A 71,746-nucleotide genomic window follows, 5' to 3' on the forward strand; every position below is an offset into this window, starting at 1 on the left:
TTCCAGGGGCACCTACTTGAATGTGTTTCCTTGTGGATACCTTGTAGATGCCATTTTTTAAATAATAAATCAATAAATTCAGCATGAAAGAGCAGGCAAGAAGGCAGACAGTCAGACAGTAGGTGCTTTAGGTGGCATCAGTTTCTACAGTAGCAGTCCTTACAGCTTCCTAAGACTGCTTTTTCCTAACCAGCCACACGGCTTGTTTCTCCTTTGCCAATTACATTCCAACTTCTAACTCTTTTTCTTCTGTCCCCACCTATGTAGGTGAGTATTCCCATGACTATTAGCCACTCGTCATCAAAGTCCACGGAGCAAGCAGATTCAGGGGTTCATTGACATATGCCAGCAAAACCCTTGGATGGCTTTCTTTACTTTGTGCCACTCAATAGGTTTCTCATTATAAAAAAGTTTCATAGTAAGAAAAGCTGATGCAACAGCCCGATGCAACTGTGAGATGAGAGGAATACAGGAAGACTGGAAGCCATACTCAGAATCTGAATACAAACTCCCACATTCATTTCCTATCTTCAAGGAGCCCTCCCTAAGCATACATAATCTTTTCTTCCTGCTAAGAGCTAATTTAGAAGTAATTTCATTCACTCATGATGACAGCTTTCTATGGAATTGTAGGACATGCAACTGTAGACTATTTGTGCCTCTTGACACGCAAGTCTTTTTATTGGCCATTACAACAGAAACTGGCAAATATCATCTGGCTGGTAAATTTCAACTGAGATGTGATATTCAATTTCCTGCAGTTTCCTTTTACCTCTTTCAGCTCCGTGGGCCAGAGTAGCTCAGCTTCCCAAACGTCTTTTCTGGGGTTGCTTCACTTCAACAGCACAGACTTCTTCTGTCAGGATTGTTTGGTGCCAACAGCACAGAACCCCTCCGGTTCCTAGTTTATGGAAGAGAATTATACTATGCTGTAATGTTCACAGTTACAAACTGCTGCAAATATGGCATAAAGCAACTGCTGAAATCTTAAATTTCTGTCACACAACTGTTATGGCCACTGTCTGTAAAAGAAATGGCAGTAGGGCTGCCAGCTCCAGATTGGGAAATGCCTGGACATTTTGGGAGTGGAGCCCTGGGAGCACAGGGTTTGGAGAGGGGAGGGACCTCAGCGGGGTATAATACCACAGAATCCATCCTCTAAAGCAGCCATTTTCTCCATGGAAACTGATCTCTGTAGTGAGATCAATTGTAATTCTGGAAGATCTTCAGGAGCCCCCTGGAGGTTGGCAACCATATGACAGCCCTGTGCCTGTCTGACATCAGCAGAGCCCTTCCTTGCTGCTAGTAACAGCCCCTGCACTGCTACTTCTACCATTTCTCGTTCCTGTCTTCAGTTTGCAAAGGCATCAAAACAAAGCTCCTGTTCTACCTGACCTGAGACCATAATAGAGTTCACAGCCTGTGGGGGCGGCATGGTGGGGTGGATTCTGTGTGTGAGAGAGAGAAATAGATAGGAGGCACACTAATGCTGCATATAGAGGTTGGTATCTGGCTGAGTTTTGTCCTTAGGGCTATCAGAATTAAAGAAACATGATGTAGTATTCAGGCTGGGTTGAGGGAAGGAATAGAGATAAAGTAGAAATGACAGGAGGGACTGCAGAGTTGTTGGTGGAAGTCAAAGAAGTCTAGACTGCGTTAAATGTGGAATGGGGAATTGAGGGACATTGGAAGAGCTGTTACTGCTGGGAAAAGCAGTCAGACGCCCCACCGCGCACCCTCGGCTTGAGTGCTGAGGGTTTTTTTTTGTTTGTTTGGGTTTTTTAAAATCTTTATTACGTTACTTCCTCTGTGAGCAGGAGGGCACCATTGGGGGTTTCTGGGAACCCACTCTGGAGGCCTCACACAGTCAACCGCAATCTCATTATTAAAGCACTCAGCGGCTATGAAGCCATTATCACTAATGAGGCCACAGAGGAGTGTGGGCTCTGATGGTGGAGGGAAGGATGCAGCTCTCAAGAGCCGGAGTTACTCTTTGGCTTGAAGGAGATGCTGCTACATACACAAACTGAAGCCAAAACCTGGCTGTCCAAGAGTTTCTTCCACAAAGAGTACTCAGCCTTCACTTAATACAGTGGCTCCTGCGGGATCTGCCCTAGCTGCTGGGAGCTCCTCATGCCCTGCACTGTGGAAAGAATTGAGAGGTGAACACTTCTTTATTCTTGTTTCCTCAGTTCTTATGCAAGATTCTGCATGGTCTGTAGCTTCTAGTTCAAATATAGGCTTGCCTGTTTATCACTCAATGCTTATCTCTTTAAATCTTTTTTTTTAAGAACTCAGAGAGAGACAGACAAGATGAAGTCACTGCCCTGCTGCTCTGCCTTCCTCACTGATATTGCTGCCATTTTGCCTCATTGCAGGCAAAGCAAGAGGATGGGTGAAGGGGCCAGTAGGGGGGACAGGTTTTAAGACAGAAGAGCTGCATCTTTTGCTGACCAGCAGTTGTCAAAGAGTGATGGCACAATTTCCAGATAATAACAATAAGCATTTATATAGTTATTTATATTGGTTCACATACATTATCATTCTTAGAGCAGTGGTTCTTCAACCTTTCAGGATATTAGACCCATTTTTAACCCAGGGCTGGCAGTATGGGACCTACTGAACTAAAAGCATGTGACAGGAAGAGGAGGAGCTAGAATTAAGACCTCAGCAGCATCAGACTTAGGACCATGGAGATGGTAGTACAAGACAACTGGAGACAGGCAACAAGCCAAGTATTAGGACGTGTACTATAGCAAGGAATAAATCAGAACAGGCAAATTCAGAGACAACACACACCCCCTCAAAAACTCTGCCTTACTTTCTCACTCTGCTTCCCCAGTATAACACAGCCAAGCCAACCCATTCCTGCCAGATGTCTATTGCTCCTGGCCTGTGCTTGTGGCATGGAGAGCCCCACCCACAAAAGATTAGCTTTCACAAGGAAAGGAGTTCTACACCCACCCAAACATGTGCATGGAATATTGGAGGTCTGACTGTTGAGGGTGGCAGACAGTCCACTCAGGATGTGAGAGGGTGAAGGAAGAGAGAGAAGACAAGGGACTATTTTTGCGAGGAGGGGAGGGTCTCTGAACCTGCCCTGCTATTTTGGTGCTCTTCTCATACAAAGAGAGACAGGAGGTATAGTGGCACACATGCTCTCCATACGTGCACACTGGCAACTCTGTAGGTTCACAACCTAGCAGGTGAGGCTCATTTGAAGACTGGTATTTAACTCTTTTTTTTGTCATTTAGACCCTTGTCTTTCCCCCCAACAGGTACCCAAAGCGACTCACATGATTCTCCTCACCTCTGTTTTATCCTCACAACAACCCTATGAGGTAGGTTAGGCTGAGAGTATGTGACTAGTCCAAGATCACCCAGTGAGCTTCCATGGCCGAATGGAGATTCAGACTTGGGTCTCCCAGATCCTAGTCCTACACTCTACCCACTATACCACACCAAAAATGGCGTGGAGAGAAAAAAATTACCCCTTCCATTGTATCACAATCCCAATCCAGAATAGGGATACCCACAGCTACTCTTTACAGAGGAAAATGCCCTGGAAATCCGATCAAGGATCTTCCAGCATATTTTCCTTTCTGATCCTTGAAAGGATCCTTGAAAGGATCTTTCCAGTATTTTAGAAAGAACAATGACAGCCTTGTAGGTCACGATTCAGTACTGCAAGTGGTTTAGCCCTTCTCCCCCGTACATGGTTTTACTCATCAGTCACTCTCCACCTCTCCCTGGGGTGGGGTGGGGGCTGCTTATGCCAGTACTATATCGGAAGATGCCTGATCAGTGATCCCTTCATTTCTCTTGGGAGTGCTGGGCATTGGCAGAACAAAAAACTTTTGCTAGGTCCTGCCTCCTCCGCTCATTCTCAAGTTGTTATTTACCCTCCCCTGCCGCCTTATCAGATTGTTCCCCTGCAATCAATAGGAACAAGACAGAACAGAAACTGCTGGGGTTTCCTGGCTACTAGATAGCTCCTTTCGTATTCTTGAAAGTGTCATAGTTGAGCAGCCAGCCACGCTCCGTCATATTGTGAAAGAAAAGGAACATCTACCTCGCTGACCTGCTAATGTATACAACAAGACATCTGTCTAAACATCCATCCATTGTTGGGTAAGGGGTTCTGTAGGACCTATTCCTGGGTATAATTTTCTGCTAATCTCTAGATCAGTTTCCAAAGAGACTTTGGATACTAGATATTTTTTGCGCTAAGTGGTGTGGATTATTCGATTGCTTCCTACAACATGGCTTGCCGTACTTGCAGGTATTTTGTACCTGTGTTGGAGACAAGAGGAAGTGGATGGAAGGAATAAGTCTCTCTGCTCATTCTACCGCAGTGCATTCAGAATGGGACACCTATAACACACAATCTTCATTCAGATTTTTCTTTAGTACTGCCTGAGTTGAAACTGACTGTCACTCTTGATGATCATTTCTGTTTTCATCAAGTTACTTCGTCTCATGGTTAGTAGCAGAACCATCTCCTCCACAAACACACAATCTGTCATTTAGAAGAGGAGCTCTGCGGTTTGTGATCTGTAAATCACCTCATTTCCCCAACAGATGATGTTATAAGCAGCCCAAGCTGTTGGGCAACCCTCTCAGAGAGCTGCTGCAGAGAACACAGAGTCCCTTTTTCACCACTCAGAGTTTCATAATCACCTGTTGGAGGAACTTCTATGAGCCTCTGTCAGGCTTCTTCACACAATTGCAAGTACCAAGTGGCATGCATTCTGCATGTATGAGAAAAGGCTAAAGAGTTGGGTGTTTCAGTTTAGAAAAAAGACAACTAAGAGGGGAAATGACAGCTTTATAAAATTATGCATGAAGTGGAGAAAGTAAATGCAGAGAAATTTCTCTCTCTGCCCACCCCCCCATAATACTAGAACTCAGAGGCACATAGACAATAGATTCAGGGCAGAAAAATGAAGTACTTTCCCCCTCAATTAGTAATGAATCTGTAGAATTCATGGCGAGCGAATGTGGTGATGACACAGATGACTCTAAGAGGGAATTAGATTCACGGAGGAGAGGTCCATCAATAGCTACTAGCCATGATGTCTGAAGGGAGCCTCACCATCCAGAGGTAGTAAACCTTTGAATGCCAGTTTTAGGAGGCAACATCATCAAAAGAAGGGCTAGGCTTCTATGCCCTGTTTGTTGGCCCTCCAAGGCAACTATGACCACTGTGTGAAATACAGTGCTGGGCGAGATGGACCACTGGTCGGATCCATCAGATCACTTCTTGTGGAGTTCATTGGATGATGAACAGATATGTATCTATTTTATTATGTGTAGATGAAACACACATTTAGCAATGGCTTCCATGAATTCTGCAAAGGAAATTACATCATGTGTAAAGTGATCCTGGTAGACAAATCAACATGACTCTTTGCAAGATGCTCCATCAATCACCAGCCAGATCCCACACAAACACCCTGTTCTTCCCTACAATCAAAGCCTTTCATAGCTTCGTTCCTCTTACTTTCCAGTCTCATATCCTGATACATTCCTGCCCATGGCCTTTGTTCTTCCATCTCCAACCACCCTGAGAGGTCCTAAATTCTTGGGCTCCCTCAGACGACTCTGCCCTTTCTCCCTTGCTGCTCTTTATGCAGGGAACAACCTCCCAGAACACTTGTGCGATGCCATCTCTCTCACTTCTTTCAGTTGTTTACTACCACAGAAATCACCTTTTTCCACAAAATCTTTGGCACAACCCCTCAGTCCCCCTTCCCTGTTGAAACTAAGCCTAATACATGTTGCTAAAGTATTTCCCTTCACCTCCATCTCCCTCCCTTGCCTTTGTCAAACTTTGTCCCCTGTATGTCAAACTTTGTCTCCCCTGTGTCAAATTTTAGATAGTAAGCTCCTTGCTTCAGGGATTTGTCTTCTTATACTCAGGGCCATGCATATTGTTGGAGCAGTCGTAATCACCATCATTGCTGTCTTCAGCATAGTTTCCAGAGAGATGCACATTTCTCTGCCCGAGTGCTTGCCTCAGATCTGAACCTAAGGAAGGATTCAAAATGGCTTCTTTGAGACTAGCCATGGTTGATATATGTGGAGGCCTGATGGCTGCTACTGTGATTTGGGACCACAATCAACAGAAAGGGGTGAGTGCTGATTGGGACAGCAGATGAACGGAACAGGTTAAGAATAGGAGGGGAATGGACGGGGGAATGGAACTTTGTGACTATTCCCACCACAGCTTCACTTCCCACCCCAACTACCAGTGGGCAATGCCAAGATAATCATGATTATCTCTGCTTTAAGCCCAATTAAAAACAGGACAAAAAGAGGACAATACTTGTGTTTTCCTGTCTTTTTCTTCCCCACCAGCGGGGAAGGGATGTTTTCAATTAGGGAAATAGTGCAGGGAAGGAAGAGTGGGTTTACCTGTTTACACACTGTGACTATAAACTGGCTGAGGCCCAAACTACACATCTGGATTTTCAATCAGGGAACTCCAAAGTCTCTTCTTGTTTGATGGTGCAGTGCCATCAAACTTGAGCCCTGAAAAACCCCGTTTCTGGCCTCTCCGCGTGTCAGACTATGAATATGTGGTCACTTAATTGGAACGAACGACACCTCACGTTTCCTCACAATGACGGGGGCTAGGGTGGAGGCTCCCCCACCCCCGGCATGGTCAGCAGTAGTTGCGCGCCCATTCCGCCTTAGCAGCAGCAGCAGCAGCAGCAGCGGGGACAGAAGACTCATCAGCTCTCTGTAAGCTTACGGTCTTACTGAATCAAGCCGCTCTTGCGGGAGAGGAGTTTCAAGTTCTTGTCGATTCCTCCTTAGAACCGATCCGACTCTTCTTCTGAGGGCGCCGGAGGAGGCCCGAGCGTCCCCTAGCGCCGGAAGAGGGCGATGTCCGTCCCATAACTTGCTGCGGAGCGGGGAAGGGTGAGGCACAACAGCGCTGAGCGCGGGACAGGCGGGCTTCATTGCGAAGGACTCACTCGCACGCCTTGGGAAGGCGGGACGGGACTTGAGAAAGGTGAGTGGCTGCCAGGCTGCGTGCCATAAATACCGATGGCATGGGGGAGCCCGGTGGGGGGGCGAAAGAGACAGGGCGGCCCCGCTTGAACCGATCGAAGACTGCGGGACGCCTCCCGGGAGCTCTTCTTGCGCCTGGGGAAGCGGTGAAGGGCGACCCGCTCAAGACAGACGAGCCCCCACCGTGCCGCCCTTCGAGGGTCCGTGCGTGTCCCTCCGGAGAGTCATCTTCGTTAGCGAGGGCGCTGGGAAGCGACACTGTGTTAGGGAAAAGATTTATTCCAGGTCTGGTAATACTGTTTAAGTACCGTATAAAAACGGTGGTGCGCTCCACGCCCGGGATGACCAACAAGCAAAGGGGGAGCGGAGGAGTCGATGTTCGCATGCCTAAAGAGCAGCTACTAATCCGTGCTAATAAATACTGGATCGCAAGACGATAGTTATTAATCCTAAATTCCTGTAATCTAAAAAGGGCGAGATTCTTCTTTGTGCCGTCAAAATTCTTCCAAAGAGAGCTGGCGCCTACTCATAATCACTTTAGCCTCCTGCTAGTTATGCTTTAACGCAATTTAACCATTCTGTTGTACTCACAGTGAGGTTTATGTATGTTTGTGTGGTTAGATTGGCGAGTCTAATCCATGAAAGCAATGGTGAATCTTGGCTGTTGTCCTGGATTACTTAATCCCAGAGAAAAGGGGTGTAATGATGTATGTATGTAACAATTGCACCTTTGGAGGCAGCTGGTTCTGGGGAAGGCCCATCTCAATACAGAAGATGTTACAGATACATCTCCGACAGAGAAGAATTCAAGCAGAATGTGTCATTGATTTCTGGTCCATGTTTGGAAGGGACCGTTCGCATTAAATAATGTGAACTGGAAGCTCTGATTCATATATATAGTTCCCATGCCTCATACATGAGAGCGCCTCATCAATTTATCCACACTTCCTACAATAGTGCAGATTAAATGAGCATGTATTACAAAGATGGGGGAAAGTCTAGTCCATCCCCATAGCGTGAGTACAAAAGAGTGGTTAAAAGTGAATGGGGGGGATTAAACTTTGTGGGTTATCTAAAGTATCTTCTATTTCACATTCACAAGGACAAGTATTTGAGCTGCAGTGGGTTAGAAGCCACGACTCAATCCGCTGGTTCTGAATTTAGCCCTAGGTTAAATTGAGCCAGACAACAGAAACAAAAAATTTAAAGAGCAGAGAAATTCAGTTATACTGCATGTACTTATTACAGGTAGCTGTTTTTTTTAAAAAAAACAAACCTGCTGTATATATCACAATTATGGCAACAGTTTAGTAAGTTTGCTTCTTGAATTATTAGACAAGAGGAGTTAGTAACAATGTGTCCAGTATAAGACTAGTTCAAAGTAGTAGTTCAAATCTTGCATTTACTTGAAAAGCATAGATAATGACCAGTAACTTTGATTAGGATTGAATTGTGAATTGTCTGGTGGTTTAGTCTCTCAGATTCACAATGTGTTTCCATCGTTTTTGACATGACGACCAGCTGTAAGAGTAGAACAAGGCCAGTTCCCAGGAACAAGCTCCCCTTGTCCTCATCAGTTTATTATTGTGACGATTTATGCAGTCGAAAGAATGTGGTAAAGAATTTGTCGCATACTCTCTTGCATTTATAATATTAAACATGCTGAGCATGTTGACATTTTTTAAAAGCTGCGCCTGGTCAAGATTTATATTATTCTTGCCTTGAAAACCCTACAGGGTCACCATAAGTCGGCTGCAATTTGACAGCACTTTTCACCATCCACCTATATGATCCCCCAAAAGGTGGAGGGGAATTGCAGAATAACTATATATTCATCTTGGGGATCCTTTGATATGTTAATGCAGAAGTATAACAGTGCCATCTTAAGCAGAATTGTACCCTTTTAAGTTCATTGAAGTATATAGGCTTAGATGGGTGTAACTTTACTTAGGATAGCACTGTAACTGTCTTAATGAATAAACAAGTAGGGCTGTATGCACTGCCTAGAAGTTATCTCTACTTCCTGAAAACCCCAGGTACAGCAGACTCTCAAGGAGCCTCCCTCCCTCCCAGGCTCCTGCCAGCTCTCATCACCACCACCAATACCATTGTTGCATTAAAGCACCCAAATGCTCAGTGCAGCATTTACTAACCTACAATCCTGCTTCCAGATTTACAGTTTAAGGCGTGAAACACAAATAAAGAGGGGTGAAAAGAGGAGGGGAAGCTCACAGAAGGAAGAAGAGGAAGTTAGGTGAAAGGGAATTAGTAGAGCTGAAATAAGGAAAAAGAAAGCAAAGTGGCTTCTCTGGGCTGGGGGTTCTGCAGGAGCTCTGCCTGCTGGACTGTAGCTGCCAAATCCAGCAGGCAGGATGTTTCCGTCCTCTCCTCTCCTCCTGGAGCAGAGAGTGTGAAGAAGAGAAGAGGGTCGAGGCTCCGGGGAAAGGCAGTTCTTTGGGATCTTCTTTTTAAAGACTCTCAAGAGAGTATCTGATGCCTGTTTTCCCTTGACAGATGCCTACACACGGAGACTGTTAGTGACAGGATGTTTGCCATCCACCCACCCAATGCTTCCCAGGCACCAGCTGCCATTCCTCTGGCAAACTCCTCAACGCACACGGAGTTGGTGAAGACCACCACAAGCGCTTCATCGGCTGCTGCCCCCATTTTCTCTCTGACTCTGGGTGCTGTCTCCAATGTGGTGGCACTGGCTATCCTGGTACAATCGTATGCCCGCTTCCGGCGTCGCTCCAAGGCCACATTCCTGCTTTTTGCCAGCAGTCTGGTTATCACTGACCTAGCAGGCCATGTCATCCCAGGCTCCTTTGTCTTGCGACTCTACGCCACGCGGCGTGGCTGGGCAGCCATGGACCCTTCTGGAGCCCTCTGCCAATTCTTTGGTGCCTGCATGGTGTTCTTTGGACTCTGCCCACTCTTTCTGGGCTGCATCATGGCAGTGGAGCGTTGCGTGGGCATTACTCGTCCTCTGTTGCACGCTGCCGTGGTCACACCGGGCCGGACAAAGCTCACCTTGCTGGGACTGTGGGCAGCTGCTCTGGCCATTGCTCTGATGCCTCTCTGTACCTTTGGCAGCTATGTTGTTCAGTCCCCTGGCACTTGGTGCTTCATCAAGGTGCGAGGAGCAGAAGCTTGGCCTGAGGGAGCCTTTGCCCTCCTCTTCTCCTTGCTAGGCTTGGTCTCCCTGCTGGCCTCCCTCTTCTGCAACACATTCAGCGGACTCATCCTGGTGCGGGCGCGGCTCCGTGGTCAGCTCAAGTGTGGGCACCGGCGAGCCAAGGCTCATGACATTGAGATGGTTGTGCAGCTGGTGGGCATCATGGTGGTTTCCTGCATCTGCTGGAGCCCCTTACTGGTGAGTGGGGATGCATGCAAGTGAAATGGATGGGCCTTTAATCAAGAACAGAGGTGTAAAAATTTAAGAAACTTTGAAGCCATGGGGGAGAAAACGTTTTGTTCTTTCCTTTTCTAGGAAAAAAATGGGATTTTGGGGGGAACTAAAATATATGTAATACTTAACTTTCATATCAAACCTTTACATATTCTACTGCTTCAACAACATCAATGCATCATTTATAATTTGGATAGCTTATACAGTTATACTATTTGGCATGTTTATGGAATTTGGGAGGATAACCATGCCATTTGGACAATTCAGCACGTGCCTTGGTTACATTTGGATTAGATTACTGCAATGAACTCTACGTGGGGCAGCCCTTGAAAAAGGTTTGGAAACTTCCAACTGGTGCAGAATGCTGCAGCCAGGATTTTGACTGAAGTGAGATGTAGGGACCATATCATTCCAGTCTTGGCCCATCTATATTGGCTCCCAAATTCCCAATCTGTTTCTGGGCACAATGCATGGTGCTGGTATTGATCTTTAAAGCTCCATATGACTTGGGACCAACATACCCTTTCAAACCTACCTGACTGGCACAGTCATCTTCTGAGGTCCTGCTCCTGCCTTCTAGGCAGGTGGCAACTCAGGAGAGACCCTTCTTGGTTGTGGCACCAAAACTACAGAACTCTCTCCTTTCAGAGACTCATCTGTCCCCTTCTGTTGCCATATTCCACCAGAGAAGTGAAGATTTTTTTGTTTTATGTGACATTCCCTCAGTGGTCCCTCAGTGGGAAGTTTAAATTATTATGTTTAAATTATGTTTAAATTATTTTTATGGCCGTTTCCACACAGCTTATCTTTTTCTGGAACACAGCTTGTTCTCGTGCAATAACGCTGTATTCCGGCAAAAGGTAAGCCATGTGGAAACGCCCTGTGGTTTTGTATGTGTTATTTTCACTTGGGTTTTAATTGTTTCAATGATGTGTTTTTGTTTGTTTTAATTGTTTTTGTGTGTGGTTTTAAAAAATATTTAGCCACCTTGGTTAGCCCTTATACGTTTTATAGATAAATAAAATCTTTATTGAGCTCAATGGGCATAAAATGATGTAATTCTGCTTTGGATGGAACTAATAAAGGCCTTCGTTTTCTACAAGCAAAATTGTGACTATACCCAATACTTCAGTGAGTAAGAGAGAGAGAGACCAAACGCTGGATATTTTGCTGCCTGATATGTAAGAAAAACAAAAAGTTGAAAATAGAAAAAAAATTGTATTAAACAAAAGAAAGTGGACAGAAATGTTCTCATACAGTTACAACAGGACTAGCAGCATATTTGACTATATAGTTGAATTTTTATAACATTGAAATCACAGAACTCTGATAATGTATTATAATCTAGCATATGACAGCATATTAAGTATTAACAAAACTGATCATATTTAAACAGTAAATGTGTCCTTGGAAATATGTTGTATATCTATAGTATTCTCAAGAATTATATCATTATCTAATGCTGTAGATGGGCTTGCATAAAAATATTTATGTAACATCTTTCGAGTGAGTAGAACTTGTCTATAAAAGCATCTCACTCATTCTGAAAGAAAACATAAACATAGGTCTTATTCAAAAAACAGGAGGGAAATCCATGAGGGAAATTTTTCAATCCCCATCTTCACCTCTCTAATCAGGAGAAGCAGGGGACAGGTTTGTCATGGTGATTTGTATGGAAGGACAAGCATTAGTGAGTTCTCCAGTGCAGAATCAATTGATGCATGTGGATACAGCAGCCTCAGACCTAATGGAACTGTTTGATCAGGGAAAGCATCTTCCTGGGGAAAATTGGAACAGAAAAATTTTGTCTTCTATGTTATCGAGTGGCCAAAGCTTCATTGAAACTGGCATTGTGCATGGGAGATTTGTGATGCAGCTCTGGACCCTGAGGTCCAGACAACGAACTCACCTCCCAAGCCTTGGAAGGAACAACTACAGACTAGTTGGGTGTGGATGTATTTGCTAGTAACTGTACTTGCAGATTCAATCTAACATTGGTGTGGAGGGGGCTGGGGGGGCAGGTTCCTGCTTCTCTGTCTGGAGAAAGACATGCATCTTTGAGGTCCCCACAGACGTATTGTCTTCTCACCGCTGTATTTCCCTTTCCTGTCCCAGGTCTTTGTCATCCTGTCAGTGAGCAACTCCAGTGGTGCCCTGGATTACGAGCAGCTGCTATTCCTTGGTGTGCGCCTGGCTTCCTGGAACCAGATCCTGGACCCCTGGGTATACATCCTGCTGCGGCGTGCTGTGCTGCGCAAGCTCCTTGCTCTATTTCTACGACGCACTGATCTCAAGGGGATGCGTTTTGATCGCTGGGAGGCCAGCTCCTTCCAAAGCTCTGAGCGCAGCATTGCTATTGGCCGCCTCTAGTGTTGTCTGGAACAAGCGGAGGTACTTATCCTCCGAAGATGCCTATGAAGCACTTTGCACATTCCACCCCCCCCCTTGCCCCATGTTTGCAAAAACTGTCTCCCTAGGAAACTGTATTTGGCAAGAAGGGGTATGAGATTTGTGTGCAACGTAAGGCTCTCTAGAGTCAGTATTCAGGGCCCTTTGCTGATACAGTATGCTGGTGATAGAAGCCAATATGACAGGCTTAATTTACTCCACAAGAGGGAAATGTGAAGCAGAGAATACATATGGGTCATCTCCCTGCTTAGTTTTCCATTGTAGGTCTTTCCTACGAATGAAAAACATGGGATCTTTCTGGGAAGGGATGATCATTACTTTGGAAGGGCATAGATCAGTGACAGAGCACACCCTTTACATACAGAAGAATTGTGGTTCAATTCTGGGCATCTCCAGTTAACCAAGACTGGGGAAATCATTGCATCAGATCCTGAAAAATCACTGCTGGTTACAGGAGTTGATTCTGAACTAAATAGACAATGGTCCTACTCAATAAGAGACGGTTTGATAAGCTGGACATGGAAGACTTTCTTGTTATGCCATATATTCTAAAGTGGTGAGATAGAGATGGGGTTCAGAGGATGATTCTATTAAGGACACAATAGCATGACTCAACAGCTTCTTTAAAAAATATCTCTGGATATCTAAGCAGGGAGGAAACGTGTCAGTGATTACCAAGCTGGTAATCAGAAATCTTTAGATAGTGCCTTCTTTTGAGCAATTCTATTCAGGCTGTTCCATCATTCAGGTGCAGCTGTCTAAATATACAGTATTCTATTTGTTATCCTATGGTGCTGTAGCCATTCTGAGCTCATGCTATACTTTCCATATCCCAACCCAGAGAGAGGCTGCTCGTAAAGTATCAGTATATACAGCCCTTTCCACCCCTAACGTATTTAGAGGTTATATATAAATAGCATTGAAGAGGGCAGGGCTAGGGCTGGTAGCTCAGGGTAGCTTAATGGTTGCATCCATTACTTGAGAAGAAACAATCCTGACTTTGTTGAGGCACTCGCTTTCAGATATCCAGACAAACAGAGTTAGCTGACGATTTCCTTCTTCAGTTTTGGTGAGGTGCATGAGGGGAGAAGGGAGCCTTTCTTTATGATGTCTCAATACACTATGTGTCTAAGTGTAAACTTGAGTTATCCAGGGAAGCCCTGCTGGATAGTCTAGGGGGTGATGCTGGAAATGTGATCTTCAAAGCACTGGCACACAGTTTCTCAAACTCAATGGAACAGGAGAAACTCTTTTCCAGAACCGAGCAATTTCAGGACTTTTAACAGCATCATTTTTTCATAGATAGAAAGAACATTTATGGGTACCAGAAAGGTCCACAGCGGAAAGGGTATCTGGACTGGAATGAATTTCCATTAGGTTTGAAGCTGTTGAGGGTACTGTAATTGGTGGTATAATAGGAAGGGGCTCTGGCCAATAGACTGTAAATGGGGTGCAGTCATATCCCATACTGTGGGATGATGTAGTTTGGCTTCTGAGGCTTGCACAGTTTTTCTTGGAAAGGGGTCAAGGGAAAAAGCCCAGAGAAGATATTTTGTAGGGTCTGCGAGATGGTGTGGCTGTTGCATGCCCAGTACCAGGACTGTATGAGCCGTTAACCGGCGCAGGACGCTCTGTAACAATAAAGGATCTTTGCAGAGCATTCTTGCCTTGCACAATTTATTGCCTTTATGTCACTGACTAAATTCCAGCGTGCCCGCTGGGAGCGTTGTCTGGCAGCCCTACTAAGAGCCAAGAACTAGGTTGTGAGTTGGCAAACTGGGTCAGACAACAGCAGGGAAATTTTAGGATTATCCCAGAATGGAGGAAAACTGATGCCCACTAGTGGGGAAGATAGACCTAGACCTGCCCAGTTACGTTAGGACTAGATCTGAAGTAGAATCCCTCTCCTGTGCTCGTTCCTGGGAGCCTCCTCAGAATTAACCCACGCAGACACCACAACACAAGCCTTTATTGTCTGACACCCTTTACAGAGCTTCTCCCAGGATCAGGGGCATGCGCCTCCAGTTTACTGGATACCCAGACACCTCTGGCACCTGATGATACAAACTGGAGTTCAATGGCCTCATGAATAACAAGGCTCCAAAGGCTGCCTTTGCTGTAAGGCAGGCAGGGCCTGTGCAAGCAGGCAGCACTGGCAAGCAAGCAATGGCGGGAGACTGCGGAGCCTCCAGCGGCCTGGGTTCTAAAGAAGGAGCCATCAATGTGTGTCCGAAAAGGAACCAGCACCAGTGTGGGACTGTTTCATACAAAGGGATGAACGACAGCTTCACATCCTGCTTTGAGAGGCATCGGGCTAGTTGCCGCGGTTGTTGAATATGCAGGATGCTGGACTAGATGGGCCTTTGGTCTGATCCAGCAGGGCTCTTCAGCTTCTCGGGTATTAGATCCCCCAAATGAAAGTCAGAGGTACCCCGACTGAACATCCGGCAGGCACAAGGGCAGGACAAGCCACGAGATTCATGGGCATAGCCGAGCCCCTCAAAATACTTGGAGGAGGCACCTGGCCTCATGTATTAAAATTAGCTGTGAGTTGCTTGTTGCCGGATTTTTGCAGACAAGGGTGAAAGAGAGCAGAATGCTGGGCCTTGCACACCAGACCTCACATGAAAGAGACAGTAACAATAAGCAGATGGAGCCAACAGTTCCAGCAGAAGAAGGCATGCCCCAGGCAATCAGTTGTAGAGATCGTCATCCCCCTCCTCCTGGAAAAGGCTCCCTTGGCCGCTGTTGCTTCCACTGCTGCCTGTCCCACCACTGTTCTGGTTTCCTGCTGGGAACCTATGGAGAAAGAGAGTGAGGTGGGTTTACCTTAGAGGAAAGGAATTTATTCTGCCTTATGAATATAAGCCCCAGCCCTGGGGCAGTCATCCCTACACAAAGTGTTGGCAGTTGAGCTGTTTTATGAGAATGGACATTCGAAAGCACTGCCCAGTCCAAGTAATGCATCGCAGACTTCATTCTTACTCGGGTGCATGTTCTGAATGAACAGCTGATTTATGCCCACAGTTCCCAATCCACAAATGATGCAAGTTTGCCCCTAGGTCCCCGTAACTGGATTGCAGTAATGCTGTTTTGTTAATTTCATCTGTGTGGTTGTTTCATTTTACTGTTTTTATGTTTTATTTTAATATATTCTGTACATGTAATTGTATCATGTAAGCTGCCTTGAAGACATTACTGGAGCACAAATGTAATAAATGAGAGTACGCCATGTTTGCTTAGGTAGGCAAGTCTTGGTATGCTATCCTCAGGAATCCTTAAGGGAGTCAAAGTGAGGGCAAAGTTCCAACATTATTTGAGGGCAAAGTCCAGGTTTTAGTTACTTTAGTTATCCAGCCATAAGCCCTTTGATAAGGATGTTGTTCCCAGCCTTCCATTTCCTGGTGTACGCAGTGAGGCAAGAATAATGGGTGGCAGTGGTTCCTTACAGCCTCTCTCCATAAATGACAGTCATGCCAAGTATCCCATATATTGTCCCCCAAGCTGAGAGCATGGATAAGCCATGGGAAAAAATCTAACTTTGTTGGGAAAGGAAGAACAAAGTTCTTTAAGCTAGTACCTGAAGTTACCGAAGCCTCGGCTTTGCTGTAATGTCTGGGCAAACATCTCATACTTGCGTATGTCATTATCACTGACTGAGCGGCGTGCAAAGCGCATCGCTTCCTCAAAATGATCACGGCGGATCTCTGGCACAGGATCATAATCATCATCCTGTAAATATGGGCAGAAAAAAACACTCTCGGCATGTGTCTTTATTAAAATCATTACCTCACTAGGTTAATGTAGTGGAAGATAATGTGACCCCTCAAGATGGGTAGGAGCCGCAAAGTTTCTGGATGAGAATGCAGGGTATGTTAATAAGGGCAAGAATAAGGTTTAAGACTACGAGGAGGAATTTTTCCAGGCTGGGTTGGGAAGTGGGAGAGTCCTGTCCACATACCATGGCAGCGCCACATACCATGGCAGCGCATTTGTGACGCTGGCGTTCCCGTTCTGTCTTGATCTCCATCTCAATAGCCTCACGGATGGCAAGCTTGCAGGCACGTTGGCAGATTTCAGTGAGGTCTGCACCCGAGAAGCCGTGTGTGATTTTAGCCAGATAATTCAAGTCCACATCCTGTCAGAGGAAAACACATACTATGGGAAGGGCCTTGACAGCACAGAGAAATGTTCCCTCCAAAACACTCACGTTTTCTGTCAGAGATGTTCCTCCATTAAAAGACAGCATGGAACTTGGAATCCAGTACCTGCTTGTAGCATCTACTTCCCCCAATACTGAAACTCCCCTCCTCTATTTTCAACCCCACCTTTGCTAACCTTGGCAACAGGTGATTTACGCAGATTGGCTTGGAGGATAGCCACACGAGACTTCTCATCAGGCAATGGGATGTAAATGAGCTGGTCCAAACGCCCTGGACGTAGAATGGCTGGGTCAATGATGTCTGGTCTGGATGTCAAAGAAATAGGAAAATGATCTCAAGGCTCGTGGGCTGCTACACCCTGTGACTAGCACTTGGTGTCTCAGCTCAGGAGCAGCACAGAATGGGAAATCCAGCTCAGGTATCCAATTCTAAACACTCATCACTAGAGAACTGGTCCTGATCCAGGTCTTTCTCAAGGAGACCTAGTTACAGACCCATCTCATGAAAGAGTCTAGTGGTCATGTGGCTGAGTGGGACAAATAAGTCATAAATCACCAGAACAGCACAGTTTGAGAGGAGCCTCAAACATACTCCTTACACATAACTTGCCCACAGTCCCCACCATCCTTCTGCTTTGGAGGCCTCACCTATTGGTGGCACCAATAATGAAAACTGTCTTCTTGTTGGTCATGCCATCCATCTCAGTGAGGATCTGATTGATAACACGGTCAGCCGCACCTCCACCATCCCCAGCTCCACCACCCCGTGCCTTTGCAATAGAGTCCAGTTCATCAAAAAACAGGATACAGGGAGCTGCCTGCCGGGCCTGGAGAACAGAAAATACCAGTGTGAGCCAAGGAACCAAGCCAGATGGCTCTACCCAGGGAAGTATCAAGGGCATTCCAATGCAGTGCATTCTTTCAGTGAATGCAACAACTACCTACCCTTATTTGCAAGACCTCATCCTTCCCATAATGGCTCTGTTGCCCCCACCCTTGCTCAATGGCAAGGAAGCGCTAGATGCTCCTAACTCAGTGGTTTCCAAAGGGTGTGTTTCTGAACCAATGAGTTAGAGGAGCCAATTTGACATACCATCAGGCTGCCAACATGACCAGAGTACGGAAACAATAAGCAGCAATGCCTATGCCAAATTGTGACTTACAAAACACAATATTCTACCAGTGACTTCTCTCTCTCTCTCTCTCTTTTTTAAAAAAAATTATTTTATTTTTTTTAAATAAAATTTTATGTGACTTCTCTTAATGCAATGCTCTGGAATAAGTGCCCTAACTTCTTGAGTCTCAGGAGAGTCCGATGGCTCATTATAGCCACCTTCATCTTTTGGGTTTTCACATGGGCTAAAGCCAAGAAGCTTCGACATTCCATCTCCTGCCCACTTCAACAGCCACCATGGCAATTCTTACTTTATACCTTGTCAAAAACATCACGGACATTAGCCTCACTTTCTCCAAACCACATAGTGAGCAGCTCAGGGCCCTTGATGGAGACAAAGTTGGCTTGGCACTCATTGGCAATGGCCTTGGCCAGCAGGGTCTTGCCACAGCCAGGCGGTCCGTAGAAGAGAACACCTCTTGATGGCGTCATCCCAAACTTCAGGAACTTGTCAGGATACTCCACTGGGAACTGTAAGAAGGATCAAAAGGTAAAGGAGCTGGTACCATTCCTCTATCCATGCAGTGGCAACACCTGAAATACCACATTGCCTCTTTTCTTTCTTCTCTGGGGTATAGTTTTCCAAAGCTAAGGACAAGGGAGGAACTACTTCCCTACATCTTTGCCTGTGGAATGTACACCCCAACCATTCTGAAAATAGAGTGAGAAAATACCACATTCCCCTGAGATACAGGGATAGCATGTTTTTATCCTGTGTCACTTTCCCCCCATCCTTATTCTTCCACCCTCTACAACAGCAGTGCGCTGAACTTTGTTAGTACAGTGAGTATCAGTGTTAAATATATGACATTGTTTCACGTACATTGTTTCCTGTATTTTAGAGATACGCTGTTTGTGGAGACAGGGATGGACTTCAGGAATCTTATACTGGGGATGGGATGAGGGCCCCTGGAACAGTATCTCTAGTTCCAGAGGCCGTCATTCCACTCTGGGGGCTGTCATCCTAGCACCAGAGAACAGCTCTCGTGGTCCACCCCGCATTCCCCGTGCATCTTTTTGATGCAGTGATGTATTTCAATGGAGTCGCTGTGAGTTGATGGGCATTCATAGCTCCCATCAGGGCTCATTTTGAGGGGGAACGCACAGGAACACAGTTCTGGCAGTTCCCCAAAGAAGTCACATGTCAGGTGGCCCCACCCACCTGACTCTCGACCATTTTGGGCCCGTTTCGGCCTGAATTGGGGCAGAAACGGCCCGGATCAGGCCTGTGATGGGTGGTGGATCACTCTCCCACTCAGCAGCAGCCTGATCCTGACCATTTTGGGCCCCTTTTCAGCCATTTTCAGCTCCTTTTTGCCATTTTGGGCACAATTTCGGCCCTGAATGGTCAGGATTGGGTCCAAAACAACCAGGACAGGTGATGTCAGGGGGTGTGGCATATGCAAATCAGTTATGCTAATGACACACTTCTGGCGATGTCAAGGGGTGTGGTATATGCAAATGGGTCATGCTAATAAGTTATGCTAATAAGTTCCTCCAGCTCTTTTTCTATGAAATGACCCCTGGCTCCCATCATATCCAATGGGCCTTCAAGCCCCTCCCATTTTCCAATGGGCATTCTCATCATTCGTTGCAGAACCTGCCCCTGCTTGCCTCTGAGGAGCTGCCTCTATGAGACTCGGAGGGCTGAGTGCCAGGGGCTGCAGGTTTGACTCTTGCTAGGACTGCCTTTCTGGTCTAACTTTCCAAGGAGGGGCTGCATGTTTCTTGGAGCGGCAGAAGTGGGGATGGGGGGAGGATTCAAGAAGTGGATTCCAATTAACTTCAAAGTTTGCTTCTTGTTGTCTACCATCACCTAACAGTTTCAGTTGAAAGTTTGGCGGTTTGCTGAATCTTATTAACTCATATTTTAATAGGTTGACTTTCTACATTCTGCCCATTTTGGCAATAATCATTGCCAAATCATTCTGCCCATTTTGAAGCTGACTGTAGATCTGAACACTTTTTGCCAAGCTACCAATGGATCCTAAAGTCATTCTGTCAGGGCTTGTTAATGATTTTGTAATTTCTAGACATAATGATTAACAAGCCCTGACTTTAGGATCCATTGGTAGCTTGGTACCTACCATTCTGTTTACCTTTGTCACTACGTGATCTCGAATTAAGTATCTTTTCTTATTCAGAACCGTTACGTTGCATTTTCTCACTTATATTTAAAACTAAGTTTGGCAGCACTCTGTGTTTCCAACAAAAACTGGTAACATTATGACAGAAGAGCTCTTAGCAATTTGAAAAAACAACCAAAAAACCTTTTCAATGCAATTCTCACTGACATTGAACAATGTCTAGCAATCTAGATGAAATGTAGATTTCAACTGCTACTTCTATTAGAATTTCAGCAAGTTTGAACCACACCATGATCCTACTGACCTGCACCAGTTCCTGCAGCTCACGTTTGACTTCCTGAAGACCCCCAATATCATCCCAGGAGACTTGTGGCACTTCCACTACAGTCTCACGTAGTGCCGAGGGGTTACTCTGGCCAAGAGCCCACTGCAAAGAAGGAAAACAGAGAGGTGTCATGTGCCTGACATGGAAGCAGAAAGTGCTGAAATTAATGCCTACCTGACAGACATCATCGCTTGCCTGGATTCAATGTCCCAGTTAATTGTCCACAAGAAAAGCAGAACACACCACTGGCATAAGACAAAAAAGGTGCCAATACAAAGGAAGCTACAGGTCTCTAAACAGGCCTGAGAAATATATTTACAAGAAGGACAGGACTGGTCAACATTTTTAATTCATATGAAAAACATACAAGACAGGAAGTGACACTTAACTTGGGAGAGATTTTCTGACCCAGTTGTAAGGAGACTGTCAAATATGACTATTAGAAATCATGAATTAGAACTAAAAAAACTGGAGAAGTCTTTTAAGGAGTGAACTGCAGTTTTTGGGATTGCCATTCTAATTATATTTTGAGAACTCTGTCCATAAGTAAAAGACACAAGTTACTAGGGACAAACCGTTCCATCTTAGCATTCCGTTCACTGGCCTACCTGGAAGTCATCCATGGTGACAGCCATGGAGTTAAGGATGTCAGCATCAATAGTGTCGTCTTCCAGGTCGATGACGTTCATCTTCTTCCGGATTGCCTGGAGTGCTGCCTCAGAGCACAACGCTGCCAAATCAGCACCCACATGCCCATGTGTCTCATTGGCAACCTGCAGCCACAGATACTTTGTGTTGATGGGAGCCAGTCTGTGTCAGTGATCTTTAGAAGATTTCTTAAGGGGAAGGGACCAGATCCCTGAAACATGTTCTAGGAACAATGGATCAGTGCCAGGGCTCAGAGAGCCAAGTGTCACAAGATGGAATCACAATCAGTCACTCTAAGCAAGACACACTTTAGTTAACCACAGGCAATGAAGAACACTCTGCAAAGTAGACAGGTGGACATCATCCTACACATACTGGATTTGTCCATCTTTTCTTCATCCCCAGTGTCTGAATGAGGCTACGGATGCCCCAACAAGCACACACAATCCTGAATGCACACTGAAGACTCTCTAGTTCTCCTGAGCACCCGTTTTTGTAGAACCAAAGATTCTCTATAGTTTCTTTCACATATTTTCATTAATGCCTTTGCAAGAAGGGGTGTGGCTATTAACCCCATTTAATACTTGAGGCTGGTTTCTACCTGTATATACATAATATGATTTCTCAATATGATGAATGTGGGAACTAACATCCTTGAAAAGCATTGTACTTGAAAGGATATGGAAGTTCCATCTATTGGCACGTTAGTTCCTGCTGGTTATGCTTGCAGTACTGATAAACAAGCCATGTGTGAATTTGCTATTACTAAACTCCAAATAATACATACATATTTGATTATCCCTTGAATCCACTCCTCCTCCCCACACAGCTCCAGTCCTGATCCTTTACCCTTTCCAGATCCACATCATCGGCCAGTTTCATGTTCTTGGTGTGAATCTGCAAAATTTCCAACCTTCCCACCGAATCTGGGATCCCAATGTCAATTTCTCGGTCAAAACGCCCTGTGGATTAAAGAACAGCAATTATCCCACAAGAACCAAATTGCCAGCTGTGTCTTTGTGATTCTGTTCACACAAAGACCATGCCTTATAGGTGAGGAACCAAAGAATTAGAGGAGAAAGGAGCCAGCAAGTCACAATGCATGTATGGGTGGTAATTGGATGGGGAGGTTAGGAAGGAAGACAGTAATTCAGAACGATCACCTCCTTAAGGCTGAAAAGCAGGATACAGGAAGAAATTAAGAAAATTGGATGATTTCCTTCAGTTTGTGTCTTACAAGCAACCTGTGGCAATGGGACCCTGATTTTTTCCTAGGCACATGACCAAGGAAGAACAGTGTATGGGTTAGGTAGATGAGAACATGGAACATTTTCCTACCGAACCGACGCAGGGCAGGATCGATACTGTTGGGTCGATTGGTGGCAGCCATGACTATCACGTGTGAGCGCTGCTTCAGGCCATCCATGAGAGTGAGGAGCTGAGAAACAATGCGGCGCTCCACTTCCCCATGTGTCTGAAATGGGAGTAGAAAGGGGGGATGAAGACTCATATCACCCGTGACACCCCCCCCTCCGCATGCCCCTTTGAGAAAAGCTAACAGTCCATACTGATGCTAAAATTGTGAGCACAGCAGCATCCTCTAAGATTGGGAGATGCATGAGAAGAGTATTGGGGATCTGTTCCTTGTAGCACGAAATCTCCTATCTCTGGACTGATGTAGGAAAATGGGATGAGATGTTGCAGGGGCTCAGCATCATTATCACCCCCTAAAACCAAGGACTGGACAAGACTGAAAGACGTGTGGCTGATACCCTCTTCTCCACCCAGAGCACGAAGCCAGTAAGAGCTAAAGGTATCTGGTCAGTTTCCTTTTTAAATGCCAGGTTCAGGAAGTTTATGATGGGAATGGACCTGAGCTTCTACAGCACAGAACTTGCTAGTGTCAGGCTGGGAGAATCTTTGCCTGATGCAAAACCATAAAGATTTTCATTCCACCACAGCACTAAACATCTCCCAGATAAGGATTCACTCCAGTCTGCTATTTCCACTTCCTTTTTATGCTGTCCAGCTTAATGTTAAATTGGTATTAATAGCCCCAGAGGAGAGCACATGTCTACATTTTCCAAATACAATAGCCAGGACAAAAACCAAAAAGCTGGCTTATTTGTGGCCAGAATGTTCCTCTATGGACAAAACAGAAGGAGCTTTATTGATATGTCTTTCACTTAATGCTGAGAACTTCCCTGGGAAGTTCTTTTTATATAAGGAGGTTTTGATTTATCCATATGGGGATTCATTATCCAGTGCAGGAAAGCTGCTGCAAAAGCTTCTCTACGTTTCCCTTCTGCTTCCAGGGATGCCAGCCCTTACCTTCTCCCTCTTAGGAGCAATGGCATCCAGCTCATCAATAAAAATGATGGCTGGAGCGTTCTTCTCAGCTTCCTCGAATGCTTTGCGCAAGTTGCTCTCCGACTCCCCAGCTAATTTGCTCATAATTTCTGGGCCTGGGAAAGAGCAAACGACAGTAAACAAGAGCAGCTAGGATCATTTTCATAGTAGATGAAGAAGATCCCTAAAGAGTCACCAGGAAAGTATACAAGTTGCAGATTACTAAGATATGAAGCCAGCCCTGCTATGCCTACTACGGTCGCAGCTTAGAAACTGTAAGCTCCAAGAGAGCCAGTTTAGTGTGGTTACGAGTGGCAGGACTCTAATCTGGAGAGCTGGGTTTGATTTCCCCCTCCCCTGCTTGAAGCCAGCTGGGTGACCTTGGCTCAGTCACAGCTCTCTAGAGCTCTCTCAGCCCCACTCACCTCACAGGGTAATTGTTGTAAGGATAATAACAACACACTTTGTAAACAGCTCTGAGCAGCACTAAGTTGTCCTGAAGGGCGGTATATAAATAGAATATCATTATTATTAAGGGGCAATGTGCCATCACGAGCCACCGGTGGCACTTTGGCACTCACTGACTTCAGACCATTGTCTATCAAAGTCTACTCTGTATGGTTTAGCTGGTAGCAGCTCTCCAGAGTCTCGAGAAGACGTCATTCACAGCACCTACCATTTGTTCCTTTTAATGGAGACACTGGTCATTGAACCCGAGCCTTTCTGCATGCCAAGAAGATGCTCTCCCACTGAGCCACGGCCCCTTCCCCTCCCCATGCCTTTCTCCCTCTATATCACTTCTCTCACCATTGATAAGAAAGAAAAAGGCGCCAGTTTCATTTGCAACAGCCCGGGCCACAAGTGTTTTCCCAGTACCAGGAGGACCATAAAGGAGAATCCCTCGTGGAGGCTAAGAGAGAAAGAGATGCAGCAGTCATTGTATAAGAGAAGTCATGGTATGTGGCTCAACCCACAATAAGCAATGTCCTTCAGAAGGCAATGGTTTAAGAAAGAAACCGGGGCCAAAGAATTAAGCAAGAAGGCAAGCCAAGGAAACCTCCAGTCTGGGAGAGCAGAAGCCATCTTGTTATTTCAGGAATGGAAGCCCAGATTACAGTCCGGCTTCAAGATATACATGAAGGGTAGAGGGAAGGACAATGCTACCTACAGTGAAATATTTAAAACATTCTATAAATAAGGGGTTGCAATGAATCTGGAGACTTTGTGCCTGACCCTTCCTCTTCCCCTCATTGTACCTTCACACCGATAGCTTTGAAGAGTGCCGGGTGTCTCAATGGGAGCTCCACCATCTCCTTAATCTGAGCCAGTTGTTTACGACAGCCTCCAATATCATCATAGCCAACATCATTGAGGCTCTCCTCTTCATCCTGCAAGAACAAAGGGGTGAATGGGAAGCCTATTGCATTATCTCAATAATAAGCCCTCCCCTTTCCAGACACAGTCTACACTATACCTCTCAGCTTTCTGAACATGTTCAGCTTTCCCTTTTAATCCCCTTTCCTCCAGAGATATTTATGTGTGGGGTAATCTTGTACAACAAATCCCATTCTCAAAAATCTGCACAACCTAGACCAGGGAATAAGTGTTCCAGTGGAAAACAACTACACAAAATCCAGCGACAAGCTCAACCATCCCTGAAATTGGTCTGTCCTATGCACACCTCTCGTTTGATGGGCTCTCCCTCACAGTGGATAATGGTGTCAGGAGCCACGATGCAGTGGGGAGTGGGATCCACCTCAACAACCTTAAACTCCACAGCCCTCATTCCACCTCGCACCAGAAAAATGTCACCTAAGAAGATCAATGGGGAGCACATTGTTAGTTTTAGAAGTAGAAATCCATTATTATCTGAATATAATAATGAAATAAAGAAGATTGTTAACATAGAACAGTTGCCTCAGCCAATATAGAGGCAACTGGAAGCACAGACCACATGGGCCCGTCAAGCACCCTCCTCCCTACCAACACAAGGAAGAGAAAACAATTTTCTTTTCTAATTGCTCTTCCAGATACAGGAGTGCTCCGTTTATGTCTCCACTGTAACTCCTTTTTAGTCCCAAAGACCCCTCTCACAATTCTATCTCCTCCCGACTAAGGTGTTTCCTCACGGCATCTCATAGACTGGCAAAGTAGTCTTGTCCCTCCACACCTTTGTGCACAGGTCGATAAGCCTCCAGAAAGTAGGGCTTGAGGTAAACTTCAAAGAGGTTCCCTGTCATGCCTTCAATGGTGTCATCAATTGGTAGTACGTGGATCCGTTTTCCATACTTAACATCTGGACAGGCCTGGACACTGGACAGAGAAAGGCTCAGTTAGCTTTTGTTATAAAGTACAGCACCTCTCAGGGACAACCTGCTGAGTCATCTACTGGGTCAGCCACCCCTCTTGCACTGACGCAGTGGCCTTTTCTTTGTTCTACTACTGTCATCTTCCTTATTACTTTAGCAGCTATCAGGCAACAGATGTGTTGGGCCCTTGTGAGGAAATGGCAGGGTACAAACATTTGAAAGAAATGACTGGATTTTACATATGGAAAATACCAATAACTAGGGCAGTTTTCTGGTGCTACCAAAGCTCTAAACCCCCCTATTTATCCTCACGTTCTGTAATACAGCTTCTCTTTGTGGGATCTTGCCACATAGTATATTCTTCAGCCTCTTCCCCCTTCAGACAATATTCCTTGCTATAGCACATGCTTTGTTCCCTCCATCAAACCAGTGAGCCCCTCGCATTTGCTCTCTAGGGGAGAAGGCAGCATGGTATAGCCTGATCTCATTAGATCTTGGAAGCTAAGCAGGGTCAGTTCTTGGGTGACCACCAAGGAAGATAATGGCAAACCACCTCTGCTTCTCACTTGCCTTGAAAGCCTCTTGCTGGGGTCGCCATAAGTCGGTTGTGACTTGATGGCACATACACATGCACGTGCATTAGCTCTCTAATCTGGGCCAGTCTCACCTGACCACATCTCCAAGGCGCACGCGCAGGTTGTTGCGGGTTACACGGTTCATGCGAATCTTCTCACTCTGGCAAGAGTCATCTGTCAGTACGATACACACTGTCTCTCGACGTTTCTTTCCTTTCAGCAGCACTGTGTCCCCACGGAACAAGTGCAGTTCCTCCATTTTGGCCTGCAGAGAACCAGGAATCAAACTAAAGTAAGAGAACGTCACTTAGCAATGATGCTGTTGTGCATGATTTATTTATGGCGCCCTGCTTTCGTGTGTCCATCCATGCAGGATACAAATGGCTATTAGGCATATATGTGCCATTTGTATCTTTTGTAATGGAAAGTGAGCATTATAACTTTTTGCATGTGGATTTGTATTCCTGGAGTAAATCAAGTATATGGAGTGTCTCCGATACCTGTTGGTGAAGATATATTTATATGTTCATAGCATGTGCTTATATGCATATCAGGCCAAAAGTCCTACCTATGGAGCAAAGGGCAATTGTGTAGAAAAGTCCATGCTTAGCTTGTTTGTACAAAGAGGAGCACAGTGTGCACTTAGGGCCACTGGCTGAAGGGACGATATAGCAGTGGGTTTGTAGTTACCTGAGACAGGCACACAATACTGTTGTCTTCATTGGCAGCTTCATCGACAATGAGACGGTTCGGACGATGCTTCTGGCGCAGGATAGCAGTGGAATAGTCCTCTCCTTTGGGGCTGTAGGGAAGAAAGGAGGAGCCATTTCATAAATCTATAAACACAGGGATGCTATGTTGAAGGCCAAGTTTAGGGAAGGCCTTGGTGCTCCTGTCCAAGGAGAGGAAAGAAAAAATAGGCCAAGAGAGAGTTTAGGTTGTAAAGAAGGGCACGGGCATCTGAGTACTAAAAAGAGGAACAAAGATGGAAAAGGTTCTTGTAGAGGACAAAAGGTCTGCTTCCATTCCAAGCAAGACCAAGTATAGGATTTCCTCTTTTAGCTAGGAGTTGCCAGCAGGGCTGGAGAAAAATGTCCTGTCCTTTTAATAGAGGGTTAATGTGTGGAAATGGGCAGGTGAAGCCTTTCACGGCAGGGTGGTAAATAACATCAGCTGATAAATAACTTAAGATTAAGCCACTATTAAAAGGACAGGATATTTTTTTTCTCCCAGCAGTGGGCAACACTTACACCTCATAGGAAGGGGATTTTGCGGATGATTCATATAGGTGATATTTAACCTAGTTGACTGTCATTTCATGTGGAAACAGAAGTCAGTTACTTGTCTTTTATAAGTTTCCTATTAACTCATGGTACTGGTTGCTGTGTTCTAATTCAGTGCAAACAAAACAGTTGTCTAAGGCAACAAAAACTGTCTAAGGCATTACATACTATACTGAAGAAGGGAGGTTACAAAGGTAGTGGTCAATGCAGTAAAAAACGGTGGTAATATGTAGAATAAACATCACAATAGTCTACAACACTATCCCTTATAGAAGTGACCACCTGTGCCATTATACCACTGTTCTAATACCTTTGCCAAAATACCCTCCTGAACATTTGTTTTGTACATTCTGTGAAGTGAGGGAAGCGAGGAGGCCTTCCTGACCTCCTCAGGCAGGCTGGTCCATAGGTGAGAATCACCACAGAGTGTGTGTTAATGAGTAGTTGCCAATTTTACCCATTTTCAGGGTGGCCCCTTCAGAAGGCTTTGCTCAGGTGAATGAATTTGTCATGGTGGGGTCTAGCAGGACAGGAGGTCTGGCAAGGGATGAGTTCAAAGTCATTAATGGCTTTGTAGATGATAACCAGAACCCTGAACTGAACTAAGTAAGTCAGGGTTCCCCAACATGGCTCCCAGGCCAGAGTGCCATAGTGCCAGCTGGTGCTTCTCCCAGCACTTGCTGAGCTTTTCAGAAAGTGGGCAGGGACATTGTAAGGCAGGGCTTGTCAATGGCTGCCTTCAAAAGGGTTTTCCATTCCTACAATAGCAGCCACAACCACTGCAGGATCAGGAGGACTGGTAAGTATCAATACATGTGGTTCCATTCCACACTCAGGCTTTCCTTCATTTCTTTTGATTCCCTTTCTGTGATTCTTGTGCGAGGTACTGGGTTTAGTACTGCCTCCCCAGAAGCCATATTGGAGTGGCACTGACCCCCCCAATAAAATTCTAGCCTTGAGGTAACCATAGCATAGATCTTGATGGCCAGATGAACCAAATCTAGACTGTCCCTATATGGAAAACAACACAGTCAATGACCGCTTTCATTTTTTTACTCATAGCTCAAGCTGAGCGTCTAATGTTTTTCTATGTCTATGATAAGGCCTTCTATAAAACCACAACATTATCTGAGAATTGAAAAGGAGTGTATGTAAGGGCAGGCACTGACACACGTGTGTGTGTGTGAGAGAGAGAGAGAGTGAGAGAGAGAGAGAGAGAGAGCTCGGAGGGCTCTGGAGATCAGGGGACGGGGGCACCAGCCATGTGACCATTTTCAAGAGGTTCCAGAACTCTGTTCCACCACATTCCAACTGAAAAAAAGCCCTGGTGTGATGTATTACTGAGTAGGGGTACTCTTTAAGGTTTTAGTGGGACAAGAAGCTAGATTAACAGTGATTTAAAAAGCATAGTTGGATATATTCAGGAATAAATTCCAAAAAGCAGAGTATTTTAACAAGATTTATTATGGCGGATTGTTTTTATGTTTCATAATAAATGTCCCTCAGGAATAATTACATACAATTATTTACATAAATACATATCTTCTAAAACACAACAGGGGAAGCAACTGAGCCCTCCATCTCCCTAATTATTTTTTATTGTACAGTATTTATAGTTCACTTTTCTCACTGAGACTCAAGGTGGACTGCACAGCGGAAGACAGTATGTTCAATGGCTGGGGCATTTCGCTAACAATACAATAAGGTGTGGGTTGCAGAAATTTGAAAACAAGCAGAAATCTAGTACAGAGTTGAAACAATGGTGAAACAAATATAAGCAATTTAACATGACAAACAATGAGGAAACTACCCAGTAGGAGCAGACTTGCAACAGTACATGCTACAAAGTGGTTTACTGAGCAATCCTAAGCAGAGTTACTCCAGTCTAAGCCCACTGAAATCAATGGAGTAACGCCGTTTAGGATTGCACTGAGTGCATCTCTCTGAACCATTTCCTTACAGCCTCCTATCTGTGTAAAAAAGCCCTGCTGAATAATTCAGTTTTGCGTAGTTTGTGCAAAGCTAGAAGAGTGAGAGCTTTCCTGACCTCATCAGGCAGGCCATTCCATAAGACAGAGGTGACAAGAGCATGTTCAGGCAGTTCTTGATTTTGTCCATTGGCAGGGTGGTACCTGCAGAAGCTCTGTTCAGCTGAATGAAGTTGCCATGGTACAGCATAGGGAGAGAGGCAATCCCACAGATATGAAGGGCTAAGGCTATGAAGGGCTTTGTATGTGACAGCCAAAACAAGTAACTGATAGGTACCCAATAGAGTGACTGCAGAATGGGAGTAATATACACGCTCCCCTAGCTCCTGATAATAATCAAGCTGCAACAATCTGTCTGAGCTACAGTCTCCGAGTTGACTTTGAGGGGAGACCTATGTAAAGTGCATTATAGTAGTCTGGTCTCAATGCTACCCTGGTGTGAATTCCGGTGGCCAGATTGGCTGTGTCAGGGTAGAGGGTCTTCTTCTGGGCTAGACTGAATTCGGAGAAGGCATTTTTTTTGTATTAATTTGGTTCTCTAGCAACAATACTCAGATAGGAGGAGGGCTGTATTGTAAGGAGGGGGGGTCTCAGATGCTTCACTAATGAGTTAGGGACCATAGACTCATCTGTTGCTTTAAGTATGTGCTCTTATGTGCTACCTGGGCTTTAAGTATGATCTTACTGGATATGTTGTCTAATGTAAGTCCTAGAATTGCTTATGCTCTGTTTCAGCATTTCTTCAACTCTGTATTGGATTCCTGCTAAAGTTATGTCTTTATAAACTAGGATTTATTTACCCTATGGCATTGTTTATGGAAATGATATTGATTGTACTAATCTCACACTAAGTACGCCTGGAGTTTCAGCGAGAAAGGCAGACTATAAATGACATTAATAAAAATAATTAAGTAAATACTTGATCCAGTATAATCACTAGGCTCTTAACTGAGTCTGCAAGGGTCAGCTGAACCCCATCAAAAGTGGGGAGTACAATGTCCTTCAGAATCTCTGTCTTCTTAACCAACATCGTGTTTGTCTTGTTTGGGTTCAGTTTCAATTTGTTTACTTTCAACCATATGACCACAGCTATCAGACAATGACTCAAGACTTCTACTACAGCAGCAGGCGAGCAGCAGGCGGATTTGGATAGACAGATACAGAGCTGAGTGGCATCTGCATATTGATGATATCCAGTTCCATAGCTACAAATTTTTTCTCCAATGGCTTTACATAGAGGTTAAAATGGGGGATAAGATTACACCCTGTGGAACTCCACAAGATAACCCTCACACTGAAGACAATAGGTTTCCCACAACAACCCTTTGAGTCCCTTCCATGAGGAATGAACAAGTCGAAGACACATCCCCTGATACCCACTTCTGCCTCCAAATGCCTCAACAAGACGGTATGTTCTACTGTATCTAAGGCTGCAGATAGATCCAGGAGAAGCAATAAAGAAGCACGGCCCTTGTCTACGTTCAGACCAAGGTAATCTACTAAAGCCACCAGAGCAGTCTCCGTTCCATAGCCAGGCCTGAAACCAGACTGAAAAAAGTCCAGAGCACAAGAATTTTCCAAGATGACCTGGAATTGGTTTGCTCTCTCAATCACTTTGCCTAGAAAGGGCAATTTAGAGACTGGACAATAACTGGCCACATCATTTTTGTCTAGGGATGGTTTTTAAAGTAATGGGCGGATAACCACTTATTTGAGTGACATGGGGAGGTGCCTTGAGTTAGTGACTGATTTATTATAGACCTCAAGGGCTCATTTATGTGGTCTTTATATGATTTTAGCAGCCATGATGGGCAAGGATGTAATGCACAAGCAGCGGTCTTCATAAATGCCTGGATCTTATCATTATCCAACACTGTAACTGGGTCAAAGTGGTCCATAAGTGGACCATGGAATGTATTAAGCATGTCCTCCACCTCACCTGTATTAAAGCTGTTCTTCAGATGAGAGCTTATTCATGTCATTTTATCAGTAAAAAACTTTGCAAAGGTGTCTCAACTAATTGTCTGTTCTTGAGACAGTAAAGATTCAGATTTAGGACTCAGAAAATGTTGATACCTTTTTTTTTTTTTATTAAATTTTTATTGTAACATCAGATGTAACTAATAACCTTCAAGTAACAAACAACATTTCAAATTTGAATGAAACAAAAACCAATATACAATACGCAGTTAGACTTACATCCTTAATAATTAACGTAAAGAAAAAGTAATTCCATGTAATTACACAGTTATACTATCAGCTTAATAGAAGGAGAGGTATCCATTGTTTGTTACAACTTGTAGTATTTTCGAGTTGGGCTGCATATTATTCTTTTCTATGTATTCCAGAAATGGGAGCCACTTTTCAATAAAATTAGTATTTTCTGTGAGTTGTACTGCATTTTGCATATCATTGCTTACTTTTTCTAAAATAAAATGATTCCAAACTTTAGAGAACCAGTTTTCGATTGTTGGTAGTCTTTTTGATTTCCATACTGTCGCTATGGCACTCTTAGCTGCTACAAATAAAGAGGCAATGAGCTCCTTTCTGATTTTGGGGACATGTGAGTTTTCCCACAAGTCTAAAAAAATCATTTTTGGGTCAAAGGGGAGGTCGTGGTTTGTGATATCTTTAATTTTCATTAATATCTCTTCCCAAAATTGTCTAATTCCTTTACATTCCCACCAACAGTGGGCGAAGGTTCCCTCCCCGCCACAATTTTTCCAACATTTTGGGGATGATCTAGCTGATATGTGTGCTAATTTTTTGGGTGTTAGGTACCATCTGTGAATCACTTTAAACGTTTGTAATTTAGTTATGTTGACTTTCGAGGTGAATATTCCAGATGTCCATATTTTTTTCCAAATCTCTGGGGACTGTTCAATTGCACAGTCCTTACCCCAACTAGATTGACAACTTAGCTGCTTGTTCTCAGTGATGTTTAGCAGAAGGTTATATAGTTTAGCTATCATGCCTTTTTTTTGTTGTACTGGTGAGTCTAGAAATTGTTCGAATTCTGTCAGAGGTTCTTTCATGATGTTCCTTAGCCTTATTTTTTCTGCCATGTGTGAGAGTTGTAAGTAACTAAACCAATGTAGTTTTTGTTCTAATTTATTCTCTATATCTACTTTCTCTAGGAGACCTGATTTTGTGGATATGTCAACTAGTCTAGTTATTTTTGCTTGATGTAATGATAGGATAAGTGATCGATCCCACTCTGGTAGAAACCATTCTTGATTTAGAAAGGTAGAGAATCTAGATATTTTGGGAACAATTTTGATCCTGATTTGGTCCCATGTCTTTAAGATAGATGGTATCAGGAAGCTTTTTTTGATGCTTTGTGGCCTATTACTTGGTTTGTTCCAAATTGTGTCTGTTATGTCACTGAATTTTGAAGATGGTTGTATGATCGTAACCCAATCTGGCTGAGGGGAATTTGAAGTCATTTGCAAGAGGTTAGCCAGTCTTGTCGCTGATTGATATAGGTATAAATCTGGATAATTAAAACCACCGTTTGCTGATTTCCTCCTCATAGTAGTGAATGCAATTCTCGGGTGCTTGTTTTGCCATAGAAATTTATTAATTAATATTTGCCATTGAGCTATTTGTGATCTATTTATAGTAAGAGGGATCGCTCTAAACATAAAAATAAATTTTGGTAATATAAAAGCTTTTATTAAATGAAATCTATCATACCACGTGAGCTTTAATTTATTCCATTTGATAATGTCTAATTTAATTTGATTTATCAATTTGAGGTGATTCAATTTTATAAGGTCTTTCAGGTTGGGGGTGATTTCAACTCCTAGGTATGTAAGATTTGATGGGGACCATTGAAAGCTATATATTGTACTAATTTGTTGGACCGTTTTGTTATGGGTGTTGATGGCAAGATAGTAAGATTTTGTTTGGTTAATTAATAGTCCTGATATTGCACCAAATTTTGTAAGTAGAGATGAAAGATGGGACAGTGAACTTAATGGTTTGGTCAAATAAATCATCATATCGTCCGCAAACAAGCTAATTTTAAATTCTGTGGAGTTAACATTTATTCCCTTTATCTGTTTGTGTTCTCTAAGGGCAGTCGCAAAGGGTTCTAGGGCGATTGCAAATAGAAGAGGGGATAGGGGGCAACCTTGTCTTGTACCTCTTTTAACGTAAATGTTTTCTGAGTACTTAGCGTTTACTTTGATGTTTGCTATAGGTTGGTGGTATATAGCTTCAATTGTGTTTAAGAATTTTTCTCCAAATTCCATATGCCTCAGTGTTTTTAGTAGGTATGATATTTCTACCGAATCGAAAGCTTTTTCGACATCTAGTGATAAAAAGATGGCTTCCGTATTGTTTTGGGTGCAATGGTCTATTAAGTTTAATGATTTATAAATGTTATCTGTAATGTCTCTTTTTGGTATAAATCCTGATTGGTCTGTATGAATGTAGTTAGAAATGAATGTATTTAGTCGATTTACCATAATAGAAGCAAAAATTTTATAATCGTGGTTGAGTAATGAAATAGGACGGTAGGATGCTGCTTTTAGGGGATCTTTTCCCTGTTTATGGATCACTATGATGTCGGCTCTCTCCCATGTGGGTGGCATTACCCCCTTTTCCAGAATCGAGTTGGCTAAATCAGTTAGATGTGTTGCTAACAAGCTCGTAAACTTTTTATAAAATTCTGCCGGGTATCCGTCCGGCCCTGTGGCTTTATTATTTTTAGCTGCTTTTATTGCATCTATTGTTTCTTGGATAGTGATGGGTTTTTCTAGGAATGTTCGGTGTTTTTCCTCTAATTTCTTGAAGTGTTTTAGTGAATTTAAAAAGTGGGATATTTTAGTTTGGTCCGGATTTTTTGATGAGTATAGTTGAGTGTAAAAGTCTTTAAAGACTTTAAGGATTGATTCCGGTTTGTACTGCATTATATTTTTACTGTTATGAATTCTGTTGACTGTGTTTTGTATTCTCTTTTGTTTTACTTTATTTGCCAGAATGCGTAAAGTTTTAGGTGTATTGGTCCAATGTGACTGTTTGATAGCAATCAGATTTTTGTATATCGTATGACTTTCCAAGGTTTCTAATATTTTCCTTTGTGTTAAGAGATCCCTGTATATTTTTTTGCTGCCTGTTAATTTATGTTTATTTTCTAGTGCTTTTATATTGCTTATTAATTCACGTTTTTGTTTCAATTTTTCTTTGTTGATTTTAGCAGTAAGGGCTATTAAATGTCCTCTGGTCACTGTTTTTATCGTATCCCAAAATATGTGTATCCCAATTTCTTTTGAGAAGTTGTCTGTAATAGCTGTTTCAATTATTTTGCCAACTTCTTTAATTGCATATTGATTGTATAATAAATGTTTCGGTAAGCGCCATTGAGTACTGCTTTGTGTTTTAGCACCGAGATTAAGTGTCATGGATACCCAAGCATGGTCTGAGATTGTGTTACTTCCTATTTCTGTTTTCTCTATTTTATCAATTATGTCATTAGAGCTGAGAAGATAATCAATTCTTGTGTATGTGTTGTGTCTTTGTGAGAAGTATGTGTAATCCTTTTCTCCCTCGTGATAATGTCTCCATGTGTCAATTAAGTGGTATTTCTGTAGTATAGCTGCTAGTTTTGTTATTTTGGTTTTTTTTGTTGTGTGTACTTTGTTAAAATTTGATTTGTCTAGTTGATGATTTATTATGTAATTTAGGTCTCCTCCAATTATCAAATATCCTTCCTGAAATGAAATCAATTTTTGTATTACTTCCTCTATAAATTCTAATTGGTTTGCGTTTGGAGCATATACTGAGGCTAGTGTGAGCGTGTGCTCCCCTACTTTCCCTTTAACGAAGATAAATCTGCCTTTTTTATCCTTAAGTGTTTTTGTTTGTTGAAATTGTAGGTCCTTTGCAATTAGGATGGCTACTCCTCTTGATTTGGAGTTTCCAGTTGCATGATACTGGGTTTGCAGCCACCTAGCTTTTAGCGAATCTGTATTATTATGTCGTAGATGGGTTTCCTGCAGAAATATAATTTGAGGTCTGGTTTGGGCTAAGTTCGACATCACTCTCTTTCTTTTGATTGGATTACCTAATCCTCTAACATTGAAAGTTAAAACTTTGATTTTAGAGCTCATTGTCTGTTTTGATTATAACAATTACTTGTGCCTTTCTTTTTTTTTTTTTCCTTTTTCTCCACCTGTATATATTCCGAATTCACTATATATCTTAACTGTTGATTAATATACAATCCTAGTCTAAATTGAATCCTTACAACTATATGCGATTGTTCATCTCTATACCAGCACTTTTGATTAAGAGACAGCAAGAGAAAGAAAAAAAAAATGATAGTATCTGGTTCACTGTTTCTTTCTTTCTTTCTTTCTTTCTTTTTTTTTTGAGTGAATTGTATGGTTATAACATCAGACTTATCAAACAAACAGTATTCCAATCTTGTAACTTCTGCTTATAGTTCTCAACTAGGTATAACAATATAACTATCAATATAGTTGTTTTAATATCACAATAATCTTATTTACTATGTTATTTCTTAATGTCTATATTTAAATTACTCTCTTTGGGTCGATATATAGAAATTAAAGTTGCAAGATTTCTCTTATTTTCTGCACGATAAACCTTCCCTGATTCCTTAGAATTCAATCCAGTCAAGTGTTTACCAGTTATACCCCTCTAACTCCTTATGTTGAATTGACTTCTTCCTATGTTTGTACTCTGTATTATTGTTCTTTCCCCTCTCTTTCCTTTTCCTGTATATATATATATATATATATATATTTTCTTTCTATGATATTTAGTCTTTGTTACGAACTGTAAACTACTCCTATTATTTTCCTATTCCCCTCCCACTCCCTATGCTCTCCCTAACCCTCTTCCTTTTTCTTACCCTCCCCTTCCCTTTTTTATACTTATAGATTATAGTAATAATATATATATAACAATTTTTTTGAGATTTTTAATTATTTTATTGTATTTTTTTATTATTATTTTTATTATTTTTTAATATCCTTTTTCTTTCCTTTTTTTTTTTTTTTCCTCCCTCCCTTACTATCAGGTTTTTTCCCAAAATTTTGTGTTACTATTTACTGAGCTTATATAACTAACTAACTGTCCCTGTACCTTCCCCTTACCACCCTCCCTCCCTCCCCTCAACCACCTTTGTGTCTTAGTAAGCTGTAAATTCCACTTGGATATTATTAGTATTCTATGCTACTGTAATAAAGTGTTCAAGTTTAGCTCTCTCAAACTGCTGAGTTACCTTCACTCACCAGTTGTGGAAGTCTATCTCACTCCCCTTCCACTTATGAGAGCTAAAAAAAAAAAACCCACGTGAGCTATGTTGAAAGCCCTTCCCCCCTTCCCCAAAACCTCTATAGTTACATCTCTATTTTCAAGTACTACAACTTGATAAACAGTCAAACCGAAGTATATTTATCCAGTTTTACCAGTTTGTGGTGTGGTAAAAATAAGAAGATTTAAGTGTCTCTGATGGGGATCTTACTCCCTTTCTGAGGAGATAGTAAGTCTGAAGATTTTCTTTTCTGATTTTGTTTGCTCATCTCCATTGGTGTTTCTAACCCGACTGCATTCAATAGCTCTAGTCCCGTATCGATATCAGTTGCAATATATCTTTTGCCATGATGGATGACCATAAGTTTGCTTTGATCCTGCCATTTGTATCTCATGTTCGCTTTTTGCAGGGTCTCAGAGATTGGTTTAAGTTCCCTTCTTTTAGCAAGCACTTCTTTTGGGAGATCAGCAAAAATATATATATGTTTGCCTTCGCATTTAAGTGATCCCCTTGCTCTAGCTTCTTCCATTATCTTCTTTCTTGTCCTCTGGTCGGGTACCTCTATGATTATATCTCTCGGGCGTTCTTTGTTTTTGTTTTGTTGAAAAGGTCCCACTCGGTAGGCTGTTGTGATGTAGGGGAAGACTCCTTCCTCAAGCCTTAGTTGTTTAGCTAGCCAGTTAGCAATGAAGCTTATGAGATCTATATTGTGTGTATACTGTTCGTCTATTCCTCGTATCTTAACATGATTTTGCCTGGCATTGATTTCTAGCTTTGTTAGTCTGTCTTGCTGCTCCATAATTATTCTTTGCATGTCTGTGACGTTTTGCTGAGCCTGCACACTCACGTCCAGAGCTTTTTCAGCCTTTTGATTAGTTGTTTGTAAGTCACGTTTTATGTCCATGAGTTGTGCAGTGATAGGGTTAATAAGTTTAGCCATTTGGTCTACAATGTCTTGTCGTAGTTTTTCGAGTTGGGGATCTAGGTATTTTTCTGTAGCAATTACCTTTCTCACATCGTCGTTTGCAGCGAGTTCCGCCATTTTGTTTCTCTCCACGCCGCTGCGTTCTGTCTCCACCGATCCTCCTGAAGCCGCGAAAAACGTCTGTAAGTTTTTAACTGCCTTTGGATCGTTTTTCTTTTTCTTAGTGGAGTTTGTGTACATTATTTTCCTGCAAATTTTCCTTCGTTGTAGCGAGTAAGGGCGAGATTTGGGTTCGGGGGGATTGGAGCGCTCTCAACATGCGTCCATTCCTCTCCTCTACGACGCCACGCCCCCAGAAAATGTTGATACCTTAAACTAGGGGTCTCCAATGTGGTGCCCAGGGACACCATGGTGCCCGCTAACACCTTTCCTATCACCCACCAAATGTTTTTAGAAAGTGGGTGTGGCCAGATGAGGGTCTGGTCCACCATGCCACTGGAGATGTGCAGATCTTTAAAAATGTTGTTTTGGCAGCAGCTGCCACTGCAGCACAAGGATTTTCATTGTGTGATTGAGGGTAAACTATGTGTATGCAGGACAATATTTTAAAACAATATTTTCATTTAAGAAGGCATCCTGTTAAACAGAGCTTCTACCTGAAATGTTGAAGAGTTACTATTAGTTTTATATGTAACTTTACTCCCTGACATTTTGTGGTTGGCTCTGCTTCCTACGGTAGCCATTTTGTCAGAATTCCAAAGGTATCTGCAGGGTCAAAAAGTTTGGTGACTCCTGCCTTAAATAATTGGGATGGTAATAAACCAGTTGATACAATGATCACAGAGAACTATTGTTTCTTTGCTGATATCTTCCTTATCTTGCAGGCATTGTCCTAGAAGTATCTTTGACATTTACACATCCACAAATCAGAACTTACTGTTACAAAGAAAGTTGTTCAAGACAGGTAGCTGTGTTAGTCTGTCTGAAGCAGTAGAGAACAGCAAGAGTCCAATAGCACCTATAAGACTAACACATTTGTGGCAGGGCATAAGCTTCAAATACCTTCAAGTACCTACCACACATTTTGTTAGTCTTATAGGTGCTACTGGGCTCATGCTCTTTTCTAAAGGAAATTGTGAATTGGTGGGTTGACTGCTTGGAAAATCACTATCCTCACAACAAAATAAAACAGTGCTGTGGTACCTATCTTTGCAACCATAGTGCTACTGAATTGGAAGATATCCAGATCTACTGCAACAAAAGAATAACATCAAGAATTGTGTCTCTAAATACTATCCACAGAACAATTTGACAGCCCCCCTTTCAATCTGTTGTCATAATTTTCCTAGCAGAGACAGTGTAGCTAATATTTTTGCAACATATTGTGGCATAATTTTTGCCACTATATGAGGCATGTAACAACGGTGGTGAAACTCCTGAAAACTCGTGTCACAGGCCTGTTGATTTTTTTCTTTGCATAGACGATTCGGAGGGAGGAGAAACACAAATCCCTAGCTCATGTTTCTTAAAGGTCTGGTGTCCAGAGCAGATTCCAGAATCTATAAATATCCTAGCAACGTCCCCGTCCTCCATGCCCATGTTGTGCGATCATTGTCCGATATAAACATCAGCTGCCCTGTGGCCTGGTTTCCCAAAACAACCACCTCTGCATATACCAGAGGAGAAAAGATCCACACTCCATGCTGAAAGAAATCCTCCGCATCCAAGCTGAGGATAAAGGCAGCAACGCCACAAACGCACCCTTCACGTCAGATGCCAAGCATGCAAAACCCGCGCTTGCCCAAAGTTTCCTGCAAGCTTTCTCGCAGGCCTTGGCAGCGTATTCTGTCCGCTCGCCCCCAATCGCCCCTCCTCAGACCACCCTCCCCGTCAGCTGTTCCTAGGCTTGGAGGCGGGATAAAATTCGAGTTTCCAAAAGCCCCGACACCAAATCCCCCTTCGAACAGGAGTGAGAGGGAAGCGCTCGTTCTGCTAAAGTACTTACTCTCCTCCCGTGGCGGGCATGCTGGCAGCTCGGAGCCCCTTCCCGGGACGTCTTTGCTATTCTGGCGCTGGGTCTTGCCTGCTTTCCCTCCGGGCCAGAGAGGACACTACCCAGCTGCCCTGCTCCGCTGCTTCTGCCTGCTCACAACAGTTGGAAAACATCCCAGCTTGGGCCACCCCTCCTTTCCTATCTCCCGGCCCGCCCTCCCCACCGTCCTGCCAGGACTTTCTCAGGCAGATGGCTGATGCACCAGCGCTGCTCTGGCTCGATGCCTTTGGTCTTTACGAATTCATGACAAGAAATGTAAACTGCAGCGGCGCCCTTTCAGATTAAAGCAGCTTCAAGATCACTTAATGGAGAAACGTTGACGCACCATAACTGGTCTGTAACCAGACTCATACAACTAGAGTACTCATCATAAACACTCAACAATGTTTACGGGCCGTTCTCTCAGAATTACAGAACGCTGTTTACGGGGCATGATTTATACTGCCTAGACCCGGCTGGCTGCTTGCGGAGATGCTGCATTTGGTGGTGAACCGATTTGCTGCAAACTCAGTTCTATTTCCACGCTTTTAATTTCCCCCAGAGCTGACCCCCTGCTGCCCGGTGTGTATTTTCTGAAAAAGACTGCAACGCTGCAACACGTACAAGAAAAGAAAACGCGTATACTCCCCCCCCCTCCTCTCCACTAGCAGTTTAGTAGTTGACCCGCCTTACGCATATCACGTGACACTAGACCAGACTTGTTTTGGTTAGAGTTCTTCCGTAGTAAGCTTCACAAAACCAGCAGGTGGCGCTGTTCTCTCAACGCCACTTCGCTTGCTCCGCCCCTGAGGTTGTGATTGGGCTTTCTTCGTTGTCCTGTTGCTTGTTTTGCTCAATGTGCTTGTTGCTGTGTTTGCGTGCCCGCTATTAGAAGGGCGAATAAGGGCGCTGAGTAAAATTATGTATCCATAATGTACGCGTAACAGTGTGACAGAGGGTTGTAATGTCTGCCGCCGCGGCTGGCTACATTGTAAAAGCCTGGGTTGGCTCTGTGGGTGGTAAAAGACTGGATGAAGGTATACAAAAGGAATAATTTTCTTGTGGTTCAGAAGTATAAAGAAAAAAGGTAACAAACAGATCTTAAAAGCCATTATGAATTTCTAGACCAATCCACTGGCCATTGTTTGGATTTCTATTTCTTACCATAGTGCTTTAGACCAACGATTTATAAAAGCCTGCGTTGCCTGCTTAGTACTTGGAAAGCTCTGGAATATTGTCCCAAAAAGGATAGCAGCAGTAAGCATACCTGAAGTGTTTAAAAAGTATGAAAAAGCTAACTCAAAGAAATATTACAGGAAATATATTAGAACTGCTTCCTACATTTCTCACTGGAAGATATTCTGATGTATAGACAAACTAAATATTAGGTAGCATTGAGACTTATCTAGCTAGGTATGTAAAAGTACATTTTATCTGTAAGTTGGCTCAGTCTGTAGGAGTTAACATTCAACCAGAACAAGACTCAGCATCCATGTGAAAGAAGTTCCACAAGCACCAAAGGCAGATGCTGGAGTGTTACAAATGCTTATAAAGAGAAACGAATACTGTAGTTTGAAAATCCAGCTGCACTTCTCTATCATTGACAAGAGTTGGTTTGAAATGGGGTTGCGGTAATTCTAAAGGAAAGACAGTTATACTGAACTCTCAAGTGCTCCCTTCCACCATACAATCTTCCTGTTCTGTGGGAATAATCTTGAATGTGTATCTCTAGTAAGTAATCAGTGATTCTTTTTATAATTATGTTTCTGAAGTTCAATGACAATATCTCCCTCCTACCCTTTTCTCCTATGGGGCTAGCCAAAGATTTGCTGGAATTGCTATCATTGTCTCTTGGTTTGATAACTAATTCCATCTGTTTTCTGTCTTCCATATGCCCAGGATGCCTGCGTAGAGGGAGATAGTAGGGGAATGTATCTGGGCTCCTGGCACTGAATATGACCAGATGGAATCCCATACAAGAAGCAGCACTGAGGATGCAGTTACACCAATACAAGCTGCTCAAGATCCTGGTTGCTCAAAGAAACAAGCTTGTGGATGCTCAAGATGAAAATTGGCACAGGTGAACTGGGAATTCATTACTTTGTAACTATGCATCAACAGGAGAAAATGTGCCGAGGTCTGAAATGTTTCCAAAGTGTGCTAGTTTGGGGAAAGCTGGACTGCAGTTTGTAGTCTATTTGCAAGTAAGCTGGGATGCTATATTATGAGAAATAGCACAGACCTCAGTGTTGCAGCTGCTAGCATTAGAGAATGCTTACCGTTGGAGTAAGGCAAACAAGAAAAGTCATCTATCATAGAGTTGCTTTATGTGCATGTGTAAACATACCAGTAAAATTAAAACAACTGTATACAATAAAACTTCTCCTCAAGATGGCGACGATAAAATACTGCATTTCAAGCATGGCCCATATATATATAGGGTGGTGGACAGATATTTTCAGTATGGCTGGCGGGGGCTCAGCTTAGCCTCCACCATATTCTTGTTAGCTTTCTTCATTGTTCAACTTTTACTTCCATACATAGTAATGGGGAACACCATAGTCTGAATTATCTTGATCTGGGACTCCAGCAAAACATCTTTATCCTTAAGGATTTTTTCCTAGTTCCTTCTTGGCTTCCTTTCCAAGTCTCCATCTTCTTCTGATTCCTTGGTTGCACTCTCCCCTTTGGTTGATGATTGAGCTAAGGAATAAAAAAGCATTCTACTCTCCTGTGATTGTCAGTGCATTTAGGTGTGTGCTCAGCAGGGCTCATGTCAAGGGGGAACGCACAGGAATGCAGTTCCAGCAGTTCCCCAAAGAGGTCACATGACTCTCAGCCATTTGGGTCCATTTCAGCCTGGATTGGGGCTGAAACGGCCCAGATCGGGCCTCTTACGGGTGGTGGATCACTCTCCCACTCAGCAGCTGCCCGATCCTGACCATTTTGGGCCCCTTTTCGGCCATTTTCAGCCCCTTTTTGCCATTTTGGGCCCAGTTTCGGCCCTGAATGGCCAGGATTGGGTCCAAAACAGCCAGGATAGGTGATGTCAGGGGGTGTGGCACATGCAAATCAGTTATCCTAATGACACACTTCCGGTGATGGCAAGGGCATGGCATATGCTAATGAGTTATGCTAATGAGTTCCTCCAGCTCTTTTTCTACGAAATGACCCCTGGTGCTCAGTTTCTTCCTTGACACTTGCATAAAAGTTTTCAGTTTCTTCCTCTTAAACATCTGTAGTTGGGAAGTAAACTTGGTTGATGGTTATATGTTGATAGGCTTTCCTTGAAGTCTGATTGATATTATTCAGTCAGACTTGGCATTATAGTTTCTAGTTGCTTGTGCCTTACATTATGGCTGCTATGGATCAGAGAAATATATTAGGAAGGCTTGTAGAAGGTATGACAGGCTATGTCCTTTCAATGATGTTAGGACAACAAAAGGTGGACCCTACTTGTTCCAAAGTTGTTAATTGGTTTAATGCATATTCTTGTCTTGTTCTCAACAGCAATCAAAATGTGTATGCTAGTAAGTTTAACTAAAAGGGATGCAATGAATGCTTACCAAGGAATGCATGTATTTCCCTCCCACTCTTGAGGTAATCTTAAAATACTGGCGTAAGTGACAGTGCTTTGGATCTACCCAGCCTTAATGGTATCTCCTTTGCATGCTAAAGTGAAGGCTGAGTACAAGATTTCAAATTCTTCCTGCTGATACAGAAATCTACTAAATGGCCTTGCATTGCTAAATGGTCTCTATTTCTGATTGGTAAAATGGGACTATAAATGGTCTATTTAATTTATTACTCTTCCACTCTCCCTCCTTCCCTTAAGTACCATACTTTAGGCTAGCACACATATAGTTCTCTTCTCCCCTCCTTTCTCATTTATCCTCACAACTGTGTAAGATAGGTTGGGCTGAGAAACAGCCAGTGAGCTACACAGCAGGGAGTGGATTTGGTCTATCTCATTTGTTGACTATTTTAGAGTTCTTAGTTTTGGCTTTTATATCATATAGATTTCTGGTAATAAAGTGAAAGACTTCTGCATTTAGCTAGTAATTGTACATTTAATTTTTAAAAATCAAGTTGTTCCATTCTTCACCATTTCTAAATATTATTTCCAGAGTAAATGTGGCTGGGAAAATCTTCAGAAAACATAGAAGGGCTTTTCAAATATTTTGGGCTATGGGGGTAGGATGTGTCCAACAGAGGGTGCTACCACACAAAGAAAAGCTAGAACAAAAGTCCTGGACATTATGTAGGCTGCTTAATTACAGTTTCATATAGGGTTGCCAGCCTCCAGGGGGTGGCTGGAGATCTCCCAGAATTACAACTGATCACTAGGTGTCAGAGATCAGTTCCCCTGGAGAAAATGGCTGCTTTGGACAATGGACTCTATAGTATTATACCATTTTGGGGCCCCTCCTCTCCCCAAACCCCACTCTATCCAGGCTCCAACCCCAAAATCTCCAGGAATTTCCCAACCTGGACCTGGCAACCCTAATTTCACGTTACCAAGGTGCTGGCAAAGCAAATTTACTGTAAATTACTGTCATTTGGCTGGGAGCCTCTGTCAGATTTACTTCCCTGCTCAGTGTATCTAAATGATGCATGTTTCTCAATTTAACATTTTTTAGGTGTGCTTTTTAAAAATGGGCCTTAACCTTGTAAAAGTTAGTGGCAATGAAGGCTGCGATACTGTCTACATTTTTGTGGCAGTTAACCTTATTGAACATGGTGCAATTTACTTCTAGTAAATATGCATAGGATTTGGCTGCACGTCTCACTGAAATCCATTAGTTGTGATTAACTTGTTGGATTTAGGTAATTTAGTTGGATTGTGGCCATCATTTAGAGTGGCTCTAGTGCATTAGATAAGTGCACAGAAATGCTTGTTCCAAGCTCAGAGATAGGATTATGTAGCCCCACATAATTCTTTAGAGCTCTTGGAAAATGATATGCCAAGAGAGAGTATAACTGATTCCATTAGAGAACTAATATTATCAGTCAACAAAATAATCAGGAAGTCCATGTTTTCCAGATTCTGAGATGATGAGGGTTGATTAATGTTGTAACTTGTGACACTCTCTGCATCTCTGTTCCTTTGCATAAACTGGGCTGAAAGGGATCAGAAAAAAGCTTGAGTCTTCTAGGGAATGTTTGTATCTTCTTAAAGAAACCAGCCTCTCATTATGAAAAGCAGGCTCCTCTGCTAAGGATGGCCTGGGTGTCTGGATCCCAGGAGATGGATATAGAGCAATACTGGATCACAGAGAACTGAAGATTTGCATGTCCCGGCTGCAGTTCACTAGCTATGCTTTCCCCCTCCCCCCTCCCTGCCTTTTGACATCTCTTATGTCTCCTGGTTCTCACAAATCTTCCTTTCACTTCATGCCTGTCATTTCTATTGAACTGTATAATTAGGAAGGGCAAGAAGGGTGCTCAGATTTATGGCTAGGCCATTCTGGAGTGACTTCAACTGAAATTTACCCCCACCCCTTCTCCTGTCCCCTCAGATCTGAATAAAGGGAATGGTTTTGTGATGTAGTGGATCACACGGATGGCACTATCAGAAACCAAAATATGTTTCTTATTAGGCTGCCACTATGCGATATTTTTAGGCAAGTGAAAGAAATGCTGAGTCAGAAAACATCTTTGTGCTTTTCCCTTCTTCCCAAAATAAATCTCCCTTTTGGTGCTTGAAATAATTGAGTGGGAAGGAAAGCAGAGTTGTGGGAGGAATGTTATCCCTTTGCTGATCACAGTTTTGGAAAAGCAGAATCTTTGTGCTAAAGTTGCATACTCACAAGAGAGAGCTACCAGTAGAATAATTTTTTTAACGCCTGGGAGGCCTTGCTGGTAATTGCAGGAATGGTTTAAAGTATAGACAGAATATTTCATCAGGGGTCTTGCAGTTCTGCCGGTATGTTGCTATTTGGTGTGCAACAGGGTGAGAAATGGGTACTTGTGATGTTTACTGTATATGTGATGTCCCTTTTAAGGTATCATGTGGAAGCATGGATTTGTGTGCCAGTGTTTCTTGATGTGTTCATTTGGGCTAGGCTGTATTATCTTGGCCTGTCTTATAGGGGTGGCAGCCTGTGTAGCATCAATCTGATGGGCAGAATGTGGGCAGTAGAGAAGGCTGCAAGCAGATCATAGTTATGTGCATTGGTGTAGCCAGTGTATTCACAGGGTTTTTTTTTAAATCAATGCTACTCAAACATACCTATAAGGGTGTGTATAAATACAGGCTTCAGAGAGGTGTTATCTTTGTCAGTTTCTCTTCAGCGATAAATGGGACAAATGTCTTTCAAAGGTTATATCTGCAAGAGGATGTTTGAATAATCAAAGATTATTTTTAATTTAATGGGGCCAATATTCTAGTTCTTCTCTCTGTGGGTTAACCTAAATTAACTTTAAAAAATAGTAACAGCAGAAGCTATATGAAAATGTACAAATGGGTCCAGCAAAGCCTCTCTCTAGTTTTTATATGTTACATTTATTCAGAGGCTTAACTTATGCCACAGTATTTTTCCCTTCCTTAGGAAAGGCAACAGAAAGCATACAGTTACCTTTATACCATTTGTTTGTTATTTCAAGGTAGGGGCAGCTTTCCATTCTGAGACATATGAGCTGCTCCTATGAACTGAAATCTTTGTTCTGCAGCACAAGGCCTTCCCTCCTTCCTTAGCTATTCCATATTAGGGATTGGTTTGTGACTTGTTAGGCATATGAAGATCAGTTTATGATTTAGGACAAGATACCCAACTGGATTCGCAGTTATTCCTACACAGATATTTATTTCATGTTAAATAGTTTCAGGTTTTGGAGAAAATCATGGTTCATTCTTTTAAAAAAAAAATCAGAAGGGAATGAATATATTCCATGTATCAAATATTTTTCTGGAGTTACTCATCCAAGGAATGAGGTGAGAGGGGCTTGAGCAAGCTGGAATGCATGCAGTTGGTTTTGGCAAACTAGTTACATGATAGCAAATATTACAGGTCAGTGCAGTTTGGGAAAGTTTGGACCTGTACCAAAGGCTTTGGGTACCCTCCTACAGCTCTTCTTTCTTTCTTTTTTTAAAGTCAGTCCTCACAGTACAATGGCTATGAATTAAGCATGCAAATTGTACACACAGTCGATAGCACAAAATTTTTTCCCCTCTGTCCAGATTCTGCTCTAAAGCTTGGCTGTGGGAAGGATCATTTTGCACTTCTCCATGGCCTCAAGAGGGAACAAGAAGATATGGCGTCACCTGGGGAGGAAGAATCCAACACTCTGGGGATAAAAGCTGTTGCTGTATGAAGGCTTGGAGTTGAGAACAACAGGGAAATTTGCTTTTTGTGTGTGAAATGTCTTAACTCCAGGCCCCCAATAATTTATAAAGTGCAAAGTATTACTAGCAATATACTGATCTTCCAAATAGGATGTGAAGTATAGGTTGCTCTTGCATTTTAATTTGGAATTATGTTACACTTCCTGTGCAACCCTGAAGCTTCTCTCATAATTTATGTTATAGGAAATAAACAGACTTGCTTGTTAGTTAACCTAGTGATACTATCCTATCTAGGTTAATTGAACTACCTCTGCCTTAGGGATTTCTTGTCCTCCAGGAAGAAGCTACTTTCTGGATGATTTGGAAGGATTGTAGATCAAAGCATGCTTGCTGTAGCAGGAAAATTTGAGGATGTACCTGTGATCGCTGATGCTTGTAATCCCCTGCCTGTGTTGCCATGCAAGCCCCCATGCATAAAATAGAGTGATAAGAGGAGAAGACTGAAGCAGCCTGGGCAATTTCTTTTTGATACCCAGATGAAAAAGAATGCACCTCGTCTGTAACATTTTTGAGTGCCCTAAGGCTGTTTGAGCCCTTCCACAAAGTGACAAAGCATTGTATCATCACTGGCCCTTGCTGACATCAGTATGTACTTGGGTTTGTCTTACAGGATCTGAACGGCCATCATTTTCTAGGGGCTTTCATGTATGCCTGGGCCTCTCTGGCAGACAACTGACTTTCTCACCATTCAATACGTTGAATAGACAGTGCAAACCAGCAGCCGTTGGGAGAAGAAGGCGGAGCAATGTCAAAACATCAGTGGCTGTGCGAAGTCCATTGCAAAGAAGGAGCAATCTGTGGGGAAGGTCAGCAATAACTCTGCAATATAACTGGAGGAGCAGCTGCGGAGGCGGGAGAACATCAGACAGCGCTGCAGCGCGAGAAAGCGGCGGTTTCAATTCGGGGGAAACATCTGTCGAAAAGGCACCCCCGCCTCCCCAATGGCGGTGCCCAAATGAGCCTTGTGTGTGTCCTTTCCCCAAGCAGGCATCGGTCGGGCTTCTGGGAGGCATGGAGGGGGGATTGGCTGCCTCCTTCAGCCCCCTCCCTGACCGTTGTTGCTAATCTTTTTTAATCTTCTCCGGAAGGGCGGGAAGGGGGACCCGGGGAGGGTTGCAGCAGCTGCGAAAAAACCCCGCAAGGCTCCGGCCTCGGCTAGCATCCTCCCCCCGCCGCGGGCGCTGGCTGCGGCGCTGTCTCTTCCCCCTCCCCGCTTCCCCGACACGCTCCCCTCCTCACGTGACCAGCCCGGCAAGTTGGGCACCGGCAGGGAGCGAGCCGCGGGGCCGGCGCCGCGGCGACAATAAGGGCGGCAAAACAAGCAAGAAAGAAGGACCCCGGCCTCTGCTGAGCCGGGCGCTCGGAGGGAACCGTCCGGAGGGCCCCAGTAGCGCGAGGAGCAGCCGCAGCCGCAGCGCTGCTCCCGCTAGGCGGGAGGGACGGAGGGAAGGACCCTCCCATCCCAACTCTTTCCTTCAGCCGCTGGCGGCTTGTTCCTGGGCGGGCCGCCCCCTTGCGGGGCTCCACTGCTCTCACACGCCCCACGGACCCGGAGGAGGATGGCAAACCGGCGGTTACAGTAAGGGCAGCCCTGCGTGAGGAGCAGCGAGAAGGGGACGAAGCCAGCCGGCGCGAGAAGCAGACATGGCCAACGAGTCGCTTCAGGTAAAAGCCGGAGCACTGGGGTGTGTGTGTTGCTGGTCGCGCGCGCACACGGGGCGCGCAGCCCGAAGGAGACCAGGCCGCCCCGTGTCGCGCGTTTTTGGACTGGCCACGGGCGCGGGGAGCTCTTTCCGCGCCTCTCGCCTGGCCTCGCTCCGGCCAGATGGTGCCGGCAGGCTTATCCGTCGTGCGGCCACTCCGTGTGCCGACAGCTGGACCCTGGGGCTAGTCTCTGTTACTAGCCTTGACTGCCTTTGGCCCGAAGGGGAGAGCCGGCCTTGTCGGCCAGAGCCACCGCTGAGTAGCCTAGAGCAAGTCTCCCGCCGGATCTGTAATGGGGAGGGGGACACTAAGTGCTACCAGTATGAAGAACAGCGGGTGCTTCTCTGTCTTCTTTGGGTCTGGGTGGGAAGTTGATCCAGACCCCCAGTAGTCTGTGTCTCCCCGAGTGCTGGTCTAGGCTTGTGCGCTCTGCCCCTTTCCAGTTTAAGAGTAAGGTTCGAATCCAGATATCTGAGGAAGGGAGCTTTCACTCTCGAAAGCTCATACCCTGGAAATTTTGTTGGTCTTTAAGGTGCAACTGGACTCGACTTTTGCTCTTCTACTGCAGACCCAACAGGGGCTACCCATCTGAAATTGTTTCCAGTTTATGTCACTTAAGGCACCAGGCAAGTAGACCATCTCTTAAGATGGCATGCTGCCTGTTTACTTTTTTTGACTTACCGGTCTCCTTTATAAAGCATATTCTTGTGAGCCTGTGCCAGGTAGCTCCTCAGAATGGGGAACTTCACCTTCTCTTTCTAATTTCCCTTTGAAAAAGTGACCCAAATGCAGCTGATGAATTGGAATAGATATGATATGAATTCTAACCACAGTGTGCGTGCATGTGAAGCCAAAGATAGTTCCTCTCTCTTTTTGCTTGGGTGGGTGTCTTATATTTCCTTTACTCTTTTGGCTCGAGGGTCCTAATGACTTGCTAGCTTGAGGGGTTTTATTCTTTGGGAAGCTGCAAGAGCTATACTAGCTAGTTTGAGGCCAAGGATTTTCATAAGGCTTTCATGATTATTAGTCTTTGTGCCAGTTTGTTTCTCTATTACCACCATCTACTTTAATTTATTGTTTGTATCATATGTGTACTCAAGGGAGTCCTCTTGAGATGAGAGCTTTGCAGTCAAAGAAATGCTGAAGTGAGACTTTTAATAAGAGAAGCCTGTGGTGGAGCTCTGTGGGAGGGAGCACTGCCTAAAGAAGAATTTATTTTGTTAGGCAGGCATCCACTGGGCATAGCTGTCCTGTGTTCAACCTTTAAAATCAGGCCTGTCGTAGACTTTCAAGGGATGCTTTATGTTCTGCTACCTGTTGATTGTAATATTACAGAAGGAACTTTCTGGAACTAGGGATAGATAATTTACTCTGGGCATTGGATTGTTCTGAAATATAGGACATTTGGCAACTCATCCCTTTAAAGCAAATTGCACCATAAGGAATGTGTATGCTCAGTTGCTTGCTTGTTTAAATTATCATTGCCAGCTTAAAAATCGATGCTTTGAAACCATTCTTCCTTGCTTGAGTAGCTAACAACATTTCAATTATTAAAGATACATTGCTGATAATCAAATCCATTACTGTCAACCCTTTACCTTGCACTGTCAACAGAGTACATTGAGCTAACAGGGACAGAAAGATCAGATTAAGCTTTTACCCTGACATTGCATTTTGTATTTTGTTCAGCTTGGATGTCTGAAATAAAGAACAAACAATCGTGATCTTAGGCTGCATACTTCAGTAGGTCATAGAGTGGAGAGGGTTCTTGCAGATAGCAAGAATGAGGAAAGGAGCAAGAAAAAGACTTGCCCTGAGCTGGAAGTCCCTTAAAAATTAGCAGCCCTCTTATAAAGGAACTTGTGCTCTGTTCATGTTCAGGATAGGCATTATTTGCATGTGTGTGTGTCTTTCAGTGTTTGTTTAATGAAAAGCTGCCATGGGGCGCTGCAATTGGGAGGGGAGTGGGAGTGGGTGCTTAATCTTTTCCTGGTGTGGGGAGAAGGGAAGTAACCAGTCAGGAAAGGATGAAGCACCTTTTCTGCCCTGGCATGTACATCCTCATCTCCCAACTGCAACACCTTAGGGCTGCTTTTCAATTAATGTCAAGAGAATATTTCAAGTCGACCCTCAGAGTAAAAAAGTGGGTAAGAACTCAGATTTCCCTTTCACACACTGTCATCCAAATTCATAACTGTGTTTGTCACATGCTATTAAAGATTCTTTTAATACAGACTTAACCTCCTCAACATTAGATGGATTTTTTTCACTGCCACATTATCTTTAGTCTCAACAGTACGGATTTGTAATAGTCATTTAGTGGGAAAGTTTGCTTGTTTTTTGTAACCTTCTGTAAACATGTTTATATTGTAAAGCATTATAAGTGGGAACTTTGCCTAATTTCTGGTTTGAACTGTCAACTCTTTTGCAGATTTCCTGTCTTTCATAGTGCATGCTTCAGTTACAAATCCCAGGTTTAGAGAGAGCGATTAATACGACAGAATAGTTAGAACAAAGGATGCAACCCAGTGCACATTTACCTGGGAGTAAGCCCCACTGAATAAAGTGAAGTTTATTTCTGCGAAGCATGCGTTGTAGATCTAATTTAAATTCAGTGGAACAAGCAAGCATAGGATCTAGCTTCAGGAATCAGAAAGTGAAACTGATAAACTAGTATTGATTATCCAAGCAGAAGTAAAAATCGAACAGCAGGAAGTAACTGGGAGCCCTTAAAGAGCTATTTAAGGATTTGGAGCTTTCAAGTGCTTCTGCTGTCTCCTCTTATTTGCCCATTTGAGGAAGTTCTGCTGACTGAGGCCATCATGGGAGTGAAACGAAGAATATAGCTTGATACATGTGAGACTTCTAAGGCAACGGGTTTGGGCTACTTGTACTGTTTTGTTAGAGCAGGTATGCATCTGGGGGTGTAGTCTGGATTAATTTAATAGGGCAAGAGTTAGAGTAGTGTTACCTGTTCTTAATACCCCACTGAAAAAAGCATGAGACAATTGCTGATACAGGCTTTCATTTTTCCTAGAAACTTTCCTTTAAAAAAAGAAATATGTTAACTATTTGTAGAACCCACATATTGGGGAGGGGGGAAGGCGGGAATGGGAAATGAGCACAAGTCAAGGGATTGCTAACCCATTATTGCAATATGCCTTATTTATGACATTTTAGAAAACAGGACATTTTTCTTTTCCATCTCCTTCCTGCCCGCCTGCCTTCCTGTCTATTTTGTGTATCTGCCCATGCTACAGGTTTCTACCATGCCATTGTAAACTTCAAGGTGTGCACAATTTGCAGCAAATAAAAGATATCAAAAGCACCCAGAGGGGAGAACTATTCCAATCATTTTTTCCCCCAATCTGATGGGAGAAACCTGTATTTGTACCCTAAAATTCAAGCTGACAGATGTTGTAATTGTATCTGAAACATCTAGTGATAGTTAATATTTATAACAGGGGTCTGCAGCCTGTGGCGCTTGACCCAAATGTGACTCAGCACAAAACAAAATAGTTTCTTTAAAAAAGAAATAATTAAGTTAAGGTGTATTGGAGTCGTAGATAGGCTGCTAGAATAACCAGTATGTGAAGGGAACGGCATAAAGCCACTGGGTGAGTTTAAATTTGGGATGGGGTTTGAACTCATGCTTTTATAGCCCACTATACCATTTTTCGAGGTGCTTATGAATTTTCATGTCATCATTATGCCAGGGCCATATTCTTTGTGGCATTCTAGTTTTACTGTATGTACCACTGAAGCAAGCATCCATTGGCAGAAATTATATTTGGCAGAAGTTTTCTTTAGAAGGCAACTCTTCCATAAGGATTCTCCCAATTGCTTGGTGAACGATCCAGATTGCTTCCCAGTAAAGGAAGTCAGGTCAAGGCCACAAAATTATGCTACAAGGTAATTTCTTTGTGCAGAAAAATATGTTAATTATGCACAGAGTATGTAGGCATCTCTGTATTTGTGTATGTGTATAAAGTGATGTCAAGTGGCAGCTGACTTATGGCAACCCTGTAGGGCTTTCAAGGCAAGAGGGTGAGCGGAGGTAGTTTGCTATTGCCTGCCTCTGCATAGCAACCTTGGACTTCCTTGGTAGCCTTGACAAATCAGAAAACTAGAGGTGGTGTGAATTACTCTGGGTTGTAAAAGTAATTGGTACTGGATGCTGAGCCATTTGCCCCTCCAGCCAATTTATGATTATCAGCTGTGCTCTTGGCTCACTTAGGTATGGGTGTGTGAATGTTCTGTGTCGTACTCATGTATGTGTCATACTCATACACATAGTTCATCTCTTCTTTAGCGCTGATTTAATCAGGCTTGTTTTTCTAGACATTGTAATTAAAACTGGAAAAGCTTCTGCTTGGGTCCTAGATTTCTCATTCTAGTTGGAATAGGATGCTATGATCAGAATTCCTGATTATATAAGTATCCATTTGAAAAGGGCTGCTTTTCTCACTCTGAAAATCATAATGCATTTCAGCCACTCTCAGGGCCAAACTACAAGTGATGAATGACACAGGCTGGACACTTGTCAGCTTCCCTCAAGTTTTGATGGGAAATGTAGGCAGCTTGGCAGAATGTTGGACAAGTGACAGTTGAAAAGTCCGTTGGACAGCAGTCGGAGAGCCAAGCTGCAAGACCAGGATGCCTACATTTCCCATCAAAACTTGAGGGAAGCTGACAAGTGTCCAACCTGTGTCATTTGTCACTTGTAGCTTGGCCCTCAGATGAAAAATAGATGACTACCATATACAGGGCTTTATTTGCTGTGGCACCTTTATGTTTGGAATTCCCTTCTCATACCTATTTACTTCTAAGTTTGACGCACTAGATGAAAATGTTGTGCTGATGGCTGAGTATGTGTTTTCACCTGTATGCACCATTTTGTTTATATTTTTGTTACAACTTCAGTATTTTTTGCCTTTTCTGCTTTTATAGTTAAGGTTGTATATAATTGTTTTTAGTATGCTAGTTGATTTTGCATTGTGCTTCTTGTTATTTTTATGGTTCTGCCAGTTTTTAATTTAATTTTATATTTTTCTAGGCTGCGTTCATAGATCTTGAATACGCAGGACAAATGTGTTCTTAAATTAAACTGGGTGACCACAGAGAGAGTCCTTTTTTAAAAACCACGCAGTGTTGCAGATAAGAAATATATAATTGAATCTAGGTTAAATTTTCCATCTGCAGTATTTTATGTATGTATGTAATTTATAATCTGTCTTTCTCACTGAGACTCAAGGCAGATCACACAGTATGAAATTAGTACAATCAGTATCAAGTACGTTTCAATACAGTATCAAGGACATTTCCATAAACAATGCCATAGGGTAAATAGAGACAAGTTTAAAAGACATAGTATTAGCAAGAATCCAATACAGAGTAGAAAAAATACTGAAGCAGAACATAATCAATTCTAGGACTAACATTAGACAACATGGAGCACGGGTGGTATGTAGGAGTACCTATTTAAAGCAGCAGATAATATGTAAAGCAATATAGTGATGAAGTCTATGGTACCTAACTCATTAGCGAAGCATCTGAGACCCCATCCCTACAATACAGCCCTTCCATTTGAGTAAAAAGCCTTTTTGAATACTTTGGTTTTGCATTGTTTACAAAAAGCCAGGAGAGCGGGGGCTCTTCTGACTTCCTCAGGCAGGTCATTCCACAGGATAGGGGCCACCACAGAGAAAGCTCATGTACAGGTTGCTGCTGACTATACCTGTGTGCAGCCTGGCCCCTGCAGGAGACCCTGTTCACATGAGCGAAGCTGCTGTGGAGGAACATGGGAGGTGGTCCTGTAGGTATGCCGGACCAAAGTCGTGAAGAACTTTGTATGTAATAACTAATTCCTTGAACTGAGCATGGTAACTGATGGGTAGCCAGTGGAGCGACTGTAGGATGAGAGTGATGTTCATGCTCATGCTCGCTCCTGATAACAGTCGAGCTGCAGCATTTTGCACTAATTGGAGCCTCCTAGTTAATTTAGATGGGAGACCTATGTATAGAGCATTACAATAGTCATGGAACTTCCCTGTCTCCCATCCCGCTGCAGCCCACTGATCTCCACTAAAGTTGCTTCTGGGGGATAGTAGACCCCGAGAAACAAGTGTGTGTGTGGGGGGGGGGGGGTCTACAGTGGGAAGAAGGAATCAATGGACATTGCTCATTTAATCTGGATCCAACCCATAGATTTGCTTGAAATGACTTGTGTATATTTGGGTTACAGGAGTGGGCAAGCTGGGCAACTAATATGCCCTTGGGGGGCATACTAATTATACGTTTCAGATGTTGTATCAATAAGCTTAAACTAAACTGTGAGTATATATTTTTCTCATTTTCTCTCTTTCCAAGCCAAATTGCATTAGTGATTTTCTTGAATCTTTCCTCCAGCCAGTGGAAAAAGGAGCTGTAAAGTTCTAACATGTGTTGCTATTTAGACATGCCCCTAAGCTTCATTTCTAATTGGACAACGGAATATCATCTATAAGTCACTGCATCTTGTCTGGTGCAAGAGCTGGACAGCCAGGTTGATATGCAATTAGCTTCAGAGGGATAGCACAGTTGCATGTACTTCTAGAGCTTGTTATGCTTTGCTAGTAGAGTAGCTAATTAACTCACTGACACAAGAGGAGCGTAGTTTTTCTTTTTGGGAAGTATTACGTCCCTCTGAGCAGTCTCTCCTGTGGTGTTCACTGTATTATTCACGGTATGAGTTAATTGTGCAATTGTATTTGGCCTGGCTTGTTGGAGCCAAACCTCCTCTTGATTTGGAGGGAAACTTAAATTATTGCTTTCCTTCCACTGCTGGTTGTGCAGTCGGAAGTGGCTGCTGCAAAGTGCTTATTAGTGTCACAGTTGCGTGGTGACTGCTGCCATGGATGGAGGCTGCTTTCTATGTGCAGTGCTCACTAGGGGAGCTTGAGCAGAGCCAGTGTGTAATTGCTGGCCTGTATGGAGGCTGAATTTATCTTTATTAATGCACACAGAGAAAAATGAGTTTTATTTGTGAATAATTCAGTCTGAATTAATGGAGAAGATCAAATAATCCTCTTTGGGTTTTCAGGGTTTTCCTTTTCTTTCTTAGATCTTTCCTCCAAACTGAGCCAAATAATGGCATAGAAAAAATGTATGGAAATGCTGGGGGAGGTAGCTCTTCCAAAGGAAAAAGAGGGGTGGGGGAAGAAAGAGAGAAACCTGAAGGGGGTTGGCCTGTTGGTACAAACAGGGATTCAGATAACAGCCTCTCCAGTTCCAATGCAAGCTCCCTAAAAGTCAATGGGTGAGACCTTAATGTTTCATTGTTCTCAGTTCTCTAGCTAAAGAAATTGAAGTTTTGTGAAGATGCTAGAAATTCTTTGTTAGAAGTTGATCACATCTACTCAAAAGCATTATTTTTTTCAAGGTCTCTTGAACAGAAGCCAGTATTATGAGACATAGCTTTAAATTGGTTTACAACTGTAATGAAGATATAACCTTAATCTCAATGTGTCTTGGTTCTGTATTCTTGCCGTGAACGTTCTTATCTCATTAGGGTTGTGTGATAAAGAGACTGTCACTAGTCAGGAAGTGGTACTAGCTGTTTTGTTCATTCTCTGCTGCTTTTGTGTATGGGATGGAAGGAAGGAGATACAGGTAATCTGTCAGTGGAAAGGCAGCAGATAAGAGGATTTATAGCAGTGAAATTAATGGGGAAAGGGTTAAACACCCCTTCTTTCCCACTTGCAACATTTAGCGGATAGTTGTTTTTTTTAAGTTGGGGGAATGGTACATGTGTGTTATGTTAGTTTTGGCCTTCAGCAAGAGGCAGAGCTGAGTCTGACCCCTCTGGAATTCTTTTATATCTAAAGCAAGAGCAGAAAAGACTTTCCAAGGTTTGGAATGGAAGGCTTGTGGATAATGGATGTCTGCAGTGCTGCTCCTAAAATAAAGTGTAGGGAAACAAGGCTAAGAGAATTTGTCATAGGTTTTAGTGGCAGAACCAGAAAGCCTAAGTACCTGCTGACTGAAACTACAAGGGTGTGAATCACAACAGTTCCTGCTGTTTTCCTATGCAGTATTTTCTTTTTGAAAGTATGTGCAAATACTTTCAAGCTTGTTACTGAAGCCTAAACCTGAAATCCTGGTTAGTTCTGCCTAAAACTGATTTTGATTTTGATGTTCGTTTGTGAATTACTTAAAGAATATTGGTCTAGAATATGGGGCCAATAAGAGTGTGTTATCTTTCTGGAATGGAGTCTGCACTAAAGGCCTGCATTTTTCTGCTCTGGATCCGCTTTCTGCTCTTCTACTGGTCAACTGAGTGTGGAACTACAAGTGACAAAAGGCACAGGTTGGACACTTGTCAGCTTCCCTCAAGTTTTGATGGGAAATGTAGGCAGCTTGGCGGAATGTTGGACAAGTGACAGTTGAAAAGTCCATTGGACAGCAGTCAGAGAGCCAAGCTGCAAGACTAGGATGCCTACATTTCCCATCAAAACTTGAGGGAAGCTGACAAGTGTCCAACCTGTGCCTTTTGTCACTTGTGGTTCTGCTCACAGTTAAACTGTTAGAACTTGGGGTGTCTGAATTAGAGATTGACAGGTGCACACGCACCAACCCTGGAAAGCAGAAGCCCCAAAGTGTGGGCCTGATATGTCAGCAAAGCCCATTGCTGATATATTATCTTATATGTCATAAAGGAACCTGTCAATAGTACCTCCCCCTTCAGTGGGGGATTGTCTATTTGTGCATGAGATCCTGGATGCTTGTGTGCTGCTTGGTGATATAATTTCCTTTTGGAAAGGGCTAAAAAAAATCTAGCTTCTTGGTGGTCTGAAGAACAGGAATGAATAATGAGTACTAGTAAAGCTGCCTTTGCAAGTGTCTAGTCTTGATCGTCCGGTTGTGAGCAACAGAGCTTTGGTGGCTTCCCCCAAAGGCAAGTTACTGAAATTGCCACCTTTCTGAAAGGAAGAAATCTTAGCCAAAGTTAATGTTTGTTAGTTATGCATAACCTAAATACATAAACATTATCTGACATCTAGCAGTGTGTGTGTGTGTGTGTGTGTGTGTGTGTGTGTGTGTGTGTAAAAATTAGCAGCCTGGTCAGGTGATATATCTGAAGCCCATTCAGATCAGCCAATCTGCAACTCTTTTAATCACTGTCTCTGATAAAAATCCTGAACCCTGCTTCCCATCAAAAATGTGTCCAATGATAAGTCAGATATCTGATGACAAGGGCGTTGACTCTTGGAAGTTTATACCCTGACAATCTTGTTGGTCTTTAAATTGCCACTGGACTTGAATCTTGCCTTTCTTAATTAGTTTTTGGTACCTGATTAGTCATTTTAGTCCTTATCTTGTGAAATTATCTGTTGATTCCCCTTCATCTGTACTGTGAAATGGATGGACCTGAATTTCAGGTCTTGTGTGTGTTATCAGGCTGGCATTGCTTAGGTACAGAGGGATCTCACAGTCAACACAACTACAGTCACTCTGTAAATAACAATATGACCTAAATGCAGAACCACCAGCATCCATGAGAAGAAAAAAGTTGTTAATCTTGCTGGTTGAGAAGAAAAGGGAATATATGGGCAATATGACTAAAAGGCTTTAAAAATCGAACTTAGTTTTCGTTTCTACTGGGGAGGTGAATTTCAGCACAATTCCCTCATTTTTTAAAAAATGAACAGTGACTTTTGTCACTGTTGGCAATTTATCTGCCTTGAGTGAGTTACTTCAATCATTATGAGCTAGGTTCTTATGCACAAAGATGTGCACACAGGTCCATGCACGTGTACGAGGTTTCTTTTCTGACTCTGGGTCGTTCATTCAATCGTGTCTTTCCCCATCCTGCTATATATTTCATGTCCTCTTAACCTCTTAACGCAAATACACAGGTGATGCTATTTCCTTGTAGGAAGACATATATATACAATCCTGTACCTGCACATGTACAAATGGAACATGGGCATCTCTTAGGATTTCATATTCACATTGAGTGCTATCCACATATACATTTCTATATTTTGTTTTCTTGTTGCTGTTTCATATAAAAAGTATTCCCCCTTATATTCTTTCATCTCAAAGCATCCACTGCTCAAAACTGTACCTCATACTGCCACCACCCCCTTTCCCAGAAACAGTTGGGGGATTTCATACAGGAGCATTAAAAAGGAGAAATAATAGGAAAATACTATTTGTGGTCTGGCAGCACCTTCCCTGTATTTTCTTTTTTTAAAAAAAGCTGTTGCGTCAGCTCTTCTAACAGCTTTTTGAACTTTGAATCTAAAGAGTACTGGGGCGATCAGGGTTCTGCAGGACACTTTCTAAAGGGACAACTCAAACGGGAAAAATCAGTGTGTGTGACTCTGCTGCGGGGGTTGACTAGGAATCTGTGTGTCTCGGTCAGTTTAATAGGTAAGGTAACTCAGCCCTTTGCATCAAACTCAGTTGCTTCTACTAATTGGAACTGAAACTGAAAACCCCAGTGCTGTGTAATGCTAGACTGGAAGTGTTGGGGAGGGCAAGAAAACTTAATGATCTAGCTGTCCGAGAAGCGTGTGTTCATGTCTACATGTATGCTTAGTATATGTGCATATTCATATTGGGTCACACAGTTTTGTGTATATGTGTGTATTGTATGCTCAAGGCTTTGCAATCCTCCTCTAACTGAGGCTGCAAGAGAAACAACTGCTGTGTTTGGGAGTGTTTGTGTGGGGAGATTCTTTCTTGAATACAAAGTGCTTCCCGTTGCTAGGGCTGCCTCTGGTCTTTGAAATCCCTTTTGCTGGCCCCAACCACAAAACCAGGCTAAAAAGCTCCAGAGTAGCTGCTGTTGTATGGGCAGGTGGCTCTCTTTGAATGCCAGGCCCGTTTAATTTCTATGTTCTAGCGTTGGCTGTTATTGGAAATGCCTTGATATTCCAAATTTGCTACCTTCTAGTGAATTGTGGGCTGGGAAATGTTTATTTTTACACTCTCTGTGCATTTAGAACTATGTGTTCATGAGCCATAATGTGAAATCATTACTGCCCCTCTTGTCCTGTTTTCATGAATAAAAGTCTGATCCAAGCGGAGCAATTATACTGATTGAATTTTACTGTGCATCAGGCAAAAGCAACATGAAGGAATTAGGGGAAATGGGCATCAGTCTTTACTAGTTCAAACAATATATTAAAGATTTTCATTTAGGATGGCAAACATGGCAACACATCAGTAATATAACCACCAAGTGTGAGAAGTTCAGCCCCTAAGACCTGTGTCTTCACACCCCAAAATTCTCAGTCCTTCCAAAGACAAGGGCTGCAGATTAAATCATCCATTTTAATATCAAGGCAGGGATTTCAATTAAGGCATTTATTTCTTCAGGAGCTTTTAAGAGAAAGCAGCACAGCGACCTGAGAATTTCAGAGGCACATTAACCAAGGATCTTTTGTGTAGCCTTCCAAAGCTCCTCACACCCTAGCCATGAGTAATATTTCAAGTTTGCAGGATAACAACTGAGAGTATCGTCCTTACAATGTAATCTTCTCTGGTAATTCAGTCAAGATCCCAGAAAGGTCCATCAGGCCTCCTCCTGGTCATTGTAAACAGTAACACCTGTCACACAAGTTAATTCAAAAACATGCCACCAGACACATTTCCTTTCCCCATTTCATCAGCTAGCTACTATTATCTGACACTCCTCATTAACAGAAAGTTGGAGTTGTTCTTTAGCAGCTTGGATCTTGACACTCGCCCCAGTAGGATCTTTGATCCTAAAGTTGCATCAATCATAATACAACTGAGATGTCACCAATGAGCAGCCCAATCATGAAACTGACTCAATGCCGCTTTGGGATCCTAGTTTTGTACCAATTCAGCCAGTAGTACTGCATAACTTATTTGTGCCTAGGTAAATTCAGTTGTGTAAGGTTATATAAAGCCATCCATCTCTCATTGTTGGTTCTGCTCCCAAACTTTATTTTATCATCGTGGATACTGAAATCAGTAGACCTTCTCATGAAGATAAGCAGAATATGATTCTTCTCTATGCCATTTTGTTTCCCTTCCTGGATTGATCCTTCATATCTTACTGTCCACTTGCCTGTTCTTTAGGTTATTCCAGCCTTGATCTCAACCAGCCAGCCTTACAGCTGACTGGTCTTCACCCATAGCATGGTCACCCAGCTAGGGTCTCCTTTATTTCCTTCCAAAAATCATTCTCTGTTTATCCCACTACACCTTTTGGGCAACCCATCACCAATTTTTTCTCTCCAGATTGGTTTCCCTAGACTAGCAATATGGGAGGAACATAGTTTGAGTTAAGTGTAACTTAAATTGGACATTAGCTTAAAATAATACTGCAGAACATTAGGTCTGTGCAAACGTGAATGGTTTTTGTTGAATTGCCTTAGGTAAATTGCTCTGTATTGGTGTCATTGAATAGTTCAGCCTCACTGTCCTGACAACCACCATTTCTCTTCTGTTTCCATTCTGTACACTCCACTGGGTAATAAAATTATTTGCTGATTAAATATCTCCTTTCCCCTTTTCTGGAAGAATTCCTGCAGGAAACTGGGAACTGTGTATACAAAAAAACTCAATCTCTTTTACCCCAGAACTTCTACACATGTAGAGGATGGCCTTTGTGTGCCTGCCCTGACACAGGGACAGAGTTGGGTAATCTAAACAGGGATATCAGAATCTTCCATACTATTAATATGGACACAAATTTAACCACCATGGCATATTCCTGCCCCCCTTCTTCTTTGCAATCTTTCCGTTCCCCTGACTACAAACTGCACTTTAGAAGCGCTTGAAATGCCTCCAGTACAAAGTTTGAAAGAGAGTCCTGTCATCCTGTCCTGAATCCTTTGTATATGACAGAGAGCTTGAGAAAAGAAAAAGGTGGAAAGATCTAATTTGGTGGCAACTGCAAATGAATATTGCCTGCTGAGGATAGCTAGAAATTGATAGGCTTCTGAGGAAGAATTGTTGAGAGGTCTACTGTATAAAGCATCCCTTATCTAGAACTTGTTTTAAATGCAGACATTTACTTTGAGATGGTAATGGACATTTATAGACTTAACAGGATAGTGATTTGTATGTGGTGAGACAAGAGAGATCAGAGACTGTTTGCAATTAGATAAGTTTTCACACTGGCTGATGCTGGTTGATCTGAATATAAGAAGGTGTCTATAAATTTAAGGGTATCTACAGATGTACCTTCTTACCATTCAGGTTTTTTTCCCTAGTGTCCCACCTCTGTTTCTCCTATGCTACATCTGCCTTGTTCTGACTGCTTTGTATGTTTTTGGTCTCTTCTCTCTCAGGCATGCTTATCGAATTAAACAATTAGTTGTAATCTTTTATGTTTGCTTGAAACATTGTTTGTGGTAACAGCAGGAACAACTATCTTGCTCTTCCTGGTCTTGATTAAGCTTGGAAATCTACCCAAAAGGCGATGAGAATAGACCCACAACATCTTTACTGCTAAAATATCTGTTTGCAGCCTAAAAATAATTTATCAAATTGAGATTAATTATCCGTTAGCAAATATCTCCACCTGTCTTAGCTGTTGTGTGATTATCTAAAATCTGCTTTGACTTGAGTGTATCAAGGCAGAACTTTGCCAGTGCTGTGATTTTACTGTTACCTTAACTTCCCTAAGAGAGTCTGTCTTGCAAGAGCAGCTCTGATTCTGCTGCTTCCCTGTTGCAGTGGGTCAGGGTTTCCATCCTTCATAGCATTTGTAGCATGTGAATTTGGTTTCCCACAGCCAAGTTTTATGTTCAAGGATTGTGGTTCTTAGGGACAGGGCAGGATCTGGGGTGGTTTTTATGGCGAATTTTGGACTGCAGGGTGGCTCATTGATGCCACATGCTCTAGGATAGCATAGTGCAGCAAAAGCAACAGAAGGTGGAAGGTTGCTGGTAATACCGATTTTGAAAAAAAATTAATCTAGTAGTAACTCTACATGACAATCAGATTTGTTGCTTATTTATTGGAGCTTTCTGTTGGAAGTGTGTTGGAAGAAGGTTGCACAAATGTTTAAATCCCGTTTATTAGTGTTCCTTAGTTACTATTTACGGATAGTAAGTAACCCTTAGCTTCCACCCACCTTTCTAGTGAATCTTAATTCTTGAGACACAGCCTCATGTTACCAATTACACTTGTGGCTTACTGACTGATAAATAATTGGCTATGCAAGTTGTTTGTTTTGTCCTAAAGGTAGAGCTAGAATGTTAAATCTGTGTCTCTTTTTTTCATTGAAACCTCGTCCCTTTTCATTAAAGGTAAACTTGCTTATTATGTTATGGTTAAAACAGCCTTACATATCTGAGTCCTGGTTTGCCTCTCGTCTATTCCCATTATAGAAAAAATTAAAACGGGAAAGTGAACATCAACCAGGAAGTATTTGCTGTTGTCAAATGAAGCATAAAATGGGCGTAGAAGAGTGACTGTCACTCATCTTGTCGTATCTTACACCCCACCAGACACTCTATCAAAGAACCTGGGTCCCATTGTGATAGAAACATACATGCACACACATTTTTTTGAGAAGAACATTTATAATTATAATAATAACATTTGATTTATTTACCGCCCTTCAGGACATCTTAATGCCCACTCAGAGCGGTTTACAAAGTTTGCTGTTATTATCCCCACAACAAAACACCCTGTGAGGTGGGTGGGGCTAAGTGGATAGCTGGTTCTGGAGCAGGATAAACAGTTTATACCAATGCCTCTGGGACATGAAGCTGCTGGTGGCACTGATACAGGATATACTGTTTATACAGATACAGCACCTGTACAGACAGAAAGGGTTGTTGTGGTCAACTCTGGAGCCTCTTGTGTCTGTTTTAATTGTTTTTTAAGTTGAAATATCCAACAAAGACATGACTGACAGCAACTCAGGAACAGCTACTTTCTGTTCAAGAGATCTGGGTTCAGCATTCACAGAAAGCCATAAAATGGAGCTCCCTTACAGTACTTTTCGGGGGGGCCATTTGGGCTCAAAGAACTCCATTATAGTGCAAATTATGTAGACATACATAATTTGTACAGATTGCAGAATTAAGCAAATTTGCTTATTTCATTTGAACCTCACCTTTCTCCCACATCGTTCTCTTCTCCTTCACTGCTAGTTAAGCCTTCCACATGAGCAAGGATGGCATCTACCACCTTTCCAAACAAGTTCTGCTTCAGTAATCATGGCATGATATGATAATTGTTAGATAGATTACCTGTATGTATAGGGAACCACTGGGGTAGACAAGACTGATCTCTCTACCCTTATATGACCATGACGTGTACGGTGAGGAAAGCTAGGATGATATTCCCTGTAAGGAACTGTCCTTCCCTGAGCATGCTTTGTGTATGTTATCAGAGAATTCAATAGAAGTATTGAACGCACTAGAATTTGCATGCCACATCAGTGCATTATAGCCATGCTTTGCCACAAGCAAAGGAGCATCCCATCTACAGTCCCACTATTTTTGGTAACGTGTTGCAGAATTAAGCTTTTCTTCACAGAGGATTTGCGTTACCACAGTGCAGAATGTTTATGCATTTTTCCTGGCTCTGTTCCATCTGCTCCATTCCAAAGCATTTTATGAAAGTTCATGTGTTCACAGCAGATCAGCAGTTGACCCGGCCTTTTGTGGTTTCTATTGGGAGAAGGATCTACATCTGCAGCTTTAACAAGCTGCAAGAGTGTTCTGAGTCATGCCTGCCCTTTTTGTTGTTCCTAGAAAATGCAGCAGAGTGGGGCCTGCTTCTGTACTTTTATCTCTGTACATCAAACCCACAGATAGATAAGAGTGGAGGCAGTGAAAAAGATCAAAGCCATGGGCTTGGCAGATTCAGCAGTATCCTGCCCTTTCTGAGGTACTAGACATCAAGTTCCATGTGCCCCCCCATCTTTGAAATGGAAACCCCAACACTCTTTTGACCCTGTAGGTTAGGTGTTGTTTATCCCCATTATGAGACTGAAGGAGACCGGCCTCATGTTCAACAGATCTTAATGCGACTACCTGCTGGATATGATTTCTGCTTGTGCTGTCGAGCCACAGATTGGGGATGTTGGTTTATATTTTGCAGTCATATTGAGAAGAGGTTTAATACCTGGATTGTGTTTACATAGAAATTAATTGTTGCCTTTGTAAATCCTTCAAAATTTTCCGTCAGGTTGTATTCTGTCAAATAACGGTGCAAGCAAACATCAAATCAATTTTGTCTAGCCATTTATCTCAATCCATCCAGTTCCTAAGAGGTACAACAGAAGAACCTACAAGCCCAAACAGGTATGGAATAGGAACCTAGAGCACCTTCTCTCTTTTCATCTCATGGAGACTATTCCAGGCAGGGAAGTGTAGTTTGGAGAGAATGGCGAGGATCTTTAGTTGGAGATTGGTAGCTGTTCTCACAAAACTACAGTTCACAGGGGTTTCCCTGAGAGTTAAATGCCCAGGGTGTCTCCAAGCTGAGAGATGGCATAGCGCACTACCCCTATTACCTAGCCAGCTGATTGTACCTATTTGCTTTTAATTAACTTTATTTTATTTAAAACATTTGAATACTGTACTTCCACCCAAAACAGCGTCCCCAAGGTGGTGAACATTAAAACACTAACAAACAACTTTAAACAACATTTTAAAATAATTTAAATTTAAGACAATGTTTAAAATGGTATTAAAACTGTTCAGTAAGTACAGGTACAGAAACACACAACACAAGGTTGTTCCTAGTACATAAAGAACATTGCAGCCCACCACAGCTGTAGTCCTAGCTTCATTCAGTGCATACTGCTACAGCTGAGGAGAATGGAGGGGCAGGCTCAAGTAGCACTATGTGGGTATATGCTGACTCCATAGAAACTTTTCTGCGAAATAGACACAGTCCTCAATCTGACAGTTTAGTCTGTGGCTCCTTGCCTTGGTTGCCTGCTGTGAGATGCAGCAGCTGTGTGACTAGCATTCCTCCCCTACGCAGTGCAAATCTCTCTCTGAAGGACACAAATGGCAACAAATCCCCCAAGTTCCCAGCAACTGACTCACTTTATCCCATCTGGCTTCTGTCCATGGTGTTGTGAGGTGAGGGTTGGGGTGGGGAGAGAAATTAGTCTCTGGCCTTCAGAGATGAGGTTGCTGAGGCAGATAACACCTCATGCATTTTCTGTTCATGATGGCTGCATGTTTTACCCCAGCCCCTCTGGCACTTCTTTGTGAGTCAAGACATGGCTCCTCTCTGGTTTTGAATGTATAGCTACTTAAAGCTAGAACATTTTGCTGCTGAACTACAGTGACCCATGAATGGAGAGCTGGCTGGCATGGACTCAGGTGGCTTGGCTTCCATCATCCTTTCTCTAGACCTCTGGGTCCTGGGAGATTAGGGGATCCTGCACTAAAAACTACGGGTTGGTCCCTCACCATGAGAGATCATTTTGGCCTTGTCTGTAATTCTGTTTTTTGAGCTTGACTTCCTAGTGACCTCTGTGCACAATTGCTGGATGGCCTGGGTTGCACACAGATTGTAGGCAGAGAGAATCTGCTACTGTAGCTGGATCAGACAGAGAGATGCTGTGTTGGCCCTGATAATGGCTAACATGGGAATTGGCCTGCATTTGCAGAGCTTGACACCAGCAGCCTGCCATTCACAACAAATGAGCTAAGCTTGTAAGGATCTCAGAAATCTCTTTCCTCCGCTCTGTGTGCAGCTCTTATGGCTTGTTACATAGTTGTAAAGGGGTAAGGAGAGTTCAGATACGGAGAGACAAATAGGTTGTCCTTGCCCTAACCACAGATTTAAAAGCAGCAGGTACACATAACCACCTGACCTTGCTTTTGTCCATCTCTTTAAAAAACAGGCTTGGTGCTTTGACAGAGTCCATAAAGTTAGGCCATGTTCAAAGATGGCTGAAATAGCACTCATGATAGAGGTGCTTTCCATTCAGTTATAATGTGCCAGACCTCTTGATCAGATAGACAACTAATAGAACACTGGATTCTTCCATCCTTAAGATAGGATAGAAAGAGCTCTGACAAATACTGCCATAACACAGAAACAGATCCCAAGACAAAAAGCTTACTGGCAGTTTCACATGTTGGAGAGCCTTGGACTTGATTGTAGCTACAAATCCACCTCTTCTACTTTGCCTGGAAATCAACAGTATTTTTCCTCTTTGGGGAACTCATGCATGGACAGCTGGTTCTGGAACAGGATAAGCAATTTATTCCAAAGCCTCTGGCAAGCAGCTGGATTTTTCAAGTTATGCTCTCACTGAAAAAGAGCCTGTGAATGGAGCTGTTAATATATTGCAGGAAGTGGGGGTGAGGGACAGGGGTTCCAAGCCATGAAATGGAAACGTTCCAGACTTTAGGGGGTGGGATTCCATTTGAAATATTTTCATTTTCAGAATGAAGGTTGACATGCTTTTATTTTCAGTGCATGCACATTGCTGCACATCTTAACGATCAAAGATTCAAAAGCTAGTAATGATAGTGATGAAAGCGTTTTGACTGCATTTCACTAGATTACTAACTGGCAATTTTAAGACTTAATGGTCAGAAAAGTATTGGCAAAGCTACTAATATATTCAATAGACCAGAGTGTAGTCGTTTGCAGATCACCTTCTGCATGTTTTAAAGTTTTATAAATATCAATATATCTTAATTCAACATGGCCCTATGTGTGGATACAAATATGGAGACTGGGGTTGTAGACAAACAAGACAGACCTTTCTCCACACTTGAGAAAAGGTCCAAGTTTGCAGAAAAATCTGAAGTCTGAAAAAAGGAGTGTTTAAATCCTTCAAAAATGGTAGAAGCAGCACCTGTAGTTTGAAGAAATGAATGCCCTCAGTGACCATTGCTAGGCAACCACAACAGTATTGTCAACCTTCAAGGCTTGATTTCTGTCAGTAAAAGGCAGGGGAGGGGAAGAGCCCTTTCCAGTGCTGTTTTGGCCTTTGAGAATGGACTCTTCAGGGCCAGTCCTGGCAGCAATCACTGGGCGACTTGATACCACACAACTTGCATGACTCATCCAAGCCCAGTTGTTTGCTACTGTTCAGCAGGGAGGCCATGGCAAGGTTTCTGCCATGAAACCTTGCTGGATGACCTTGGCCCAGTCACATTCTCAGCCTAATCTGCCTCACAGAGTTGTTGTGAGGATAAAACAGAGAGGAGAGGGAAATGATGTAATTAGCTTTGAGTCCCTACTGCAGAGAAATGCAGGGTACAAATGCAGTAAATAAATAATAAATATGGCTGAAATTCCCCACTGGCTAAACCTAGCATCTGGCTGCTTTGAATGACACTGGGCAAAGTTGCAGCAGTGTTGCTTGTTTCAGTTTGGTTTGGGTAAAATTGATGTGATTTTCTGATATAATGTTGTTCCCCTTGCTTCAGTTTGGTTCTGTTGGGCTTTCTCTGGGATGAGCTCAGCTTGCATTTGGGAGTGTGCCTTGGTCATGGCTAGCCCAAGGTCATCCAGCTGGATTAGAGTCCCGCGCTCTTAACCACTACACCAACCTGTCACCAGTGGATTTTCATGTATAAGTAGCATTCTTATACACGCCATATTTGCTTGACCAGGATACCTACTAAATAAGAGGAGGATAAACTTAGAAGAAACCTCTTGATATCAGGAACAACGAAGTAAAACGTGTTCCATAGTTTTGATCTCCCTTGAACTACAAGGGCATAGCCTGCCTGTCATGGGAACTATTTTATATCACTTGTCCAAAATTGCAGAGAGTAATACTTGGCAACTGGCAAGGGTAAATGCATTCCTGTGACTAGAGATCTCCAACTGAAAGAGATCAGTAGCTGGGGAAGCTACGTATCTAGAGTTTTCTGATCACAGAAAGGTCAGTACCCTCTCTAGATCTGCCTGCCCTTTGCTTTAGAACTTGCTTCAGCTCTCAGAACAGAACAAGGGAAGAAGCACAAATTGCTTTTAGCCACGTGGATTGATCTGCCTTGAAGAATCAAGGGGGTTACACCTTGAGGCTTAAAATTTAACTTTATTCAAAGGTTAATGGAGGCGAGACACGCCCTAGCTTTCACTTTTACCATATCTGACTCCATAGCATACCTGTCTCCAAGCACAAGTTTGCATTTGAGACACAACAAAACAGTTGAAGGGCTGCTCTCAGGAATTTCAATTGCGTTTGCTTCTTCTTTTTTAAAAAAAATTTTTTTTATTGGATTAGAAACATATAATAACAATTATAATCACATTCTTTAATTTCTTCTAATTCTAACCCCCTCCCTTCCCCCCCCTATTTGTTGACTTCCAACAGTTTTCCAACCCCCTATCCACTTTCCCTCTACTCCCTTCATACTTATTTTATTTATTTATTATAATATACTTTCAGATTCTTCTAAGCACTATTTCCACTTCCTTTCACATATAAATTGTCGTATAAATTGTCATATAAATAGAAACCTCTTAATCTATCTTCTTCATTAAAACTAATAACAATATTCATTTTGATAACCTGTGTTTTATCTTACTCCTTCTATTCTCTTCATTATGGGACAAACAATTTGCCCCCCTTTATACATCAATTCCAATACTACTATACACATACTTATTATACACACTTATTGTCATTTACTTAGGCTTCTATTCTATATATTGTTCTTTATCTATACATATACCATAAGTCTAACAATTAGACCTATCTTTAAATTTACGTATGTATGTATACATTCACTCTATGTTATGCGATTATCTTTCCAAAAAATATAGAGTAGTTAATTTCTATCCCAATAATTCTCATAGTATCAACACTACTTAATATAATACTTAAAAATCATATAAAGTTGCTTAGAGTTTTTCCATTAACTCTCCACCCCCACGGTATAGTCACTTCTCTCCTCCTGTGTACCTCAATAGTTTTCAAACTGCCACAGTTCTCCTCCCACCTCCCATTTTTTCACCAGATATTGTTTCAGCTTTCCCCAGTCCGTGTTAAACTGCCCTGGATCAAGGTCTCTCAATTTTCTTGTCATTTTGTTCATCTCCGCCATGTACAGCAATTTGTAAATCCAGTCCTCAATAGTTGGCACTTCTTGTACTTTCCACTTCTGCGCATACAAAAGTCTGGCTGCTGCCGTCATATAAAATATCAATGTCCTATGTTGTGCTGGAATGTCTTCCATTCCCAAGTTCAGTAGCAGGAGTTCTGGGTTCTTATTAACTTGAAATTGTAAAATCTCACTCATTACTCTTATTATTTCCCCCCAGTACTGCCTAGCTACCTCGCAAGTCCACCACATGTGATACATTAATCCCTCATGTTTTTTACATTTCCAGCATTTATTAGACATATTCGAGTTCCCTAGCGCAATCTTCTTGGGCGTCAGATACCAACGGTAGATCATTTTGTAAATATTCTCTTTAATATTGGTACATGTCGTGATTTTCAATGTATGTTTCCACAAGTATTCCCACGCCTCCATTGTTATTTCTTTGTTAAAGTTTATAGCCCACTTCACCATTTGCACTTTTACTATCTCATCTTCAGTATACCATTTTAACAACACTTTGTAAACCTTGGAAATTTCCTTTTGGTCTTCTTGTAAAATTACTTTCTCTAATTCTGAGTCCTCCATCCTTATCCCTCCCTTCGCACAGTCTGAGTAATAAAGATCTCTGACTTGTCTATATTGAAACCAGTCGTAGTTTGGAGACAGCTCTTGTTGCGTTCTTATTCTTATTTTAGAAGATTCTATTTGAGTTATCTCCTTGTACGTTAAACACTGTTGTTCATTGTCGACCGTTCTTGGATCTATTACTTCATATGGAACCACCCAGGAGGGAATTCCTTCTTGTAGGTATTCTTTATACTTCTTCCAAATTGTGAAGAGGCTTCTCCGAATGTAGTGATGCAGAAACATAGAATCTGCTTTTACTTTGTCATACCATAGGTATGCATGCCATCCAAATAATTTTTTGTATCCCTCTAAGGCCAGCAGTTTGCGATTTTTCAACATGATCCAATCCTTCAACCATACCAGACAGATTGCATCATAATAAAGTCTCAAGTTGGGCAGTTGCATCCCCCCTCTTTCTTTTGCATCCTGTAACACTTTCATTTTCACTCGAGGCTTCCTGCCTGCCCACACAAACTCTGATATTTTCCTCTGCCATTTATCAAATTGCTTGGAGTCCCTAATGATTGGTATCGTCTGTAACAGAAACATAACTCTTGGTAACACGTTCATCTTAATTACTGCAATTCTTCCCAGCCATGACAAGTTCAGTCTATTCCATTTAATCAAATCATGCTCTATTTGAGTCCATAATTTCTCATAATTATTCTTGAATAGATCTATATTTTTTGCAGTCAATTCAGTTCCCAAGTACTTCACCTTACTTGTTACCTCGCAATCTGTTATTTCCGTTAATAACTGTTGTTTTTGTTTGGTCATATTCTTACATAAAATCTTTGATTTCTTTTTGTTTACATAGAAACCTGCCAAGTCTCCAAACTCTTTAATTTTTTCTATTACCTTAGGCATGTTTTCAATTGGATCTTCCACAATTAACATTATATCATCTGCAAACGCTCTGACCTTATAGGAAAAGTCTTTTATCTTTATACCACGGATTGCATTGTCTTCTCGAATCTGCATCATCAAAATTTCAAGAACCAAACTAAACAACAATGGGGATAGCGGGCAACCTTGTCTTGTACCCTTTCCAATAATCAGTTTTTTAG

General features: G+C 42.7%; 3 protein-coding genes across 3 annotated transcripts in view; 2 read left to right on the top strand and 1 right to left on the bottom strand.

The window, feature by feature from the left end:
- Nucleotides 1–6,934: 6,934 nt before the first annotated feature.
- On the top strand, nt 6,935–12,863 carry LOC129328652 (prostaglandin E2 receptor EP1 subtype-like). The gene is made up of 3 exons (XM_054977858.1): nt 6,935–7,021; nt 9,535–10,393; nt 12,545–12,863. The coding sequence occupies exons 2-3, from the start codon at nt 9,566–9,568 to the stop codon at nt 12,797–12,799; spliced, it is 1,083 nt and encodes a 360-aa protein (XP_054833833.1). The 5' UTR covers nt 6,935–7,021; nt 9,535–9,565; the 3' UTR covers nt 12,800–12,863.
- Nucleotides 12,864–15,069: 2,206 nt separating this feature from the next.
- On the bottom strand, nt 15,070–40,129 carry LOC129328601 (transitional endoplasmic reticulum ATPase-like). The gene is made up of 18 exons (XM_054977773.1): nt 39,957–40,129; nt 27,158–27,269; nt 26,560–26,732; nt 25,754–25,896; nt 25,265–25,395; nt 24,840–24,971; nt 24,391–24,493; nt 23,566–23,699; nt 22,573–22,708; nt 22,084–22,196; nt 21,195–21,359; nt 20,566–20,688; nt 18,433–18,645; nt 17,649–17,827; nt 17,177–17,306; nt 16,818–16,976; nt 16,419–16,570; nt 15,070–15,637 (listed from the first exon to the last, which is right to left on the bottom strand). Exons 1-18 carry the CDS (start codon nt 39,974–39,976, stop codon nt 15,532–15,534), a joined length of 2,424 nt encoding a protein of 807 aa, XP_054833748.1. The 5' UTR covers nt 39,977–40,129; the 3' UTR covers nt 15,070–15,531.
- An 8,500-nt stretch (nt 40,130–48,629) lies between these two features.
- Nucleotides 48,630–71,746, top strand: part of LOC129327402 (serine/threonine-protein kinase N1-like) — an 81,289-nt gene continuing 58,172 nt past the window's right edge. Inside the window, exon 1 of the mRNA XM_054976029.1 lies at nt 48,630–48,993. Coding sequence (XP_054832004.1) covers nt 48,973–48,993 — 21 coding nt within the window. The 5' untranslated portion in view covers nt 48,630–48,972. The remainder of the gene's footprint in view (nt 48,994–71,746) is intronic.

The sequence above is a fragment of the Eublepharis macularius genome, chromosome 4 (assembly GCF_028583425.1).
Source record: "Eublepharis macularius isolate TG4126 chromosome 4, MPM_Emac_v1.0, whole genome shotgun sequence".
Lineage (NCBI taxonomy): Eukaryota > Metazoa > Chordata > Lepidosauria > Squamata > Eublepharidae > Eublepharis > Eublepharis macularius.

Excerpts from the sequence above, each read along its gene's own strand:
- LOC129328601 (XM_054977773.1), bottom strand. The coding sequence starts at position 39,976 with ATGCCCGCCACGGGAGGAGA. Across the intron at positions 25,897-26,559 it reads CGCCTTGGAGATGTGGTCAG|TGTCCAGGCCTGTCCAGATG; the intron begins GTGAGACTGGCC and ends TTCTCTGTCCAG. Across the intron at positions 16,571-16,817 it reads GTCACAAATGCGCTGCCATG|GATGATGATTATGATCCTGT; the intron begins GTATGTGGCGCT and ends CCATATTTACAG.
- LOC129328652 (XM_054977858.1), top strand. The coding sequence starts at position 9,566 with ATGTTTGCCATCCACCCACCCAATGCTTCCCAGGCACCAGCTGCCATT. Across the intron at positions 10,394-12,544 it reads TCTGCTGGAGCCCCTTACTG|GTCTTTGTCATCCTGTCAGT; the intron begins GTGAGTGGGGAT and ends TTCCTGTCCCAG.